The sequence below is a fragment of the Lathyrus oleraceus genome, chromosome 7 (genome assembly GCF_024323335.1).
Source record: "Lathyrus oleraceus cultivar Zhongwan6 chromosome 7, CAAS_Psat_ZW6_1.0, whole genome shotgun sequence".
Classification (NCBI taxonomy): domain Eukaryota; kingdom Viridiplantae; phylum Streptophyta; class Magnoliopsida; order Fabales; family Fabaceae; genus Lathyrus; species Lathyrus oleraceus.
The window spans coordinates 34,399,835-34,471,923 of NC_066585.1; the positions used below are offsets into that span (position 1 = coordinate 34,399,835).

At 36.2% G+C, this 72,089-nt stretch overlaps 1 protein-coding gene and 1 long non-coding RNA gene across 3 annotated transcripts; one reads left to right on the top strand and one right to left on the bottom strand.

The window, feature by feature from the left end:
* Nucleotides 1-39,386: 39,386 nt before the first annotated feature.
* Nucleotides 39,387-50,498, bottom strand: LOC127100619 (K(+) efflux antiporter 4). 2 transcript variants are annotated; one of them, XM_051037859.1, is made up of 20 exons: nt 49,945-50,489; nt 49,503-49,549; nt 48,493-48,551; nt 48,024-48,102; nt 47,806-47,867; nt 47,611-47,686; nt 47,447-47,521; nt 47,152-47,223; nt 46,970-47,053; nt 46,185-46,253; nt 43,956-44,033; nt 43,696-43,784; nt 42,587-42,683; nt 42,459-42,512; nt 42,051-42,146; nt 41,373-41,561; nt 41,199-41,276; nt 40,988-41,032; nt 40,057-40,146; nt 39,387-39,956 (listed from the first exon to the last, which is right to left on the bottom strand). In XM_051037859.1, the coding sequence occupies exons 1-20, from the start codon at nt 50,174-50,176 to the stop codon at nt 39,876-39,878; spliced, it is 1,752 nt and encodes a 583-aa protein (XP_050893816.1). In that variant the 5' UTR covers nt 50,177-50,489; the 3' UTR covers nt 39,387-39,875. The 2 variants fall into 2 exon arrangements, 1 of the variants encoding a protein (XP_050893816.1); XR_007794458.1 differs by lacking the exons at nt 39,387-39,956; nt 40,057-40,146 and having other exon boundaries at nt 40,986-41,032; nt 41,199-41,294; nt 49,945-50,498.
* On the top strand, nt 41,571-42,111 carry LOC127100620 (uncharacterized). The gene is made up of 2 exons (XR_007794459.1): nt 41,571-41,807; nt 41,893-42,111. It is a non-coding gene; the product is annotated as an uncharacterized LOC127100620 (long non-coding RNA).
* Nucleotides 50,499-72,089: the final 21,591 nt, after the last annotated feature.

The window sequence follows — 72,089 nt, forward strand, 5'->3', positions numbered from 1 at the left end:
AGTTTGTGAAAAGATGTGATAAGAATTGTTGATGTGTCGATCCATGAGTGAAATAAAATGCATTTAATCCAAATAACAATCAGTATGTGTCGATGCATATGGGAATGGATTGATCCATGTCACGCATTTTTGTTTTTAAAGGGTCTATGTATCGATACAAACGACGAATGAATCGATACATACTGAACCAATTTTGACAGATGTGAAATGAAGAAGACATGAATCGATACATACATCTTTGAATCGATACATACTGATGCCAAACCAAATTTTAATTAATTTTTATGCAGTATGGTTATGCATTATGAAGTATGTCATGATAATGATGCCCAAGTATAATTCACAAATCAGATATTAATGTTCAAACAATATATGCAAAGAAATTCACTTAAAACGAAAATAAGGAATTTTGTTCTAACATACACAATCACATAGTTCTAAAAGAGATATAGAAAGGAGTGATATTTGTAACACCCCGAATTAAATAAGAGGATTATTTAATTAAGTTAATAATATATTTAATAATTTAATTAAATAAATTGAATTACTGGGTTATTATTGTTATTATTATTTGGAATAATAATTATAGTGGAAAATATATAAGTTGGAATATGGAAAAAAGGGTTCATTGTTGGTAAAGAGTTTTCACGTGGCTGAAAGGTGAAAAGTGGAGAAAGAGCAAAGGTTGAAGAACGGAAAAGCTTGAAGCTTAGAGACTGCCGGATTATCTCAGGTAAGGGGGGTTTATCGTCGTTTAATGGGTATTATAGATTAACATGTCATGGGTAGTGAGAAACCGTTGAATTGGCCCTAATTGGGATGTTGCATGCTGAGAAATTGTGTTGGATGAGTTGTGTTAATACTGTAATTGAATCGGTAATTGTGTGAGTCGTGATTTCCCGATAGTGTAGCTTTTTACGGAAATTGAATTGGAGGTCCGGAAGTCCTCCAACGGCGGAAAATGCGGAAACTCTGCATTCTGCCTTGTGTTAGCGCAGGAACTGCTGTTTTGTCTGCGTTAACCGGTTAACCCAGGGCGTTAACCGGTTAACACTGTTATAGTTTGTGGAAATGTGCTGTTTTGCCTGCGTTAACCGGTTAACCCAGGGCGTTAACCGGTTAACACTGTTGCGTTTTGCCAGAAAATGTATTTTTGTCCTGCGTTAACCGGTTAACCCAGGGCGTTAACCGGTTAACACTGTTGGAAATTAGAAAAATTGGTATTTTGATGTTGTGAACATAATTGGTGATTGGCCTATTTTAGTTGATTGTGAGGAATAAGTTTGTTGGGTTTATGTTATGAAATGTTGATCCAAATATGTTGATTAGTTGTGTTAAAGTTGTTGAAAATACTGAGTTGGAGGCTTGATGAGCCAAAGTTGATTATAAGTTGATTTTTGTTGAAAACGTTGTTGTGTTGATATTATTATTATGTTGTTGACAGTTTAAAGTCGTGTATGCCATGTACATTCATATGCATTAAGTCGGAGCTTTGCTCACACCACGTTGGCCTGGATTGGCAAAATTTTAAGTTGAAAGTTGAAGGCTTATGCCTTGATGCCCACTAAAATGGCAATGATTTTAAGTTGGGAGTTTTACTCCGAATGGTACCACATGCATGACGAGTCGAGTCTCATTTGAGTTGCATTTTATGTTGTTCTTGAGTATGATATTGAGTTGATAACTGCCGTTGCGGTATGTGTAATCTGATTTGGGTGATTGAAACGTGTTAAATTACTTAGCATTACATGATGAATTATAATGCTTATTATATTGATTGAGAGACTCACCCTTACAGTTATTTTTCAGGTAACGAGCAATGAGTTGAGTAGAAGCTAATGCTTGAAGTCTAGTGTAGTCGCTTTAGTGGGTCATGCTCTGATAGATGTAACATCGGGACGGGATGTTTTAATTATTTTGTTGTCGGTTGTTGAACCATTTTTCATGTAATACGTTATATGTTTTTGGAATGGTTGAGTTGATTTATATCCGCTGCGAATTGTGCAAAAAATGTTATTTTGATTAAATAATGAGCATGACAGTTATTATGTTGTTAAGTGTTGTGTGACACCCTTGGTGCATAATTACTCTGATATTTGTTGTTGTTATTTTAATTAAATATTTGGGGTATTTTAGAAGGGTGTTACATTAGTGGTATCAGAGCAGGTCGGTCTGTCCGGCCAGTTGTCGTGTCGTTACTGTCTAACAATTGTGTATTGTTACTAATCTAACTTTAAGTTGTGTTGTATTGATAAGTTGAAATGGCTGGAAGGAATGACGCTGCAATGGCTGCCGCAATGCAAGCAATGGCACAAGCTGTGCAGAACTTGCCAAATGCTGGTGGAGATGCTGGATCACGTAGCTTGGCGACTTTTCAAAGAGAGAATCCGCCGGTGTTTAAAGGGAAGCATGATCCAGATGCAGCCTTGGGATGGTTGAAAGAGATTGAGAGAATCTTCCGTGTTATGGATTGCACTCCAGCTCAGAAGGTTCGGTATGGTACTCACATGCTAGCAGTCGAAGCTGATGACTGGTGGCTAGAGACTCACGAGAAGTTGACCGTGGCAGGTGAAGTCATTACTTGGGATGTATTCCGTAGGGAATTCATGAGAAAGTATTATCCGGAAGATGTCCGTGGTAAGAAGGAAATCGAGTTCCTTGAGCTGAAGCAAGGAAACATGTCTGTCACTGATTATGCTGCGAAAATTGTGGAGTTGTCCAAATTTTATCCTCATTACACTGGTGTTGGTGCTGAATTTTCAAAGTGCATCAAGTTTGAGAACGGATTGCGCTCTGAGATTAAGAAGGCTGTTGGGTATCAGAAGATACGCATTTTTACTGAACTGGTTGATAGCTGCAGGATATTTGAAGAGGACAATAATGCTCATTACAAGATTGTCAGTGACCGCAAGGGAAAGCAGCATCAAAACCGTGGCAAGCCGTATGATGCCCCAGTGGGAAAGGGGAAACAAGGAGTTGCTCCGGCTCAGAGGACTAGTAGGGGAGGTGCTCCTGCTGGTATAGTTTGCTTCAAATGTGGTCAGGCTGGTCATAAGAGTAATGTATGCACTGCTGAAGTAAAGAGGTGTTTTCGCTGTGGTAAGACTGGTCATGCAATAGCTGATTGCAAGCACAAGGAAATGATTTGTTTTAATTGTGGCGAAGAAGGGCATATTGGAAGTCAGTGTCAGAAGCCAAAGAAATCTCAGACTGGGAAGGTGTTCGCATTGACCGGAACTCAAACCTCCTGTGAGGACAGACTTATCCGAGGTACATGTCTCATAAATGGTACTCCTTTAATTACTATTATTGATACCGATGCTACCCACTGTTTTATTTCTGCTAACTGTGCTCGAAGACTGGGTTTAAAATTGTCCGCTTTGGATGGTGAATTGATTGTTGAGACCCCAGCTAAGGGATCAGTAACTACTTCTTTGGTATGTTTAAAATGTCCTTTGTCGATCTTCGATAAAGATTTCTGTGTTGATTTAGTATGTTTGCAGTTGGATGGGATGGATGTAATTCTTGGTATGAACTGGTTAGAGTATAATTATGTTCATATAAATTGTCATCATAAGTCGGTGAGGTTTTCCACTCCTGAAGAGGAAGGAGTTGACTTATTACCTTTCAGAGAATTGCGAAAATTGATGAAAGAAGGAGCTCAGATGTTTTCCTTGATGGCGACGTTGTCGGTTGAAAGTAAAGCTAAGATAGAGGAACTGTTAGTGGTGAAAGAATTCCCTGAAGTTTTTCCTGATGAAATTCCTAGTGTGCCGCCAGAGAGGGAAGTTGAATTTACTATTGATCTGGTACCTGGTACTAGGCCTGTTTCGATGGCACCATATAGAATGTCGGCATCTGAATTGTGTGAATTAAAGAAGCAATTGGAAGACTTACTTGAGAAGAAGTTTATAAGACCAAGTGTGTCACCGTGGGGAGCTCCAGTGTTGCTAGTAAAGAAGAAAGAGGGTAGTATGAGGCTTTGTATTGATTATAGACAATTGAATAAAGTAACGATCAAGAATAAGTATCCACTACCGAGAATAGATGATTTGATGGATCAATTAGTGGGTGCTTGTGTGTTCAGTAAAATTGATTTGAGATCAGGCTATCATCAGATCAAAGTGAAAGATGAAGACATCCAGAAGACAGCGTTCAGAACTCGGTATGGACATTATGAGTATTCTGTGATGCCTTTCGGTGTGACTAATGCGCCGGGAGTATTTATGGAATACATGAATCGTATTTTCCATACTTATCTGGATCATTTTGTGGTAGTATTTATTGATGATATTTTGATTTACTCTAAGTCCGAAGGAGAGCACAAGGAACATTTAAGATTAGTATTGGAGGTTTTGAAAGATAAGAAATTGTATGCGAAGTTGTCCAAGTGTGAGTTTTGGTTAAGAGAAGTCAGTTTTCTCGGCCATGTAATTTCAGGAAAAGGTATTGCTGTAGATCCTTCCAAGGTAGAAGCTGTATTGCAATGGGAAACTCCTAAGTCGGTTACCGAGATTAGAAGCTTTTTGGGATTAGCTGGATATTATAGAAGATTTATTGAAGGATTTTCTAAGTTAGCACTTCCGTTGACTAAATTAACTTGCAAAGGTAAAGCTTTCGTGTGGGATGTTCAGTGCGAAGAGAGTTTTAATGAATTAAAGAGGAGATTGACGTCGGCGCCGGTTTTGACTTTGCCAAATCCGGGGGAACCGTTTATAATTTACTGTGATGCTTCGTTGATGGGTTTGGGAGGTGTGCTCATGCAAAATAATAAAGTAATTGCTTATGCGTCGCGACAGTTGAGAATTCATGAAAAGAACTATCCTACGCATGATCTTGAACTTGCTGCTGTAGTGTTTGCGCTAAAACTTTGGAGGCATTACCTTTATGGTTCCAGATTCGAAGTTTTCAGCGATCATAAAAGTTTAAAGTATCTATTTGATCAGAAAGAGCTGAACATGAGGCAACGTAGGTGGTTCGAATTGCTTAAGGATTATGATTTCGGTTTGAATTATCATCCAGGAAAAGCAAATGTGGTGGCCGATGCTTTAAGTAGAAAGACCTTGCATGTGTCAGCAATGATGATTAAGGAGTTGGAATTAATTGAGCAATTTCGGGATATGAGTTTGGTTTGCGAAGTAACACCGCAGAGTGTGATGCTAGGAATGCTAAAGATTAATAATGATTTTATGGATAGTATCCGAGAGGCACAGAAATTGGATGTGAAATTAGTAGATATCCTTAATCGTTGTGGTCAATCAGAGAAAAGTGACTTTAAGGTTGATGCGAGAGGTGTGTTGAAATTAGGGGAAAGAATTTGTATTCCTGATTATGCGATTTTGAAGAGAAGTATTTTAGAGGAGGGTCATAGAAGCAGTTTGAGTATTCATCCAGGAGCTACTAAAATGTATCAGGATTTAAAGAAATTATTTTGGTGGCCCGGAATGAAAGAAGATGTGGCTCGTTTTGTGTATGCGTGCTTAACTTGTCAGAAGTCGAAGATTGAGCATCAGAAGCCTGCTGGGTTGATGCAACCGTTGGAAGTTCCAGAATGGAAATGGGATAGCATTTCTATGGACTTTGTAACGGGGCTGCCTGCTACCTTGCGAGGGCATGATTCGATTTGGGTGATCGTTGATAGGCTCACGAAGTCAGCTCACTTCATACCTATTAACATCACTTACCCAATTGCGAAGTTGGCAGAGATTTACATCCGAGTAGTTGTAAAGTTGCATGGTGTTCCTCTGTGTATTGTGTCGGACAGAGATCCGAGGTTTACATCGGGATTTTGGAAAAGTTTGCAAGATTCGTTGGGATCTAAGTTGAGGTTGAGTTCGGCATATCATCCTCAAACTGATGGCCAAACTGAGAGAACTATTCAGTCATTGGAAGATTTACTGAGAGCTTGTGTTCTTGAACAAGGAGGTTCGTGGGACACTTATCTTCCATTGATCGAGTTCACATACAATAATAGTTACCATTCTAGTATCGGAATGGCGCCTTTTGAAGCATTATATGGTCGTAGATGTAGAACTCCGTTGTGTTGGCACGAATCTGGTGAGGGTGTAGTACTTGGACCAGAGTTAGTTCGAGAAACTACCGAGAAAGTGAAGTTTATCCGGGAGAAGATGAAAGCTTCTCAGAGTAGGCAGAAGAGTTACCATGACAAGCGGAAGAAGGATTTAGAATTTCAAGCTGGTGACCATGTGTTTTTGAGAGTCACGCCTGTGACCGGTGTTGGGAGGGCTTTGAAGTCTAAAAAGCTCACTCCTCGCTTCATTGGTCCGTATCAAATCTTAGAACGGGTTGGAAGAGTTGCTTATCGGATGGCATTACCACCTAATCTTTCGAATTTGCATGATGTATTCCATGTGTCGCAGCTTCGGAAGTATATCTCAGATCCGTCTCATGTGGTTAGTATGGATGATGTGCAAGTGCGAGATAATTTAACAGTAGAGACAAAGCCTGTACGAGTTGAAGATCGTGAAACAAAGACTCTTCGAGGAAAAGAGATTGTGTTGGTTAAAGTCGTTTGGTTGGGAGCTACGGGCGAAAGCATGACATGGGAACTTGAGAGTCGGATGAGGGAGTCTTATCCGGAGTTATTTGCTTGAGGTATGTTTTCGAGGACGAAAACTCTTTTAGTAGGGGAGAGTTGTAACACCCCGAATTAAATAAGAGGATTATTTAATTAAGTTAATAATATATTTAATAATTTAATTAAATAAATTGAATTACTGGATTATTATTGTTATTATTATTTGGAATAATAATTATAGTGGAAAATATATAAGTTGGAATATGGAAAAAAGGGTTCATTGTTGGTAAAGAGTTTTCACGTGAAACAGAGAAAGCGGCTGAAAGGTGAAAAGTGGAGAAAGAGCAAAGGTTGAAGAACGGAAAAGCTTGAAGCTTAGAGACTGCCGGATTATCTCAGGTAAGGGGGGTTTATCGTCGTTTAATGGGTATTATAGATTAACATGTCATGGGTAGTGAGAAACCGTTGAATTGGCCCTAATTGGGATGTTGCATGCTGAGAAATTGTGTTGGATGAGTTGTGTTAATACTGTAATTGAATCGGTAATTGTGTGAGTCGTGATTTCCCGATAGTGTAGCTTTTTACGGAAATTGAATTGGAGGTCCGGAAGTCCTCCAACGGCGGAAAATGCGGAAACTCTGCATTCTGCCTTGTGTTAGCGCAGGAACTGCTGTTTTGTCTGCGTTAACCGGTTAACCCAGGGCGTTAACCGGTTAACACTGTTATAGTTTGTGGAAATGTGCTGTTTTGCCTGCGTTAACCGGTTAACCCAGGGCGTTAACCGGTTAACACTGTTGCGTTTTGCCAGAAAATGTATTTTTGTCCTGCGTTAACCGGTTAACCCAGGGCGTTAACCGGTTAACACTGTTGGAAATTAGAAAAATTGGTATTTTGATGTTGTGAACATAATTGGTGATTGTCCTATTTTAGTTGATTGTGAGGAATAAGTTTGTTGGGTTTATGTTATGAAATGTTGATCCAAATATGTTGATTAGTTGTGTTAAAGTTGTTGAAAATACTGAGTTGGAGGCTTGATGAGCCAAAGTTGATTATAAGTTGATTTTTGTTGAAAACGTTGTTGTGTTGATATTATTATTATGTTGTTGACAGTTTAAAGTCGTGTATGCCATGTACGTTCATATGCATTAAGTCGGAGCTTTGCTCACACCACGTTGGCCTGGATTGGCAAAATTTTAAGTTGAAAGTTGAAGGCTTATGCCTTGATGCCCACTAAAATGGCAATGATTTTAAGTTGGGAGTTTTACTCCGAATGGCACCACATGCATGATGAGTCGAGTCTCATTTGAGTTGCATTTTATGTTGTTCTTGAGTATGATATTGAGTTGATAACTGCCGTTGCGGTATGTGTAATCTGATTTGGGTGATTGAAACGTGTTAAATTACTTAGCATTACATGATGAATTATAATGCTTATTATATTGATTGAGAGACTCACCCTTACAGTTATTTTTCAGGTAACGAGCAATGAGTTGAGTAGAAGCTAATGCTTGGAGTCTAGTGTAGTCGCTTTAGTGGGTCATGCTCTGATAGATGTAACATCGGGACGGGATGTTTTAATTATTTTGTTGTCGGTTGTTGAACCATTTTTCATGTAATACGTTATATGTTTTTGGAATGGTTGAGTTGATTTATATCCGCTGCGAATTATGCAAAAAATGTTATTTTGATTAAATAATGAGCATGACAGTTATTATGTTGTTAAGTGTTGTGTGACACCCTTGGTGCATAATTACTCTGATATTTGTTGTTGTTATTTTAATTAAATATTTGGGGTATTTTAGAAGGGTGTTACAATATTACCTCTGTTGATGTAACCTTGTGAGGTATAAATGAAATCTAAAACAAATCTCATCAACCAAGGTGAGGCATAATATAAATAAGAACAAACATGCTTAAGACAACAATGGAGAGAGATCTAATATCCCTAATTCACGACGAATGTTGAAGAACGGTTCTGTTGCCAAAGGTTTAGTGAAAATGTCAGCAAGCTGGTTTTTAGTATCAACATGCTCAAATACAACGTCTTCTTTTTCAACATGATCGCGAAGAAAGTGATGTCTAATCTCTACGTGTTTAGTGCGTGAGTGTAAAATAGGATTTTTAGTAAGGTTTATGGCACTAGTGTTGTCACATTTTATTGGAATACGTTTGAGTTGAATGTTAAAGTCTTGTAGTTGTTGCTTTAGCCACAAAATCTGAGCGCAACAACTACCGGCTGCAACGTACTCAGCCTCTGCAGTTGACAAAGCCACAGATACCTGCTTTTTGCTATGCCAACTTACCAAGGAGTTTGAAAACAAGTGACATGTACCACTCGTGCTTTTCCTATCTGATTTGCAACCAGCAAAATCAGAATCGGAGTAACCTACTAAGCTACAATCACTTCCTTTGGAATACCAAAGCCCATATTTAGATGTTCCATGAAGATATCTAAATATACGCTTAACAGCTTTCAGGTGTGATTCCTTAGGATTTGATTGATATCGTGCACACATACAAACACTAAACATGATGTCAGGTCTAGAAGCAGAAAGATACAGAAGAGACCCAATCATACTTCTAAACTTTTTGACATCTACACTCTTACCATGCTCATCTTTATCTAGATTTCCGTTGGTAGACATAGGGGTGTCAATTGATTTTGAGTCGTTCATTCCAAAGCGCTTGAGTAGTTCTCTGCAGTACTTTGTTTGACATACTGTTGTACCCTCATCAAGTTGCTTTATCTAAAGACCTAGGAAGTAATTCAGCTCCCCCATAAGACTCATCTCAAATTCACCCTGCATAACCTTAGAAAATTCTTCGACCAAGTGTGTGTTAGTTGAACCAAAAATTATATCGTCTACATAAACTTGAACTAAAAGAATGTGCTTTCCCTTGTGTTTAATAAAGAGAGTATTATCCACTTTATCTCTTAAATATCCATGATCAATTAGAAATTTGCTAAGCCTTTCATACCAAACCCGAGGGGCTTGTTTAAGACCATACAAAGCTCGTTTTAATTTGTAAACATAATCTGGATTTTCAGCATTCTCAAAACCAGGAGGTTATGAGACATATACCTCTTCATTTATGGCACCATTTAGAAACGCACTCTTTACGTCCATTTGGTAAAGCTTAAAATTATTAGAACACGCATAGGCAAGCAAGAGACGTATAGCTTCAAGGCGAGCAACTGGAGCATAAGTTTCCTCATAGTCTATGCCCTCCTCTTGGTTATACCCTTGTGCTACTAAACGTGCCTTGTTCCTAGCTATCACTCTGTTTTCATCAAGCTTATTTCTAAAAACCCATTTAGTACCTATGATATGATGATCTCGCGGACGAGGGACAAGTTCCCAAACGTCATTTCTTTTAAATTGATTAAGCTCTTCTTGCATGGCCATTAGCCAACATTCATCAATCAAGGCCTCTTTGGCATTTTTTGGTTCTACTTGTGAAACAAAAGCGAAGTGAGAACAAAAATTACTTATCTTAGAACGAGTCATTACTCCCTTTGAAATATCTCCCAAGATGTTGTCAATAGGATGGTCTTTTGAAGATTTCCAAGCTGGTGGAAGGTCATTCACTTCAGCTGTCCTTTCTTCCTCATCTTCTTCATGACTAGTATCTTCCTCCTTCTCATGGGCAACTGTTCTGGACTGATCAGTTTCCGTAACAGCTTCCTTGAGTATGTCTTTTGTAGATACACCTGCATCATCAAAAGAAATACCTTTTCCGACACTTTTCGGATAAGACTCATCAAAAGAAACATGGACAGATTCTTCAACAGTAAGTAAACGCTTATTATATACTCTATATGCTTTACTTGATTGTGAGTATCCAAGAAAGATACCTTCATCTGCTTTTGCATCAAACTTCCCAATATTTTCCTTACCATTATTCAAAACAAAACACTTACAACCGAATACGTGAAGATGTGACAAGTTTGGATTTCTTCCTTTTAAAAGCTCATAAGGAGTTTTATTTAAAATAGGACGAATTAAGATCCTGTTTAAAACATAACAAGCTGTGCTAACTGCATCAGCCCAAAAATATTTTGGTAATCCACCCTCATTTAGCATTGTTCTTGCCAACTCCTCTAAAACACGATTTATACGCTCCACAACGCCATTTTGTTGTGGAGTTCGAGGAGCTGAAAAGTTATGCTCAATACCATACTTGTCACAGTACTTATCAAAGTGATAGTTTTGAAATTCACCACCATGATCGCTAGGAATTGTAACTATTTTGGAATTCATTTTGTTTTGGGACAGATTTGCAAAATTCTTAAAAGCAGAAAAAGTTTCATCTTTGCTATGAAGGAATATAGTCCAAGTAAATCTAGAATAGTCATCAACGATTACAAAACCATAATAATTTCCACCTAAGCTCTTTGTCCTAGAAGGTCCAAAGAGATCCATATGGAGAAGCTCAAGGGGTCGTGAAGTTGAAATTACATTTTTAGATTTAAAAGAGACCCTCGTTTGTTTTCCCATTTGGCACGCGTCACATAGGTAGTCTTTTGAAAATTTTATTTTTGGAAGACCGACCACTAGATCCTTAGATACAACCTTATTAAGCAAATCGAAATTAACATGCGCTAAACGTCTATGCCAAAGCCAAGAATCATCATTCAAGGTAACTAGACATTTAGTACTTGTTAAAGATACATCAAAAAGGTCAAGCATATAGATATTGTTTACTCTTACACCCTTAAACACAACGTTTTGTTCAGCATGTTCAATTATGCAACAAGTTTTTGTGAAAGAAACTTTATAACCCTTGTCACACAATTGACTTATGCTTAACAAATTGTGTTTAAGCCCCTCTACTAAATGGACATCAGAAATAGTAGTGGTAGAGGGATTACCTACACTACCTTTGCCAAGTATAGCTCCTTTGTTATTGTCTCCATAAGTAAGATATCCCTTCTTCTTTGCTTTGAAGTCTATAAAAAGCGATATGTCACCGGTCATGTGCCTTGAGCAACCGCTGTCAAGAAACCATCTCCTATCTACGGAAGCAAGGCACTCATCCTACAATATCAAAAGAGAGAAGTTGGTACCCAATTTTCATTGGGTCCAAGTGGGTAAGTGCTAACATGGTTGCCTTTTGGCTTCCATTGATAAATACCTTTAGGAACAAGAAATCTCCTAAACTTGCATTTCTCAATGGTATGGCCAGCACGACAACAATAATGACATAAACCATGATGATGTGTTTGTTTATTCTTGTTCATTAAATCCTTTGGAATAAAAGAGTATTTTGCATATGGTGGATTTAATGACTTCTTAAACAACCTAGAGTCAACGGCATAAGTAACCTTAGGTTGTAAAGCTTTTTCCAATTTGACCTTGAGAGTGTTTACCTCTTGTTGCCAAATATGACAAGCTTCACAATACCCAACTTTACTACATCCATCAATGTCAATATTTTTTGAATTTTCTGCAATACTAGCTTTTAACCATTCTAAATCTTTTTCAGCTTTGTATACTTTACCTTCCAGAAATGAAAAAATTTGTTTATCGGAAGATAATCTCTTATAAGCATCTACAGCTTCGTTATGCAGTTTTTCAAAAGCTATTTTCAGTTCAGAAAAAGACATAGAAGAGAAATTATTATAATAGGCTTGTTTTACCTTTTTATCATTGATTTTCTTCTTGTGGTAGGACAGATTTTTGGTGTGAGCCATAAGGCACAGATTTGCGGTTTCATCACTATCACTTGAACTTTGTGTGCTTGATGAATCACTATCACTTTCCCATGCAATATAAGCTCTTCTTTGTTTGTTGTACCCTTTTGGTGGAGCTTTTCCTTGATCCTTATACTTCATAGGACAATCTGTTTTATAATGTCCAGATTTACCACAACTAAAACAAGATCCTTTTCCTCTACTCTTCTTATTCTCTTCCTGTTTTGAATCTGTAGATTGTCTTCGAAACTTCATGAGGTTTTTGTCGGAATGCTTGACTCCATTCTTTCGAATGAATCTATTATATCTCCTTACAAAAGTCCCATTTCCTCATCATCTGAATCTTTGTCACTACTAGAATCATTGTCACTTTGCTCTTTTCGTGAGGACTTAGAGCTAGAGGCCACAAGAGCTATTGGCTTCTTCTCTCCCTCTTTGTCTCTCTTCTTCTTCTCCTTTCCTTCTTACTTTTGTTCTCAAACTTTTCAAGACTTTCTAATGCTTGCTGATATTCTTCCAGCTTTCCAAACAGAGTTGTAATCGTAAGTGTCGTTAGATCGTTGGCTTCCTTAATAGCTGTTACTTTAGGTTGCCATTCCCTGCTAAGACATCTCAGAATTTTATTAGTAGCTATTTCATTGGAAACAGGTTTTCCAAGTGCATTCAAACGATTAGTGAGATGAGTAAATCTCTTTTGCATGTCAGAGATAGATTCTCCTTGTTTCATGCGAAAGAGCTCAAACTCTTGATTGAGTGTGTTAATGCGGGACTGTTTTACTTCAGTAGTACCCTCATGGGCAACTTCTAAAGCATCCCACATTTCTTTAGCTGTCGTGCAATGGGATACCCGATAATACTCATCAACACCAAGTGCTGAAATTAGCATATTTCGAGCTCTCCAATCACTCGACCACTTTTTCTCATCTTTCTCATTCCAGTCACCTTCTGGTTTAGGAACTATGGCGCCAGCCGCATTTGTCATAGTAATTTGAAAAGGGCCGTTTTCAATGGCAGCCCATACTAGCCTATCAACAGAATTTATATGAACTCGCATGCAGTCTTTCCAGTAGCCGTAATTTTCACCGTTGAAAATCGGCGCTCTATTATACGCCCCCTTTGGTTCAGAATCCATATCATTACAGGCAGCCACAAAACACCAACACACCGGCGCTCTGATACCACTTGTTAGACGGTGTGGCTAGTGATCAAGAGGGGGGGTGAATAGATCACCTCTTTTAAATAAACGGATTTAAAAAAAAATCTTATCAGAGTTATTGAAACTTAGCAGAAAATTACAGTCCCGAATCGACTTCCGTCTAATCTGAACCGCTACTAGAAAACCGGACACGCGAATTTATTGCTGGATTTGAATAGGAACGATAGAGATTATTAACACCAGAATATTATCAAATCAAATGCACTTATCACTAAATTCTAATTCCAATGAATAAAACTCAGCTGACAGTTTTGTCAAACATTTGGTGTGTATGTGATCAATGATGAACAATGGTGGAGTTTAGATAAAGAAGTTTTCTTGCCACTATTGTATCACGAAATGTACAGCCACAATACACCAACTGAAATCACAAAACTGTTGAAAACGTAAAGATAGATAAGGAAAGAATACGATACGCAGAGATTTGGTAAGGAAGTTCCCCACTGTCGTCCTCGCGTGTGGGTACGTCTCCCTCTCAATTTCAAATGAAATTGAGAACTGTTGTTATCAATAATGCCGAATTCGTTGATACAAGGTTACAATACAAAGACAGAAATCTAAATCCCAAGATCTTCTTCTTGTATAAAACCTCCACTTGATCTGAGCTCGATCAAGAATTTCCTGCAAGAAATTGCAAACAATTCACCGGTTCCACGACCTGTTTGCGAAATTACCCAATTTCCAAACCCTACGCTACGGCTGAATCTGTTCTGCAAACGTGACTAACAAACCCGCAAGAACACTCCAGTTCTTGAAGGACAAACCATTTGGTTTTTCCTCGAAAGCCCCTTCAACCTTCAACTCAGCTAGATCCTCAATCGTTCCACTGAACACCTCAGCTAGATCCTTGATCATTCCACTGAACGTTATCTCGTTGATCCTTTAATCCAAAGAACAAGAATGATTATGTGTTGATGTTCTTGAAGAAAAGAGATTGAGAAGATGAAGAAGATGAAGTCTCTTTCAGGTTTCTAACTGCTCAAAACAATTGCTGCTACACACTCCTTTGATTTGTGTTACAACTGTTTTTCACTTCTGAATTCGTACACGCTTTAACTGAGCTATCAAAATACTTTTTATATGTGAAAGACAGAAGTTGTTAGTAGACAAAACAGAATTATGTATTGAGACAAAAGATTATGCATCGATACATACTGTAGCTTTGATTAATTTTAGAGAATTAATACAAGCATGTATCGATACAAAGCTCGTATGTATTGATACATAGAACATTTTAACTAAGCATGTATCGATACAAAGCTCGTATGTATCGATACATAGAACATTTTAACTAAGCATGTATCGATACAAAGCTCGTATGTATCGATACATACTGAAGCAAAAACATTTTGTGATTTAAAACAAATGTATGTATCGATGCAGATGAACATGTATCGATACATACTGACACAAAATAGTTTTTTATGAGTTCTTTTAAGAAATGTATCAATGTGGATCTTTATGTATAGACACGAAACAATAGTATAGGCTAAAAACACAAATGAAACATGTAAAATAATGCACAACCAACAATTAGACAATGATCACACAATTTGCTATCATTCAAAACTTATTCAAAGTAAAGAATTTGCTCACAAGATATAGGATCGAACTCTAGTATGGTCGAAGGGTAGCTTCTTGTTCGACAATTCGACAGGACCTTAGCATGTCGTCGAAGTCTGTTCACATATTGTAGTCGAAATATACTAAGATTGTTAACATGTCGAATTGGGCCTACTTATTATGCCCAATTGTTTAAGTTGTTCTCTAAGTTATCTTGTGTAATGGGTATATGTGTAAAAGCCTATTAGTTTAGTGTGTTAGTTTTTTTATAAATAGCATACTAGTCTCTCATTATTGCATAATGCAAATCCTAATTAGGGTGAGAGAGGTTACTTGCTATCATGTAACACTTTTAATCTTGTTTGAAGATAAAGTAAATAATATCAGTTTATAATCAATTTCATTATGTTCTCATTGCTTTTTCTTCTTTTCTACCCGTGTGGGTTTCTTAACGATCAAGAAACCAATTATACTTTGTAATTCCAACATTGTTTTTTATAACAAATTAGTGCGGTGAGCATGGAGAAGATTTCGTCAATAAAGTATGAGATTGAAAGTTCACTAGAGTGAATGATTTTGGTCTGTGGCGCTTGAAGATGACTGGTTCAGCAGGGTTATTTAGAAGCGTTGAAGGGAGCCGCAGCTATGGACGTTGCATTAAACGATAAAGAAAAATGACTATGGTAGAGAAAGCCCACAACGTCATCCTATTGAGCCTTGGTGATAAGGTTCTTCAATAGGTTTTGAAGGAGACGACAACGTCGGATCTTTGGGAGAAACTTAAAAGTTTGTACATGACCAAACCATTGGTCAATCGCCTCTACCTGAAGCAAGCTCTATATTCATTCAATATGGGTGAAGACAAAGTTATGGTTGAGTAGTTAGATATGTTCAATAAGCCGATTCTTGATCTTGAAAATATCGATGTAAAAATCGAGGATGAAGATCAAGCATTGTTATTGTTATGTGTTTTTCCCATAACACATGCTCACTTCAAAGAAACTCTCTTGTATGTAAGAGAGTCACTGACCTTTGAAGAAGTTCAATCAACCTTGTACTCTAAGGATTTGAATGAATGAAAGGAGCACAAGCCATCTTTGACTGGTGAAGGTCTGCCGATTAAGGCAGAATTCACAAAGAGAGATGGCAAGTTCGACAAGAAGAAGGGTAAAAGTCAACAGAAATCTTATAGTGGTGATACATTTGGTATTCGATGTTATCACTATAAGAAGGGGGTCATACAAGAAAAGTGTGCCCTGAACGCATGAAAGATCATGGAGGTAAGGATAATGGTAATGCAACCATTGTTCAAGATGATTTTGACTCATCTGATGTTCTTGTGGTTTCAAGAGGAGGCTCAAGTAAAGAGTGGATTATGGATTCAGGTTGCACTTGGCACATGACTCCAAACAAAGACTTGTTTGAGGAACTATGTAATCAAGATGGTGGTTTTGTATTGCTTGGAAACAATAAACTTGCAAGATTACAGGTGTTGGATCTGTGAGATTCAAGAAACATGATTAGTTAATAAGGTTGTTGACTAAAGTCAAGTATCTACCTGATTTGAAGAGAAATTTGATTTCTCTTGGTGAACTCGACAAGAAATGATATGTTTTCCAAATAGAGAAAAGTATTATAATAGTCATGAAAGGGTCAAAAGAAGTCTTAAGAGGAGTGAAGAAACAAGGGTTGTATACCTCTGAGGTTGAAGTTATCAGTGGTTCTACAAATGTTGCATCCACGAAACCTTTGTCAAAGATAGAAATTTGGCACAGAGATTGGGTCATGCCAGTGAAAGGGGTCTGGTCGAATTGGGGAAACAAAATCTACTTGGTGGAGACAAAGTCGAAAAGATGAAGTTTTATGAACCCTGTGTACTTGGAAAATATTGCAGATTGAAGTTCAATAAAGGCAAACAAAGAACACATGGATCCCTTGATTACATCCATGCTGATCTTTGGGGGCCTGCAAGTTGTCCATCACATTCAGGAGCAAGGTATTTTCTATCCATAGTTGATGATTATTCTAGAAATTTATGGGTATTCATCCAGAAGACTAAAGATGAAACTTTTGATAATTTCAAAAGTTGGAAGCCTCTGGTCGAAAATCAGACTGACAAGAAGGTCAAGAGGTTGAGAACCGACAATGACCTTGAATTTTGCAATGAGGCGTTCGACGGTTTTTGTGCAGCCTCTGGTATTGCAAGGAAAAAACTATTGCAGGTACTCCCCAACAAAATGGTTTGGCTGAAAGGTTTAATCGAACCATTTTAGAAAGAGTTAGATGCATGTTGACTAGTGTTGGTTTAAAGAAGGTGTTTTGGGCTAAGGTTGTTTTGACAGCAACATATCTGATAAACAGATGTCCTTCGACTGTGTTAGATATGAAGACACCTGAAGAAATTTGGTTAGGACATCCACCAGATCTCGACAAACTCAGAGTATTTGGATGCATAGCCATGCTCACAATAGGCAGGACAAGGTTGAACCTAGAGCTCTAAGACGCATGTTCATGGATACCCTTAGGGAGTCAAAGCTTATAGGTTATGGTGCTTAGAGCCAGTCACAGGAGGTGTATCACCAGTCGAGATGTAGTTTTCAATGAAGCTGAGATGACTCTCAAGAAAACTAATGATGTTAGTCGAAGTGCACAGATATCTGAAGAAGAGATGGAACAAGAAGAGATTCATGTTAAGGTGAAGCATGTCGATGTTGAATTGCGTATACCAGATCCAGTTGAAAAATAAGCACAAGATGCAAAAGATACTGAGGAAGATGAGGAAACTATCGATGACTACTTGTTGACAAGAGATAATACGAGAAGAGTCATCAAGCCACCTCAAAGGCTTGGGTATGCATATCTCATAGCTTATGCCTTAATCTCTGCAAGTGAGGTTCTATATGAAGAACATAGAGACTATAAGGAAGTTATGAGGAGTCGAAATAAGACTGAATGGCTGAAGGTCGTGGATGATGAGATGAAGTCTCTTCATGATAACCATACTTGGGAACTGATCAAGGAACATGTTGGAGCCAGGTTAGTCAACTGTAAGTGGATTTTCAAAGTTAATGAACGAATCAAAGGAGTGACGTCGAAGAGATACAAGGCAAGATTGGTCGCAAGGGGTTTCACTCATAAAGAAGGTGTCGACTTTAATGATGTGTTATCTCCTGTTGTGAAGCACGGGTCCATTCGAATGTTACTTTCCACAATGGCACAGTTCGACCTAGAACTAGAACAAATGGATGTGAAGACTACTTTCTTATATGGAGATCTAGATGAAATAATCCTGATGAGGCAGCCTGAAGGGTATATAGAGAAGGGTGAGGAAGATTATGTGTGAAAGCTTAATAGATCTTTATATGGACTGAAATAATCTCCTCGACATTGGAATAGGAGATTCGACAAGTTCATGGCACACATAGATTTCATTAGAAGTTAGTTTGACACTATGTTTACTTCAGATTTTGACCTGGAAATCCATTTGTTATTTTGTTGCTTTATGTGGATGATATTCTCATAGCAAACAACAATGTCGAGGATGTAATGAAGTTGAAGGTTGAACTTAATAAGGAGTTCGATATGAAGGATTTGAGAGCACCACCCAGGATTCTTGGGATTGACATTCGGAGAGATAGAAAGCAGTTGAAATTATGCTTATCGCAAGAGACATACCTACGGAAGATTTTCGACAAGTTTAGTATGTCGAATTCAAAGCCTGTTGTGACTCCGACAAACCTTCAATTCAAGTTGAGTACAGATCAGTTTCTCAGTATTGAGGTCGAAAGACCTTATATAAATAGTATCACATATGTTAACATAATAGGTTCTTTGATGTATCTTATGGTATATACTAGACCCGACATAGCATATGCAGTAAGTCTTGTAAGCATGTACATGGTGAATCCTAGAAAGGCTCACTGGAAAGCATTAGAGTGGATTCTAAGGTACATAAATGGGTCTCTAAACAAAGTCTTGATTTATGGTGGAGCATATGGTGAAAATAGTAAAGCAGAAATCGAAGGGTATGTCGACTCTGATTATGCGGGTTGTATGGATTCCAGAAAATCTATTTCTGGATATGTGTTCACTATGTTTGGCACATAAATCAGTTTGAAAGCAACACTTCATAAGGTTGTTGCCTTATCAACCACTGAAGCAGAATATATCGCTTTCACTGAAGCTGCAAAGTAAGCATTGTGGCTCGAAGCTTTTGCTAAGGAACTAAAACTTCAAGGTTGAGTTATCACTGTTAAATGTGATAGTCAAAGTGCCATACATTTGTCGAAGAATTCAACCTATCATGAGCAAACCAAGCACATCAATGTGAGGCTGCATTTTGTCAGAGGGGTAATCGAGTGTGGAGAAGTCCAAGTGTTGAAAGTTTTGACAGATCACAATATTGTTGATATGATCACCAAGACATTACCAAGTTGCAAGTTTTTCCACTGTATGCAGTTGATAAAGTTGTATGAAGAAAGCTAGTTTATTCCCGTGATGTTATAGAGTTTGTTCCAAGGTGTAGATTTGTGAGATATTGGATTGAACTCTAGTATGGTCAAATGATAACTTCTTGGTTCGATAATTCGACAGGACCTTAGCATGTCATCGAAGTCTGTTCACATATTGTAGTCGAAATATGCTAGGATTGTTAGCATGCCGATTTGGTCCTATTTGTCATGCCCAATTATTTAAGTTGTTCTCTAAGTTAGCGTGTGTAATGGGCATGCGTGTAAAATCCCATTAGTTTAGTGTGTTAGTTTTCTTATATATAGCATACTAGTCTCTCATCATTGCATAACGCAAATCCTAATTAGGGTGAGAGAGGTTATTTGCAATTTTGTAACACTTATAATCTTGTTTGAAGAGAAAGTAAAGAATAACAGTTTATAACCAATTTCTTTGTGTTCTTATTGCTTTTTCTTCTTTTCTACCCTTGTGGGTTTCTTACCGATCAAAAAACCAATTATATTTTGTAATTCTGACATCGTTTTTTACAACAAGTTAAGTAAAAGTAATAGGGGTTATTGGCTTATTTTTGTTTCAAAAAAGTAAATAAGAGCGAATTTAATATAGTAGAAAATAATATGAATAAGCATGCTAGGAATGAGAGTTTGAACCTGAATTCGTTAATAATCCTAAGTTGACCTTGTAACAACTTATTTTATCTCTACACATTACCGGTTCTTAAGGGTGTTTATTCCTTAGTCCTTAGTGAATAAACCTTTAAACATTCAAATTAATTCATATGTTCATAGTAAATTATAGATGAAATTAAGCATTTGATTATCAATAATATATTAGTTTTTATATGATATTCGTAGTCCTATGTGATATCTAATATAAAATACTTCAGGTGAGAATACTTACCACTAAACTACAACGGCGGAAAAAACTTGATCGATAAATTAGCAAGTGTACTAATTTGCCAAGGTAGTAATATTGAAAAATCTCAAAGTACCGATCTCAATGACTACGTGATACTATAGGGTTTTAGTTTTAATTCAGTTTAAAAAAAGTAATATGGGGTTTTGAGTTGTTGTTTTTTTGCGAAAGAGTAAATAAGAGAAAATTTAATATAGTAGAAAATAATATAAATAAACATGCTAGGAATGAGGGTTTGAACCTAAATTCGTTAACAATCCTAAATTGACTTTGTAACAATTTATTTTATCTCAACAAACTACCGATTCTTAAGGGGTGTTTATTCCTAAGTCCTTAGTGAATAAACATTTAAACATTCAAATTAGTTCATATGTCCATAGTAAATTATAGATGAAATTAAGCATTTAATTATCAAAATCATATCAGTTTTTATACGGTATCCAGAGTCCTAGGTGATATCTAATATAAAATAATTCACTCAAGAATTATTTTTGAAAGTCCTTCCTAATAGATAATCATAAACTAATTCTCAGTTTAACCGAAATTAAAAGCATTAAACTCAGAAAGAAATCAATCATGTAGAAAATAAACAAGAAATCATTACAAAGATCAATTCAAGAAAATCAACTAATTCAAGAATAGTGATCCATCCATAAAATTGAAGGGCTTAACTAATAATAATAATAATAATAATAATAATAATAATAATAAAAGTGATAGATGTAACACCCTTCTAAAATGCCCCAATAATTAATTAACTCAACAAAATATAAATCAGAGTAGATATGCAATTTAAGGGTGTCACACTTGACACTTCACACCATTCACCAAAATAACTTGTCATGCTCATTTATTTATCAAAATAAAACATTGCACAATACGCAGCGGATATGCAAACCATGTAACACATTACATGTAAAATTATTCAACAACCAATTGAAAACAAGGTAAAACATCTCGTCCCGATGTTACATCTACCAGAGCATGACCCACTAAGGAACTACACTAGACTCCAAGCACTAGCTTCTACTCAATCACTGCTCGTTACCTGAAACATAGTTATAAGGGTGAGTTCCTCAAATCGATATAATAAGCATTATAAAATATCATGTAATGCTAAGTAAATTAACACATTTCATCACCCAAATCAGATCACACATTCAGCAACGGCAACATCAACTCAAAATCATAATCATACTCAACCCAACACAAAACACACGTATAATATTGGAATACATCCATTCATATTATACGCCATACATATATTATGCAATGAGACTCCATGCATGCGGTACCGACTATTCGTGAACACATAGTTCAACCTCACCGATCAAACCCAGATACGGCTACCAAGCTCACTAGTCCCACTCATTTGAGACCTAGTGACTCACTCACTAATTCCTCACCATGGGAATTAGCTACCACCCCAAGGGCTATGCTATGCACGCTAAATCACCTAGCATGCAAACATCAACAACAATCCACAATAACTCACTCACTAATTCCTCACCATGGGAATTAGCTACCACCATAAAGGCCATACTATGCACGCTAAATCACCTAGCATGCAAACATCAAAACAATCCACAATGGACATATGCTCACACTCTAAGCCATAAACAGTCCATTCACAATTGCATACATAACAGATACATTCACAGCATTATGCATACCATCATACATCATCAGCATATTGATCACAGAATCATATTCATATCATGCCAAATAATAAATCACAGTATTAGCACACTCTACTAATACCTATACTGCTCAAAACAACGGGAAATGATCCCTACTATATCATACACCAATATAGGCCAAACGTCAAATATGTACACAATATTTGAATATCAATTTTCCACTTTCCAAACAGTGTTAACCCGTTAACGCCCTGGGTTAACCCGTTAACGCAAGACAGAATACAATTTTTTAGTTTTTCAACAGTGTTAACCGGTTAACGCCCTGGGTTAACCTGTTAACGCAAGACAGAATGCAATTCTAACAGTATTTCAACAGTGTTAACCGGTTAACGCCCTGGGTTAACCTGTTAACGCAAGACAGAATGCATTTCTAACAGTATTTCAACAGCGTTAACCTGTTAACGCCCTGGGTTAACCTGTTAACGCAAGACAGAATACGCTTTTTGGCAAATTATAACAGTGTTAACCCGTTAACGCCCTGGGTTAACCCGTTAACGCAAAACAGAAATTAATTTTTTTAATTATCATAACAGTGTTAACCGGTTAACACCCTGGGTTAACCGGTTAACGCAAGACAGAAAGCTGTTCCTGCGCTAACCACGAACAGAATGCAGAATTACCCGCATTTTTCGGCGTTGGAGGACTTCCGGACCTCCGATTTCGATTCCGTAAAAAGCTACACTTCCAGGAAATTACAACTCATCCAAATACAGATCCATTTACGGTTTTAACGTAATTTATTCATCACAATTTACAACATTCATCATCCTGATTAGGGTCAATTCAATGGCTTATTACTACCCATTATATGTTAACCCATAATACCCATTAAACAACGATAAACCCCCCTTACCTGAGTTAATCCGGCAAATCCTTTAACTTCAAGCTTTTCCCTTCTTCAACCCTTGTTCTCTTGCTCTTCCTCTTTGCCCTTTTCTCACTTTCTGTCGCTTCTCTGGTTTTCACGTGAAAAACCCTTTTTACCAAATGGAACTCTTTATATATATTCCAACTTTATTATTCCAATAATAATAATCCAATAATATTCCAATTATTTAATTAAATTAATAAATATACTATTAACTTAAATTAAATAATTATCATATTTTATCGGGGTGTTACAACTCTCCCCCACTAAAAGAGTTTTCGTCCTCGAAAACGTACCTCAAGCGAATAACTCTGGATAAGACTCCTTCATCTGACTCTCAAGTTCCCAAGTCACATTGCCACCTGCTGGTCCTCCCCAAGCTACCTTTACCAAAGCAATCTCTTTACCCCGCAACTACTTCAACTCTCGATCCTCTATCCTCATAGGTGATGTTTCAACAGTCAGGTTATCTCTCACCTGTACATCATCTACTTGGACCACATGCGACGGATCAGGAATGTACCTCCTCAACTGAGACACATGAAAAACCTCATGCAAATTCGCAAGTGACGGCGGTAAAGCGATACGATAGGCTACCTCCCCTATCCTCTCCAAAATCTGATAAGGACCAATAAATCGAGGTGTCAACTTCTTCGACTTCAAAGCTCGACCAACCCCAGTTATCGGAGTAACACGAAGAAACACATGATCTCCCTCTTGAAACTCAAGTGACTTCCTTCTCTTGTCGTGATAACTCTTCTGACGACTCTGAGCAATCCTCATCTTCTCCTGAATCATCTTAATCTTTTCCGTAGTTTGTTGAACAATCTCCGGTCCAACCACGGCACTCTCACCGGACTCATACCAACATAAAGGTGTCCGACATCTCCTACCATACAAAGCTTCAAACGGTGCCATACCAATGCTCGAATGAAAACTATTGTTGTAGGTAAACTCAATCAAAGGTAAATAACAATCCCAAGCACCTCCCTTTTCCAAAACACAAGCCCTCAAAAGATCCTCCAGTGACTGAATCGTCCTCTCAGTCTGACCATCAGTCTGCGGATGATATGCAGAACTCAATCTCAGCTTAGTTCCCAAAGCCCTCTGCAAACCTTCCCAGAATTTCGATGTAAATCTAGGATCTCTGTCCGAAACAATACTCGACGGAATACCATGCAAACTTACAATTTCTCTTTATACAACTCAGCTAATCTCTCTAACGGATAATCCATTCTGATCGGAATGAAATGAGCCGATTTTGTCAATCTGTCAACAATCACCCAAATAGCTTCAAAATTCTTAATTGTCCTCGGTAAACCAGAAACAAAATTCATACTGATACTACCCCATTTCCACTCTGGAATAGTCAACGGTTGCATTAGCCCAGACGGCTTCTGATGCTCAATCTTTGACTTCTGACAAGTCAAACAAGAATAAACAAAACTCGCAATTTCTCTTTTCATTCCCGGCCACCAAAATAACTTTTTCAAATCATGATACATCTTCGTAGCCCCAGGATGAATACTCAGGCCACTACGATGTCCTTCCTCAAGAATACTCTTCTTAAGTTCGGTAACATCCGGAATACACACCCGATTACCAAATTTCAAAACACCATTCTCATCAACTCTGAATTCACCACCTTGACCTTGATTCACTAGAGTCAACTTATCAACCAAAAGCACATCGGATTTCTGACCCTCTCTAATCTCATCCAGAATACCACTCGTTAACTTCAACATTCCCAATTTAACACTATTGTGAGTACTCTCACACACCAAACTCAAGTCTCTAAACTGCTCAATTAAATCCAATTCCTTAACCATTAACATAGACATATGCAATGATTTCCGACTCAATGCATCAGCCACTACGTTTGCTTTACCCGGATGGTAATTCAAACCAAAGTCATAATCCTTCAGAAACTCTAACCATCTCCTCTGTCTCATATTCAGCTCTTTCTGATCAAACAAATACTTTAAACTTTTATGGTCACTGAAAACCTCAAATCTTGACCCGTACAAGTAATGCCTCCATAACTTTAGAACAAATACCACAGCTTCCAACTCTAAATCGTGTGTCGGATAGTTCCTCTCATGAACCTTCAGTTGTCTCGAAGCATAAGCTACAACCTGCTTATTCTGCATCAAAACACCACCCAAACCCAACAATGAAGCATCACAGTAAACCTCAATTGGTTCCGATGGACTTGGTAATATCAGAATAGGAGCAGTAGTTAACCTTCTCTTTAACTCTTCGAAACCTTCTTCACATTTTGAGTCCCAAACAAACACTTGCCCCTTTCTAGTCAACGTCGTTAACGGTAACGCCAACTTAGAAAATCCCTCAATGAATTTCCTATAATAACCTGCAAGTCCAAGAAAACTCCTTATCTCAGAAACCGACTTCGGAGCTTCCCACTTAGATACCGCTTCTATCTTAGAAGGATCAACAGCAATACCACCTCTTGAAATCACATGACCAAGAAAACTAACCTCTTCTAACCAAAATTCTCACTTGGACAGTTTAGCAAATAACTTCTTTTCTCGTAGAACTCCTAAAACCACTCTCAAATGTTCAGCATGCTCTTCTTCAGATTTCGAATACACCAAAATATCGTCAATAAACACCACAACAAACTTGTCTAGGTACGGATGGAAAATCCTATTCATATACTCCATAAATACCCCAGGCGCATTAGTCACACCAAAAGGCATTACAGAATACTCATAATGTCCATACCTTGTTCTGAAAGCAGTCTTCTGAATATCCTCAGTTTTCACACGTATCTGATGATACCCTGATCTCAAATCTATTTTGCTGAACACACTCGCACCAACCAACTGATCCATCAAATCATCAATCCCCGGCAAAGGATACCGATTCTTGATCGTCACTTTATTCAGTTGCCTGTAGTCCACACACAACCTCATAGTACCTCCTTTCTTCTTAACCAATAACACTGGTGCGCCCCACGGTGACACACTCGGACGAATAAATTTCTTATCCAACAGATCTTCCAGCTGACTCTTCAATTCAGCTAACTCAACAGCAGACATACGGTACGGAGCCATCGACACCGGCCTAGTACCAGGTACCAAATCAATCGAGAACTCAACTTCACGCTCTGGCGGTAATTCATTCACTTCTTCAGGAAACACATCAGAAAAATCACACACCACGGCTAGATCGCAAATCACCAGTTTATCTTTAGCCTCCAAAGTCGCTAACAGCATAAACAACTCTACCCCATCTGCTACTGCCTCATAAAAGGGAGTGTAATACTTCGACAGCTCTGTGAACTTAGCAGCATACTCAGTAACAGACCGGTTGCCCTGCTTCAATTCTAAGAACTCTATCTCTTTCTTTCCTCTGACATCCTCTGGAAAGTACTTCCTCAGGAATCTCTCTCTGAACACCGCCCAAGTGATCTCAGCACTCCCAGCAGCTTCCAACTCAGTGCGGGCAGCAACCCACCAATCATCTGCTTCCTCTGACAGCATATGCGTACCGAAACTGACCTTCTGGTTATCGGCACACTCAGTCACTCGGAAGATCCTCTCGATCTCCTTCAACCACTTCTGAGCACCATCTGGATCGTATGCTCCCTTGAACATTGGAGGATTGTTCTTCTGGAACTCACTCAGTTAACGAGCAGCTCCCAATCCCACAACATTCGGATTCCCTCCAAGTACTCCAGCTAGCATACCCAGAGCCTCAGCAATCGCAGCATCGTCTCTACCTCTTCCAGCCATCTCTATTCTGAGTTAATCCAACAAGCTAAAACAACAAGTACTGATAGGGTTACACAACACCTATCACATACAGGGAAACAGAATAATTACGACTCGACTCGACCGACTATGCTCTGATACCACTAATGTAACACCCTTCTAAAATGCCCCAATAATTAATTAATTCAACAAATATAAATCAGAGTAGATATGCAATTTAAGGGTGTCACACTTGACACTTCACACCATTCACCAAAATAACTTGTCATGCTCATTTATTTATCAAAATAAAACATTGCACAATACGCAGCGGATATGCAAACCATGTAACACATTACATGTAAAATTATTCAACAACCAATTGAAAACAAGGTAAAACATCCCGTCCCGATGTTACATCTACCAGAGCATGACCCACTAAGGAACTACACTAGACTCCAAGCACTAGCTTCTACTCAATCACTGCTCGTTACCTGAAACATAGTTGTAAGGGTGAGTTCCTCAAATCGATATAATAAGCATTATAAAATATCATGTAATGCTAAGTAAATTAACACATTTCATCACCCAAATCAGATCACACATTCAGCAACGGCAACATCAACTCAAAATCATAATCATACTCAACCCAACACAAAACACACGTATAATATTGGAATACATCCATTCATATTATACGCCATACATATATTATGCAATGAGACTCCATGCATGCGGTACCGACTATTCGTGAACACATAGTTCAACCTCACCGATCAAACCCAGATACGGCTACCAAGCTCACTAGTCCCACTCATTTGAGACCTAGTGACTCACTCACTAATTCCTCACCATGGGAATTAGCTACCACCCAAGGGCTATGCTATGCACGCTAAATCACCTAGCATGCAAACATCAACAACAATCCACAATAACTCACTCACTAATTCCTCACCATGGGAATTAGCTACCACCATAAAGGCCATACTATGCACGCTAAATCACCTAGCATGCAAACATCAAAACAATCCACAATGGACATATGCTCACACTCTAAGCCATAAACAGTCCATTCACAATTGCATACATAACAGATACATTCACAGCATTATGCATACCATCATACATCATCAGCATATTGATCACAGAATCATATTCATATCATGCCAAATAATAAATCACAGTATTAGCACACTCTACTAATACCTATACTGCTCAAAACAACGGGAAATGATCCCTACTATATCATACACCAATATAGGCCAAACGTCAAATATGTACACAATATTTGAATATCAATTTTCCACTTTCCAAACAGTGTTAACCCGTTAACGCCCTGGGTTAACCCGTTAACGCAAGACAGAATACAATTTTTAGTTTTTCAACAGTGTTAACCGGTTAACGCCCTGGGTTAACCTGTTAACGCAAGACAGAATGCAATTCTAACAGTATTTCAACAGTGTTAACCGGTTAACGCCCTGGGTTAACCTGTTAACGCAAGACAGAATGCATTTCTAACAGTATTTCAACAGCGTTAACCTGTTAACGCCCTGGGTTAACCTGTTAACGCAAGACAGAATACGCTTTTTGGCAAATTATAACAGTGTTAACCCGTTAACGCCCTGGGTTAACCCGTTAACGCAAAACAGAAATTAATTTTTTTAATTATCATAACAGTGTTAACCGGTTAACGCCCTGGGTTAACCGGTTAACGCAAGACAGAAAGCTGTTCCTGCGCTAACCACGAACAGAATGCAGAATTACCCGCATTTTTCGCCGTTGGAGGACTTCCGGACCTCCGATTTCGATTCCGTAAAAAGCTACACTTCCAGGAAATTACAACTCATCCAAATACAGATCCATTTACGGTTTTAACGTAATTTATTCATCACAATTTACAACATTCATCATCCTGATTAGGGTCAATTCAATGGCTTATTACTACCCATTACATGTTAACCCATAATACCCATTAAACGACGATAAACCCCCCTTACCTGAGTTAATCCGGCAAATCCTTTAACTTCAAGCTTTTCCCTTCTTCAACCCTTGTTCTCTTGCTCTTCCTCTTTGCCCTTTTCTCACTTTCTGTCGCTTCTCTGGTTTTCACGTGAAAAACCCTTTTTACCAAATGGAACTCTTTATATATATTCCAACTTTATTATTCCAATAATAATAATCCAATAATATTCCAATTATTTAATTAAATTAATAAATATACTATTAACTTAAATTAAATAATTATCATGTTTTATCGGGGTGTTACAATAGATATTACACAATAGTCACAAATTAATTCAATGGAGGAATTTGTTGAATTTGGTATTTCCCGTTGCTCTTATCATGTTTGTCTTGCTCCAAGATGATATTTTCCCTTCCCCGTGTAAGATAGATAAAAAAATAGGTTTCCACAATTTAAACACATATTTTGGGCTCTTTTTTTGGGTGATTTTGGACCGTCCATACACGTATGGATATGCATCCCATGCTTCCATACGCATATGGGTACGCATATGGGCAGAAGATCATATTTTCATAACTCTGATACATGTATGGTTAGAGGGGAAATGCTAAATTATCCTTTGGTATCTTCATAAGAGTTGTATCCTTTGATATTAGCTTTCATTTGCCACCAGTCCCACGTCAATCCAAGTTACGACGCTTTAGATATGATTAAAATACCATACGTACATCATGATGCAAAACGTGTTAAAGATTAGACTTTGTGAACCTTCTAAAAATTCGTCGCGTTCCTTTTTTGGCCATTTCTTTGACTTTCTCCAACCTATAAAACATGTTAATAATACTTTCCCCTAATGATCAAATGATGCCATAAATACTCTTGATGATGACAACTACTACATACATGAAAACAACATCTAAACCACTCAAAATTGCATGTAAGTGCAAATAACCCATAAGACTTTTCTATTAAAATAATTATATAGATAGAAAAATGGTGACTCACCAGACCGACTTTATAAACCTTTGTAGGGGACTTAATTTTTGGAGACTCCTCTCGGTCTCGCTTTCCGCCCTTGACATACTCGAACAGTCGTCCATTCTTAACGAGTGTTTCAATCGCATCCTTAAGCTGGACGCAATCGTCCATGTTATGGTCATGTCTCTGTGAAAGTGGAAGTACTTTGATTTATCTGTCCGGGCAGACTTCCGGACAGAGAAAGGAGGTTGGATTCCTTCTTTCAGGAACTCAGTGTTGGCGCACTTCCAGTAAATATTATCCTAGGAAGTATTCAAATGTGTGTACTTGTCGCGACGACCATACGTTCCTATGTTAGTGTCTTCTTTCCATCGATGGGATTCCTTCCTAGATGGGTGGTTTAAACTTGTGTTGGTGGCCGAGACCGAGTTGCCAAAGTGAGAGTTCATCTTCTCCTCCAAATTTATATATGGTTTATCTAGGTTCAACATCTCATGAGTCCTTCATACCTTCTTCTTTCCCAACTTAATGCATAAATGATGGTCGCAAAGGAGGCCATTTTTTAAGATCCAACACTGGAGGGCTTCCTCGGTTCCCTATACTTCCACTGTAACCTGAGTGAATCGGTTGATGTACGACCATAGGCCCTCATTCGCTCCTTGCATGATGTTGCTCAAGGAAACTATAGTAAATAGTTGCCTCTTCCGAGAAGTAAAGTGAGCAGTGAGTCGATCATAAAAGTTTATCCATGATTCAATGTTATTGCCGAGGAGACCATTGAACCACAGTCTAGTTGGTCCGACCAGTGTTACTGCTAGTAAATTTCATTTGGAAGCTTCGTCAACACTATAGTATTTGAGTCGGTCATTGACAAGCTAGATGTGCTCGTTTGAGTCTCCTTTTCTGTTGTAGTCTCCCAGCATGGGAGGTTTTTGCATTGAGTTGGAGATCTTGGTTTCTTGAATCCAGACACATAATGGATGTTTAGGTTGCACACTGTTAGGTTGGTGTTCTCCGTGATCTGAGGATGGAGTATGACTGCCACGATCTCCACCCGGGCTCTAGGGAAAAGAATTATGTTTTTCGTCATTTAAATGATTTTTTTACTATTGGAATTTAATTCCCCTTGCAGTGGTCAGTTCCATACCGATGGAACAGTTTCTTCTAGATACAGCCTCTTGAACCGTGTTTGCTCAGGGCTGAGTGTCGTGGATGCTTTCTTCTAAACAAAGAAACATTTCCTCCATTGCCTTGGAGTTTATTGCTGAACGATGTTGTAGATGTCGTTGAGTAATTCATTTGTGCCATGAGCACCTAGGTTTGCTTCAAGAATGTTGAAACTATGCAATATATCAGGTCGCTCTACCATAAGAGGAGTTGGAATCCAAGTTGCGGTGCTTGGACGGTCCTTGTTCCTGGACGAGGAAAGATTAGATCTAATTGTAGAGGAACCTCAATCCCAAGATTCGTTTTGCCGTGAGGAGGATGAGTCGTGTTTTGTTGACTGACAATTGTGTGTATTGTGATAAGAGCAACTATAGTGGCTTCAGATGCGGTGGTGGAACAAGTAGCTTTAGATCCATCCATTTCCAAAGATCGAAGAGATAGGAGATACAAAAATCTAGAGATCTGAATAATCGATGAGTTGTAATCGACGTAGAGTTTGAATTGATCGAACACAACTGCATTTTCTGCTCGATCTTCTAGATATCCATTCATAGGTTGAAGAAAACTTCACGCCAAACAACTGAGCACAAAGGTATAAATTCATAGAAAATACGGGAATCAAGACTCGATTTCCACAAACGGCACCACAGTTCCGTTCTGAAACCAGAAATAGAGAGAGAAGCGGAACCTATGACAGAGTATAACTTCCTGATATGGCGGAAAGGGGGTATACCTGCAAGGTTGGCGCTCTGATACTCAAGTCAACATGTGAAAGATTAGAGAGTATTCAAATTCAATTTGAAACTTGTTACATGATTCGGTGTCATTTCATATGTGTGTATATATATATATATATATATATATATATATATATATATATATATATATATATTATATATATATATATATATATATATATATATATATATATATATATATATATATATATATATATATATATATATATATATATATATATATATATATATATATATATAGAGAGAGAGAGAGAGAGAGAGAGAGAGAGAGAGAGGCGGAACCTATGACAGAGTATAGCTTCCTGATGTGGCGGAAAGGGGGTATACCTGCAAGGCTAGCGCTCTGATACTCAAGTCAACAAGTAAAATATTAGAGAGTATTCAAATTCAATTTGAAACTTGTTACATGATGCCATTTCATATATATATATATATATATATATATATATATATATATATATATATATATATATATATATATATATATATATATATATATATATATATATATATATATATAAGAGAAGTAGCGGTTTCGCTATCTTTCAGGCTTGAAATGTGGTGGACTGTTGGATGTGTCTGGGGCATAAATCTCATGTAGAAAAGTATAGAATAGTCCTATGATGAGGAGAAGATTCTAGAAACATAATCGTATAACTCATCAATAGACTTCATCTCGGAACGGTCTATCTCCAAGTGGTGAGTCGAAGAAAACTATGATTGCCCAAATATATATATATATATATATATATATATATATATATATATATATATATATATATATATATATATATATATATATATATATAACTCATTATAAACATTAAATTTCACAAATCCAATCGTTGAATTCAAAGGTCATATCGAGTAAATCATGTGTCCAAATTTAAAATAAAAAAATTGAAAATGATTTGATACGTCGTCTAATAGATTCATTTGGACGCATAATATATTTTTTGAAACTTAAGTAAATATTGATTATTCGATTATATTGTCATAATTGTCACACACACAAAAATTGTACACTTAATCTACTTTATAAGAATTTTAAATTCAACGGTCTTGATGAAATTTTATATTTATAATAAATTATAAAGTGAAGTAACTCAAATAAGACCATTCAGAGTGACGCCCTATTGTTTGATTTATTTTATTGCAGAGATGCATATCCGGAAATTTCGCATAGTTACATTTTCGTAAATCAGACACATCAGTACCAAATCCAAAACTAAAGAATTTTTCCAAATTAAAATTAAGATTCATAAAATAAAATTAGGATTACATAGATGAGTTCAACATAAAATGTCACATTACACTTCAATATCCAAGTGAACGCTTCAACATCTTCAGAATATTTTCGACCGATCTTGAAATCGTCGCTTCCAACTCTAGCGGATCGTTTGTTTCAAAACGGAAAAACGTATTCCACGTAGACCTTACATATGCTCGCGTCTTGAGCTCAATTTTTTTATTCAATCGTCCCTCTGTTGCCAACAGTGAACGGTACACGAGCTTCACAATCTTTTGATTGTCTCCGTAAGGTAGGCGATAATAGATTTCGTCTTTGATATCTTTGAGGGAGGTGAGGTCGTTGAGCTTGAACGTGCACCCAGGTGTAGAGCTGGAGAACGAGACATTTGTGACATACCAGTCAATGTTTAGTTGCGACATTTAAGACATTTTCAGTTTATGTGAAATATAACATAAGAGAACCTTAATTTATAGAAGACATTGATCAATATGGACCACTCAATGACTGACATGCTGATTCTGGAGATATATCTCTGAAACCGCACCTTATTATCTTGTTCCGAAGATGTATCTCTGGAACATTTTCTAAACGAGTTCCAACATAGAACCTCTAAAATAGAATTTACTTTTTACAAAAGAACAAATATTGTTATGGGGATGATAAAAAATGCATTAAGACACAATATGAACAAATGTTAAATATATAACACTTCATTTATATTGAGACATAATTACATACACGTCCACACACTTTGAACAGACACACATTTTCTAGATCTAGTGTCGTCTCTTTTAAAATTCCAGAGAATAGTTCTATATTTCCCTCTTCTTTCGCACGTAATTGTCACACAAAAAAAGTTTGATTAATATGAGCAACGCAGAGGAAAATGAATGATTTTTACCTAAAATTCTATCTTCTTTTTCTCCCTATAATGTGATGAACCAAAAGAGTGAAAAAAAAGAATTGAGAATATATGGTTTTTTGGTAAAGGGCTTGGTTGAAAACCAACCAGTGGCGGAACTGAAGGGGGACGTGGGAAGGCCACGACCACCCCTCAACTTTTTATTTTTTTTCTAATTCATATATATTAAATTACTAAAACATCCTTATTTTAAATTAAAATTAATTTTTATTTTTTATTTTTCATTCAAAGTTAGGTTAAAATACAGATAAGGTAAAAAGCTCTTACCTTTCCTTTCTTTCTCATATGGGTTTGCTACCGGCACCGGAATCGGAACAGATTAAAGTGATCGGCATCTAACAGGTAAAAAACTTTATTTATTCTTCTTTTATAAAAAGTAACAAATTAAAGTGATTGCTTGATTTGTGTTTTTGAGATTTTTAGGGTTCTTCTTTCTTGATGTGTTAAAATAATCTATATGAGGTTTATTAGGCCAATTCATAACACTGTAATTTACAAATATAGTTATACACTGTAATAAGGTTTATTTAATCATTGTTGCTGCTAATTTCTAATAGTGAAGTTACCGGTATTTGAAAACGGATTAAAGTTGATTAATTAAGTTTATTAATTTTTTCTCTTTTAATTTTTATGTTCTCTAAATTGATTTTTGGATATGATGTGATATTATAGGAAGAGTAAAGATGAATAATAGGAAAATTGATTCTTTTTTCAAAAGGAAAACATGTGAAATTGAAAGAGAAGAGAGAGATGAAGAAATTATAATCCCGACATACGAATCTGAAACAGTTCTTGAGAATCCAACAATTGAAGAGCATCATGGTTTTAAAAATTCTTTGGAACGCGATCCTGGAAAGCGTCCTCCGATTTGGCAATATCCACCAAATCAAGTGGATGCAATACGAAGAGCTTTTTTGATGTGGCACATGTTAAAGACACCACATCTTTAACTCTTAAGGAAGCAATATGTGATATACTTTCTCGACATAACCTTGATGTTTCTAACATTCGTGGCCAAGGGTATGATGGTGCTAGCAATATGAGAGGAGAATGGAATGGTTTACAAGCCCTCTATATGAAGGATTGTCCTTATGCATACTATGTTCATTGTTTTGCTCATCGATTGCAACTTGCATTAGTTACATCATCAAGAGAAGTCAAACTTGTTCATAAATTTTTTGAGAAGCTGATCTTTGTTGTGAATGTTGTCTGTTCTTCTACAAAGCGTCATGATGAGTTACAAGCTGCCCAATTAGAAGAAATTGCTTATTTGTTAGAGATTGATGAGATTGTAACTGGTAAAGGTGCAAATCAAGTTGGTACATTGAAACGAGCTGGAGATACTCGTTGGGGATCACATTACGATTCAATTTCTAGCTTGATAAACATGTATGCAGCAACTTGTTTAGTTTTAAAAAAATTGCAAAAGATAGAGGGAGTTATGCTACACGTGGGGATGCATATAGTTGTTACAATTACTTGAAGGCATTTGATTTTATATTTATTTTTCACTTGATGAAAGAAATCATGGGAATAACAGATATGCTTTGTCAAGCCTTACAAAAAAAAATCAAGATGTAGTTAATGCTATGAACTTGGTTCGTTCAACAAAACATCTTATTTAAGGTTTGAGAGAAAATGGTTGGGATATATTGTTTACTAAAGTGGTATCTTTTTGTGAAAAGCATGGCATTGAGATTCCTGATCTTAATGATGTTCATTCAACAACAAGATTTGGACGCTCCCGTCTTGAAGAGAATCAAGTCACAATTCAACATTACTTTAAAGTTGAAATCTTTTTCACTACCATTGACAAACAGTTACAAGAGTTGAATAGCAGATTCAGTGAGCAGACAATGGATTTGTTAACTCTTTCTTGTTCTTTATCTCCTAAGGATGGATATAAAGCTTTTAGCATTGATACTATTTGTTCTTTAGTTGAAAAATATTATCCTATGGATTTTAGTGATCAAGAGAAGAATAATTTACAATTTCAACTTCAATATTTTCTATTTGTTGCTCGTCAAGCATCAAACTTGAATAATTTATCAACTATTCAAGAACTATGTTCATGTTTGGTTGCATCTGGACAGGCTGAAACTTACTTCTTGATTGATAGACTACTTCGTCTTATCATGACTCTTCCCGTTTCTACGGCCACAACTGAGAGGTCTTTTTCAGCAATGAAAATTATTAAGACTAAGTTGAGAAACAAGATGGATGATGAGTTTCTTGGAGATAGCATGACAGTATATATTGAAAGGGAGATTAGTGCAAGCATTAGTTCGGAGTCAATTATTGACGATTTCAAGTCACTCGGAACGCGTAAAGCATTACTTTAAGGTAGTTTTAAGTCATGTAATTTAAATTTTTAGTAATTAACTTAGTATTTATTTTAACTTTAATGTTTTATTTAAAATACTATTTACATTTTATTTATAATCTTTATTTTACGTTAGCGGCTGGCAACAATGGATGTGTGGTCATGCATTTGCTTCTTTTATCATATATTTTCGGAGATACATCTCCGAAAATATCTGACACGCAAAAGTGACAAAAAATTTCAAAATCTCTCATAATTTCCGAGATGCATCTCCGAAATTTTTACTGAACTGATTAATAAATAAGGTATTTCTTAAAATGTTACGTAGATGCATCTCCAGAATAAAAATAATCCAACTTGTAGGGCGCATCTTTGAATGGTCTTTGTTGAGTATGTAAGAGGTGCGTCCGGAGATACATCTCCGAAAATAATTGACATTTTTACAAATTTGCATGGTGCAATAGAAACATATAAGGTGCGTTAAGAAATGTTCTCATCTGTAAAGCTAGCTGAGTCATTGTGTGGGTTGGTGCCTTCGCAAAGTTTGGGAGACAAAAATTTAATATTTTATAAGTTAAAAAAGATATTCACCTAAAGAGAAAATGTAACTAATTGATTAAATTTCTCACACTATAGAATATTGCAATCATTTTGATCTTAAATATGTACTAATACATTGCTATTTAGTCATTAAATGGATTGAAATTTCAAACATATTAATAAGCATTTTTTTAATTAATTATTTTAGTATTTGAGTTTGTTTTTAGGTAGTTAATTAAAATTATTAAATGTACTTTTATTTATCAATTTAGTCCATAAAACTATTACTCCCTTCGTTCCTTTATAAGTGTCACTTTCTTATGAAAAATTTGTTTCTTTTTAATTATCACTTACAAAGTTCAAGGTAGTATTAATTGCAATTTTGTCAAAATTATCCCTAGATAATAATTGCAGAGAGAGAAAAAGTAAAGTGAATGTAATAAATAATTAAGGGTATTATAGGTAAAAGAAGAATTATTATTTGAAAAATAACAATAATGATTAACTTTCTTGGTATATGGAAAAAGTCAAAAAATGACACTTAAAAAGAACGGAGGGAGTAGTAATTAAAAAAGAAACACTTGAGTAGATGTTTGCGATTTTCTTACGTTAATATAAATACTGTTTTATTGACATTAAAAGTGAAAAATAATATTAATTATTTTTAAAATATAAAAATTCAAAAAGAATAATTATAACCTATATTTATTATTTAAAGAATGAATTGTTATATATACTTAATCCCATATATATATATATCCCATATATATATATATATATATATATATATATATATATATATATATATATATATATATATATATATATATATTCTCGACAAAATGAATATAAGTTTTTTTTTGGCGTGACATTTAAGAGATAGGCTTTTCAATAACAACCACTCCTGCTGGCTGAAAACTAAAATAAACATCTAAACAAATCTTAAATAGGCCAAACTTTTGATTCTGCTTATTTTGAAAGAAAATATTCTCTTTGATACTGAATTCTGACTTTCACAACCCCTTCGAGCTTTTGACTAATTATCTTCTCTTACTGTCTCTGGTTAATTAATTTGTAAAGAACATTCACATTCAACTCAAAGAATATAGAATGCATATAACGGTGTCCAACACTCCTATAAAAATCATAGAGTATGTGTCAAATAATTTAGAGAAATATTTTTAACTAATCTAAAAACCTAAAAATGGAAAGTAAAGTACTGTAGCATTAATATTAATTCTTCATGATCTAAAACTGAACCGTGCCTTTCCCATGTTTGATAAGATAATGGAATAGGATGAAAATATGCCAATCAAACCTGGTTTGGACATTTTGTCACGAAAGTTCCTATCACTTGTTTTGTTTTCTTTCAAAAATATCATTCAGTGAATGATGAAAAAATGGTACACTTTGCATAATTTTCTAGGATGTAAACATCTCTCTCAATGTATGTCTTTCGATAAATCATCATATTGTAGATAGAAATATCAACCACCATTTGTACCCAAAAATATAATACCAAACACTCTTTAATTAATTGTATTTAATTGTGACTCATTTTTGTCCAAAAGCATGCTGGACGGACAAAGTAATTTTTTTAAAACTCAACTGAATTTTTCTATAATCAAGAATTAAAAATTAGTAAACTCTTAACTACTTCCTGGCCCTTATTAAAAAATTGACCTTTTAAATTTATTGTATATTTCTATAGTACTCTCCAGTTTTTATTATTTTTTATTATACTTTTATCATAAAAAAAATATTTTTAAAATTTACCAAATAACATGTCAAATATATTGGTTATTTATTATATTAAACATATTGATTATTCAATAAATTTTAAGAATATCTTTTTTATAGTAATGAAGAAAGAGTATGTGAATTTTTTTATAACCTTCGTGTCTTAACTTTGATTTTAGAATCTTATCTGCATATATTATATTATGTTTAAAAGAAAATTGTGTACAGAATTGTGAGCAAAAAGATTGGAAAAAAGAAACTCAAACTACCTGAATGTAATATACTCCAGTTTATAATTTTTTAGGATAATAGATATTTTTTAGGATAATAGATATTCAAAAGTGATTTGATAGAAGTAGTCATTACTCAATAACTAATAATATCAATATATAATTGACGTTTTACCTTACAGTATCTAGTTTGTTTTGATTATTTGGTCAAGTATTTGGATTTAGAAATCATGTACATTATCCCCTGGCTCTTGTTTCATTTAAAATTCAAAATAAAAGAAGGGGACCATTGAAATGGGGGTATTCATGATTTCCCTTTTGGCTGATGTCAATTTCTGAATGAACAAAAATACACCACAAGTAACCTGACGAACAATAATTGAATTTGGCAAAGACCAACGTCACCAAACTCACCACTATTTATTATTGTCTGAATGCAACAGATGCCACAAGAACATTAAACCAAAACACCTTCCAGCTATGTTTTGTCATATCCTTAAATTTTTATCGGCCTGATCACCATGCTCTCCTATGACCCCGTGTCTTTATCTGCACGTGCATGGTTAACAGATGCAAACTGTAGCAGGCTAAAATTAAAAGCAAGGGAGAATGGGCGATAGCAGAGCCAAAACCAAAATATCTAGTCCTAAATACATGGTATTCTGTTTTTAAAAATTCAGAAACAACATGTTAATTTGAATGTTACCAGGTTCACATTTTCCAAACTACAACGATTCAAAGCAACATAATGTTAGTACCATAAATGCTAATTCAATCGAAATACCCACAAATAATAGTAATACTATTAAACTCCGAACATGCATATCACATCTTTGGGAAACAATATCAATTTTCCTTCTGCTATCATTAATCATTAATAATTTCAATAGTTTGTGAGCATGATACATTTGACATTGATGACTACCTAAAGAGACAACTTACACATTAGAAAACCAATCAACACAAAAAATTTGATAACATAAAAGGGGAATCATCTAAAATGAATTACACTACTAACCGCAACTAGACATTACTTTATACACAAAAATAGGCCATTCAAGTTGATAACAATGTGGCCCAAGTAACAAGGTTAGTTGATGGATCCGGTTTGAAATCTTGCCTCCGGTGTCCTGTGATTGCCATTGCATTCACTGTTTCCAGTGTGTGCTCTGAATGCGTGCGGCGGCGTATACAGTTCTTTGCAATAGAAAATGTATTCAATTAGTCAAAATTATTTGCACTATTTAGCACCTGTCCACCAGAATAACAGAAGCCATCAGGTTAATCCCGCAAATTCATTGTGTCATAATATATTTGGGCATCATGAATCATGGGAGCCTTGAACCATCAAAGTAATACGCTTAGCACTGTCTGCACGAAAGCTCTCCCCTTTAAAGACAACCTGAAAGTACAATCACATTCAATATCCTTAGGACAATTGAAATGACAAAAAGCTATAATGATCTGGTAAATATTTTGCCAGTAATTAAAATGTAAGTTACCTCAGCAGGAGTATCAGGAGGGAACCACCGGAGCAATGCACCAAGACGTAGAACAGCAGGAATCAGCTTGAAAAGCAAGGGAGTAGTCACCTGCACAAATTTCTATCAGCGTAAGCTTCAAAGTCATTACAGATCAACTAGCTAAATACATTTCAGAAATTAATATTCAAAACACATCAAGATTACTCACAAAACAGTCTATAACAGTCAATCTATACACAAGAATTTCACAACAGCAAGACCCAAGGTTTACTAGTGATGCACTGCTAAAACTTCACTCAAATTTACTAGTGATAAACTGCATCTACACACTTGTACAAAAAAGATAAATTAAAGACGGCCAACAAACAAAATCATCATACAATATAGCAACAAATAAAAAACTTGAAACGGATCACTTATGCTGGAAAGCTGAATACCCTGCAACCGCAAGCATGCCAATGTTGTTGCCCCATTCAACATGCTTTGCAGATTTATCATGCTTTTCCTTTTCTTTATCCCATTTTTCAACAAAGACTGTTTCTCGTTACCAAAGCCTCTCAAAACAAAAGATGAAATATATGGGAGTAAAAGGTCCATGATCGGCAAGGCTTGAAGCAATAGTTTTCCCTTGAGTAGAAGCAGCTTGCAAGCAATCCAAAATGAACATAGACAACCCTACAACTCTAACCCATGTTCAAAGAGTATAAAGATTGTATATTCAAATAACTAAACTAATGGCCTTTGAGAGGATCTCACTTGAAAGACAAATTGAAAACGCCTTTAATTTTATACAGGGATAATATGGCTCAAGTGATTCAAATCACACAAAACCAACAAAGTAACAGGTGATTAATGATTTGAATTCATGACAAATGAACTGCATAGTACTTAAAAGAGAACGGTGTTTATGAATACTATGTAAACTATAATTTAGGCATTGTCTGCATACCAGACTGAGAGCTGTCGTGCCAAGGAGCAACAAATACAACTTTCCCTGCAGTAAGGATTAGACTTCAGTTTAACTGTATGTAAGTAAACAATGTAAGACCAGTCTTCTTGAGTTGAAACTATTTCCAGAAATATAGGAAGATAAACTTCACTGTCTTCCAAAGCATAAACAGGAAGTATCTCAAAGGAGCGTATAAAAATAAAATGTGTACCTCAACTAAATGAACATTTGAAGCACGACTGAGAAGAACAAATGCAAATTCTCCAATTTGTGCCAAGGACATCCCAACCTACGCATGTGGAATAACCTAAGGCTCCTCTGTCAATGAAATGTATAATGTAATTAAAAAGCATACACAATAGTATTGAGTGTTGTCAAATCTTACAAGAATGGAAGTCTTGTTATTGTATCCAAACCCCTTGACAACAGATGCGGCTACAATTGTTTTTACAATGATCACCAATATAACAGCTGCCAGTAAAATGTCAACATGATTCCAAAGGAAATGGACATGTATAAGCATCCCAATACTGGCCAAGAACAGAGCAGCAAACAAGTTGCGAATTGGCTCAACCTAAAATCATAAATTTGAGTAAAGCTCAAATAAGTATGACAAAACATGGATTCACCTCAAATGTATGTCTTTCAAGAAATCCCCGAGAAATTCATCTCAATCAGCCACCCCACTTTACAGGATCCATAATGAAAATACAATGTAGTACCAAAAAGAATATTCAAACATCCCCCTCGCCTTAAAATATGTTTGACATGACAGAAGAAAATAATTGAATACTCAAAGAAAATAAATAAAATGATAAAGGTTGGATAAGATGATGCTCCACAATAAGGGAAAAAATAATTAATTTTGGGTTGGAGAGTTGATGCAAACTATACTAATGATAAAGGTTGGATAAGATGATGCTCCACAATAAGGGAAAAAATAATTAATTTTGGGTTGGAGAGTTGATGCAAACTATACTATTGGAAAACTTCCAAATCCTTTAAACATAGTATCAAGTAAAATTAGCAACTAATATTATATATCCTAAGGAAAATATGTTACTTGTTCAAGCGTATGTTGACCAAGATCCGTTGTTGATATCATTACTCCCGCGGCAAATGAACCTAGTTCAAGACTTAAACCCAGCTTATCACTACACTGAAATGAAATAACAAATTATCAAAACAATTTGTCAGAGGCACACAAGTTGTCTGGATTTGGAATCCATCACAAGTATAATGTGTCAGGACTGCATGCATTTAAGCATCCACTAAGATATAAGGAAGTAAAGTTAAGTCCATAGACATAACATAAGTCATTACATATTGAGAGGAAAGAACCAGAGACTTTAGCATGACTAAGGGCACTTAAACAGTGTAAATATGGATCAGACTACAATATATTATTAAGAAGATAACATTCTTGCCAAGTAACCAAAAATTGAAAACAAAGAATGGATAGAAAACAGACCCAAGCAACCATTAGACAGAATGCCACTGATGCTAATTGATAAAGTTCATTGGTCTGCACAAGAAAAAGACAGTTACGAAGTAACACAGAAACAAACATCCAACAACAGATCAAAGGTCTATGTTCACCTGAGATGACAGGCTTATCATAAGCTTAAGGAACCAGGGTACGCAAGTACGAGATAATATTGACAAAACAACCAAAAATGCAATTAAGGTCAACAACCTGAAACAATTTCGAATTAAGTATATCAGAAAGAATAAATTACTGAAACAAGCATACTATCAAGCAGGATTAGAGTTGATGTCCTCGGCATATCAAATCGAGCAGACTTCCTTGTGAAGTTCAACCAGGCAATGGGAAATAGTGTCACTCTGCCAGACATACTAAACTAAAGCATAAAATAATATCTAGGGAATGATAATGGCATTGGCAATTTTATTTTTGTCTTCATCAGGAAGCCTGTTATACATTTCCACCCACTCCATCAAAGAGAACCAAAATATTAGAAACAGACTCTAAGAAATGAATAGACCCGCCCATGTGGATTTCTTATTTCCAAATAAAACAACCAGAAAACTGAGAAAACTATTTTCCATTTTTTACTACCAAATATATTTCATTTATTTAAGTGAACTGAATTAGTCATTGCAACCCCTTAAAAACTTATTCAGTTGTAATTTGCAAAGATACAATATAAAGTCTGATTAACAAAAGTAACACACAAATAAATATATAGAATAACACATACTAGACCGTGTGGATGGAGTCTAAACTCATATTTATAATAGAACATACAAGTACTTTTTGAAAGAAAAATAAGAGCTGAAGTGACTTCGTTGAAACTGCATACATGGGGTAACATAATTCTCTTTGAAGAAAAAAAAAACATGGGGTCACATGATTCGAAGGACAATCTGTTGAAGAAGATTTGTAGACCTCAAAAAAATCGGAAGACCTCACTAATATTTCTAAGCTTAGTTGCATTTACATATTTTAAAAATCTCTTCACAAGCCAAAAATCAAAACTATGAATAGAATAGGTTTTTTAAAGTCTAGAAATTATAAGGTCAACTGGACAGTAGTCATACTAGAAAGACGGGATCAGAAAAATACAAAGAAATGGCAAAAGGGATCCTTAGGGGTTTATTGGCACCTATTATATATCTTCATAAACCATGCTGAGATAGAAATATAGCATAAATAAATGATAGACTGTACCCCATAATTTACTTACGATTTACTCATGGATATTACTCCCTGAAGAACACCTGAGGTTCCACCCAAGACAGGAAGCAGTGCAAAGAGCAAACCAACAGCACAATCCTGAAAAGAACCAATAAAATTGAACACTGGATTTCAAAGTATACCTGAGAAAATCTTAACAAAGACAGAAGGGTCATTGATAGCACAGATCTCTCTTCTTTTTACATGACTGTAGCAGCATGGTTTTAGCCATGCATGCACATCTATAAATATAAAAGTAATAGTACATACCTGCAGAATCAGAGTTCCAATTATAACCTGACCATGAAGGGCATTGACGCTGTTCCTTTCCATTAAGAATTTCAAGACCTATGGGCCAAAGAAGAATAAAAGAAAATTCAAATACTTGATGAAGAAATAAAATATTCAAAGACAACAACAACACTGTCTAGGTGTGACAGAGAAGGATGATAACTAGGGCTGTACAAAAAAATGGAAGAACCTATCCACAAATTGAACCATTTTCAAACCAAACCAGAGAATAAAGACGCAAACCAAACTGCTGTTTTTTATAACCCGCTTGCTAACCAAACTGTGGACTTGAATCCCAAACTGAGCTGTGGGTATTAAAAACCATTTGTCAGCCAAGCCTAACAATAAAACTAAAGTGAAAACCAAATGCAATGTCATCAATGACTTATTAGTCGAGGAAATTTTTCACAATGTCCTGCTGCTGTTAATGTTATGCCGGAGTATTTAACTTTTGGGGAGGATTTCAAGCTACTGGAAATTTCATGAATAAAAGAATTTCATGACAACATCTCCTCCTGAAAGATTCATATAGAATAGAAACATCATTTCATCAACCTGGGATTTGGATTTGTTCACATTGGATTTTGAAACAAGAAATTTGCATGTTGCTGCAGAAATAGCATCACACAACTGAAAGTTCGTGCATCCATCTCTGCAGTTAGTTCCCTCTTTTTCCGAGTGCCTAATGCCAAATGATATTAAACAGGCTCTTGGGGCACTAAAACCTTTACTTTAATCATAATGTTACCAGAGCACCAATCTCAATCATGTTTTATTTTCATATCTTGATATGAGACTGTTTTTTGGCCTAGTGAGCAACCCGTACTTAAGTAAACACTTGCAGAAAAGGGGAAATGTGGTAACCCGTGTTCTAACTCAGGATTCTACATAAAACGTCCTCAAAGCCAAAGCACTGGGATGTAACAACGAGGATTGATATGATACTATTGGTTGTTGAAATTTTCATTTTTCCCTGGATCGTTTTATTTTCTTGATTGATCAGTTTTCCAGGCCTTGAATATTGAACTTTCTCTTATATTGATGAAGACAGAATCAGTTCAGTTCGGCAGTCTGTAACATTCAGCTCAGATTGGAATACAACAATAACGGCAACAACCAAACCTTATCCCACTAAATGGGATCGACTTCAAGGATCAAACTACATGACAATGTTCTACTAAAAATCATATTTGTATTTATTTTGCTAATCTCAAGATCTTTCTTAATAGTTTCTCTTTTAGTTTTTATAGCTCTTCTACCCCTGATTGTTTGACTATCCTACATCTTACCTAGTTTAGTCTTACCACCATCTTAATGCTCAAACCACCTAAGTCTATTTTCTACCATTTTTTCTATTATAGGTATTATCCCAACACTCTCTCTAATATTGTCATTTCTAATCTTACCTCGTGTAGTCTTACCACATATTCAACGCTGCATCCTCATCTATGCTATACATAGTTTATATTAATGTTGGTTCTTTACCGCCCAACATTCCGTCCCGTACAACATCGCCGGTCTTACACTTGTCCAATAAAATTTTCCCTTCAGTTTGAGTGGTACTTTCGTGTCATAGAAAACACCTGAGACCCTCCTCCATTTCAACCACTCCGCTTGAATTACATAGTTTGAGTGGCATAACTATAAGGAGTTCAATTCTTTAATTTTTGAACTAGTTCAGTTCGGAAGCATAAGAACCCAGTGAAATGAACCTTAAAACAATTTGCTATGGTTCAAAAAAATCACAAACAGTTTGATTTGGTTCAAAGAAACTATATTATAGGTTCAGTTTGGTTTAGTTTTTCTAACCGAACCGAACCATGAACAGCTCTTGTTGAAATGATAACATGTGGAACTTAAGTGATTAAAGAACGAGCTTACTATTTTGGAATTTTGGAAAACAGGGAAACTTTTCTGAACTACACCAAGCCAACAACTAGCACAACAAGAAGTCTAAACGAAAACAAAAGACAAAAATGGAACCAAGTCTACAAAACATATGAATATGTAATCCATTCACAAACCACATGTCAGTATTGCTTCAAACTATGAGCAAAGCACAATAGATAAACCATAAACATTATCCAATACCGTAACATGTGTGTGTAAAAATTAGAAACTATTCCTCTGCAAACAAATACTCTAAAAAGAAACAGATACACCTCACATTCACAAAGTTTTTATCAGAAATTATGATCAGGAAATTACCACTGCTGTTGAAGACATGGATAAAAATGCACCAACAAATATTCCTTCAGATGGTTTACCACCACATAACTGCAAGAAGGGTTTTGGTGCATTCATTAGACTTTCACTGCCGCTAAATTAGGGCCAAACAACAATCATGTAGGCAAAGCAAAAATACCACAACAACTAAGCCTTATCCAAATTGGCCAGAATAAAACAACAGCCAACAAAACAATCTAAATATATATTGTTGACAAAACAAAATTTACAGGCATATTTGGGATATTAAAAATTTAACATTTAACATCAATCTGTTGTGTTGCTAAAGCTAAAACTTCGATGCAATTAAAAGCGAAATGGAGAAAGACGTTTTTGAGGAAAAACTGTTAACTTATACAGTAAGATTACTGTATCAACCTAGGAAATTTTAAATGCCTTCCCATCAAATCTCAAGTCTAGCTTGATCTCATATAAAAAATTATAAAAGCTGCGTACTTTGTTTTAGCATAATGACAAGGGAGATTTCTCTCCAATTCTCTCAATGTTCCCTCAGTATCTGAGATTTCAATTTAGCTTAAAGCTCGGGGTGTCTCCTATTTTGAGAAAGCTATATTAGTTGATCCTGCTCCATACATATATCAGTAATTTCTTCAGAACTGAAAATAATCTAAACAAATTGGTTATCATGGATTCATAGTATATTAGATAACCAAATAGGTTGAACAATACAGGTTGCAAACTGGCGATGATTACGTATCATGACTTGAGTTATCTTTTCAAAATATGTATGAAAGTATCAGACATACCGAAGCTATTATTCCACACATGCACATAAATAAGAGAATTTGCAGCAGACCTCCAAGAATAGCCACCGCCCGAACAACTCGAAGCTGCAAACATGAAAAGTCAGATTTACACCATATATGGATGGATGAGCTGAAAATATATAAGATTAAGCCAAAATTAATAAATGAGTATCCAAGTCAACCTTTGTTGTGGAAAACTCTAAGCCCAATGCAAAGAGCAAAAAGATGACACCAAATTGAGCAACTGTCTCAACCTGCAAAAACGGAAGCAGTATTTGAAATTACTTGGAGATCAATCAAATAATTTAAGTTACTTTAATTATCACCCTAGTTCGATACATCATATTCAAGGATATATATCATATTCCGTTTGCACAATGTGATTTTATATTTAGAAATAATGTGACCAGCTCAAAGAAAGAGAAAACAACCAGTAGAGTGCATAACAAGAGAACTTAAGGGAAAACCCAAACATACTTGGACCATTTCACTGACAAAACTCAAACCTCCTGGTCCAATGATGGATCCTGCTAATAGATATCCAGTCATAACCTGCAAGTTTTTGATTGTATGGACGACACAACTTTAATAGGTTTATTGTAGAAATATATATCCCAAAAAAAATCAGTTTGTGATCAAACCGGTTGTCCAGCACAAGCAAAGGCTATGCCACCACAGGTTGCAGAGACAATGACAACCACAAGATCTGATATCAATCTGCAAATACGAAATGCCCAAAGAGGATAAGCAACCTGACTAGTTCATAGTTGCGGTCACTCATACACGTATACCACTTGAAAAAGAAATTTAAAAAAAGACAGGAACTGTAAGTAAACCTCAAGTCCAATTGTAGAACAGGATACTTTGACTTGGGATTGGATATGATGAAGACATTGTCCTGAGGATGAAAAATCAACAAAATATAAAAAGTGTACTTTTAAGAGTACCAAGTGTATTTTTCTTGCATATCATGATGATATGGCAGTAAGAAAAATATTATTGCATTATGTAAGTTTGAAAGATCTAAACTTCAAAGTGCTTGACAGAGGCATACCTTTCGATCAATTAAAGTTGGTGTTTCCTCAACACGGTTCTCACTGTCCAAATTGAAAACATCATGGAACTGAAATGACCTGATAAAAAACTTACCAAATGTCAAAAATACTAAAAATGGGTATTAGCATTAAATTATTAAAAATTACTCCCTCCATTTCTTTTTAAGGGTCACTTTTTAGAAAAAAAATTGTTGCTTTTTAAGTGTCATTTCAAAGTTTAAAGTAGGTATTGGTTGTAGTTTTGTCAAAATTACCTCTAGTTATTTATATTACAAAGAGAAAAAATCAAATAAATTAATAAAAAGTTAAGGGTATTATATGCAAAAGGATAATCATTGTTTAAAAAGCAACAGCATCTATTAACTTTCTTGATATGTATAAAAAGTCAAAAAAATGACACTTAAAAAGGAACGGATCCCTTGAAGAAAAACCAACAATCTAACTATTCTACAAGAAAGAGGTGCATACTTTTCTTCTTTGCTCTCATTTTTCTTGGTCCTAACTCTAGCAACAGTTTCTAAAACAGCCTGATACAATAAACATGTCATGAAAAGGAAGGACATTAGATCACAAGTCTATTCAAAAGCTATGAATAAGTCACATAAATAACAACCCTTATAACTATTTACCAACAAATGGAAGGAAAATAACCAAGCCATACGTTCCCACAAAGTTTGTCAAGATCGAGATCTTGCGTAAGATCGGGAGGGGACAGTAAAATCATAAATCATAAAATCGTAACTAAGATCGGAAGATCCTACCCAATTATTTTTTGTATGATCGAGAGGGGGTAACAAGATCGTAAAACATAAGATTGTAACAAAAATCGGAAGATATTAGTAAAACGAAAAATTATACTATATATTTGAAGTTTTTTACATGATATTTTGGTAGGCAAGTGTATTCGTGGGAAAATGGCCTCTGCCGAACTGTAATTGTTGCGCTTCGGCATCTTGTCAACCTTCCCGGCTTATAATGGAGGTGGCCGGAAAACGGCGGGTGTGGCCGAAAAACAACTGATCGTGGCCGGAACTGGCCAAGATCGCACAAAATCAATGATTTTACAATTTTTTTCACATTTTGGCTACAACACATGATTCTACTTAAGATCGAGATCATTGGGGGTGAGTGAGATCGCAAAATCGTAAGATTTTAAGATCTAGATCGAGATCTTGACAACCATGGTTCCCACCATAAAATTCATTATCTCAGATAAAAAATTTAAAACACATTTTTGACACATAAGTGAAATCAGAATTATGATATCATCAATCACGAACTCAGCCCTATGACTAGTTTAATGCTCCTCCAAATTAATCATCATCAACTAAGTTAAATTCCTACCAGATTGAACTCTAGCCTATAGCCAAATACCTATATTACCAAATTAGGACGCGCCAGAACTGCTTCATATTTAGCAAAATCTATAACTTCCTGAGGAAATTAAATACTAACATAGCAAGGAATCAACTACAAACCTGCTGTTCAGCAACACTGTTGTTGAAACTACCAGCATCATTGGTACCTACAAAAGAATCAGGATAACTCACCAAGTCGTTTGAATAAAAACTCCAAACGTTAAGTGATTCATAAAAACTCAACAATGCCATAACAAAGTATCCACATAATTGATAGCATTTATTAGTTTCCCATCATAAATGAAGCAAAATCCAGTGATTACGCTTTTAAACTATCCACAACAGCGTCAAACTCAAATAAACAAATGAGAAAATTGAATAGGTATGGCAAAAATGAAAAGGAAACACCAATTAATCGGCATTTTCGAATACTCATATCCAATAGCCATGCGCCTATACCTCAAAACACGATCCAAGAGTTTCGAAAACCAAATTAAACAAGAGAATTTCGAAAATGCATAAGCATTAGAAAGAAAAAAAGAAAGAATCTAGATCTGCAAACCTTCATTCTGTTCATTTTCGGGGAACTCCCTTTCAAGAGCCCGATCAATCATGTTAGCGAGACTATCCTCTTTCGATCCCGCAAGCGAGGCATTGCCAACGGCGGTTAGGTTATTTTCCGTTAGAAGAATATCCGGCTCCGGCACCGAGTTATTCGCAAGGAGAGAGAAAGAGAATGAAGGATAACAGAGAAGTAGATCGAAGAGAATGATCGTAATTGATAGTAACCTCATCTCCCTGGTTTAGAGAGAGAGTAATGGCGGAGAGTTACAGCGACACCGCCGGAGTTATCAGCACCGTCGTGTTTGGCGCGCGAAATCTCTCGGACTCTTGTATAACTCACAGATGAATAGAGAGATATTGCGGAGAGAGAAAGGGAATAGAATGGAGTGGAAGTGGGAAATTACGAAATAGTCCTTGATGTTCGGTGAATGAAAATTGAAAAAGGTAGTGTGAAATGTACGTTCAGCAAAGCGCGTGTGTCGATGCAAAATCAAAGTGCTTCTTTACTTGTATCGCAACTTATGTTAAAGCGTCACTAAATTACTTAATACACCTATTGAAGATATTACCAGTAATACAGAGACACGTTCAATAATAACCAACTACTATTATTTCCATGCTTTTATATGAGTAATTGAGTATATATTACTTATATTTTCTAAAAAAAGAAAAAGTAAACATTACTTACACATGTTAAGTTTGTCTTTTTATCGAAATAACTTCTTTTACAAAAAAAATCAAAATATTGAAATGAAAACTTTCAATATTCTATTAATTGTTAGGGTGAATTTGTTTATATATTTAAAAAAATATTTCTCCCAATATAATATTTTCATGTTTGATTTAAATTTTATAAAATAATTTTATGGTATTTTTTATTTTAAGAAATGTTATTTGTATTTTATTCTTTTATTTATATTTCAAAGCTTAAAAGATGGAATATTACATTTTCATGAAAAAATTTAACTAATTCACTCACATTTACTATTGTTTTTATTGTTTTTATTATTTTTATAATTTTAAATTGAACAAATTTTATAATTATTGTTGTGTTTACCGGTGTTTTAAGTAAATAAGTCACGAATTTTAACTCACATGAAAGATTAAACTCGAAAAAAATCATAAATATATTTTGTGTGGAAAACTTGAGAAAATGTATTTGTACTTAAAAGTTCTATGTTTGAATTTAGAGCAATTGGATAAGAATAAAAGGAAGTAAAATGCATAATTGTTTGAAAGGATAAAGTAAATGAAGAAAGACAATTGTAAAAGCAATTGAGTAAAAATGTTTAAATTAAAAGTGGAACACGAGTTCATACATTTCTCACAAATTATTTATCTCTATGACCCAGATGTGTGAATTATACATATAACTTAATGAAAATGCGAACCATTTTTCAGAAAACGAAATCTACTAAGTACGTTAGTAACTATCAACAACGGTTATTTCTTTAGAATTCGACACGTATATTGTTATGTGGGTTTTTATCTTCTTATTTGTTTACACATGTCTTTAGCACTTTGAACTGCCTCAAACCACTACTACTGCTTCAAATTGCTCTGGTTGTCGATCTGTCTCTAAATCACCTAATCTTTGGCCTCAAGAATGTACTAAGTCCAAAAACACTTTATAGGCGAGTCGAACTCATTGCTTATATCGAAACGATTAATATGTCAAAATTATAGCTTGATTATCTTACACTTAGCATTTCATACCTTTGTATCACACCTTTCATGTCAAAACACTAAATTATAATTCTCACGCTAATAGATGTCCTCAAAAAGGTCATTTTTCGATCATATCTATAATATGGCAAAAAATGGCGTTTTTAGTTGAATTCGTAACATGATTCAAGCCATTTTGCATACGTCATTGAGATTATGACCTCTGCAATTCATTATCATCATGCTTATTTTCACTCAATTGTCGTGTCTGCAACGTGCAGGCACCTACCATCATGGATCTAACTTCCAAGGTCATCTTGAGCCACAAAAATTAATCATATTAAATGACAAGATAAAATCATTTAATTATTAATGATTTTAATAAAAATAGAAACTAAAATGTTAGTGGGTTTTATCTTCAGAGAGAACAACTGAAAAGTCTCACTTCAAGAGCTACATATAACCTCTCTTTTGCTTTATTTCTTCTTCTTCCTAACATTACTCTCTCTCTCTCTCACGCGCGCGCCTTAAGAGCTCTTATTTTCTGCAACTTTCATTTTCATCTTCTACTTAAGTTATAGAAAAATGGCTTCTACTTGTGGCATTGGAAAACAAATTTGAATCCCTTATGTTGTTGATATTCAGGGACACGTCTTCTCCGACAGTCGCTCCTACATTCTGGAACCACCCATGGAGAAAGAAGAAAGTGTCATATGGGTTTCACATGTACTAATTCCTTTTTCTCTTGCAGGTATTACACATGCATTTCTGGGTCCTCTGCCTAAATCTTATGTGGAGCCCGATAGATTAAAGGTTTTTCCTTGGTTTACCTTACTGCAAATTGTTAGACGGTGTGGCTAGTGATCGAGAGGGGGGGTGAATAGATCACCTCTTTAAAATTAACGGATTTAACATTTTATCAGAGTTTTCAAAAATGGCAGAAAAATCAGTCCCGAATCGACTTCCGTCTATTCTGAACCGCTACTAGAAAGCCGGACACGCAAGTGCAGTTGCTGGATTTTAATGAGAATGACAGAAATAATACACACAGAATTCTAACAAATTGAATGCGCTTATCCTTAAATTCTATTTCCAATGAACACAATCAAGTTAACCGTTTTGTCAAACAGTTGGTGTGTATGTGATTGATGATAAACAGCAATGGTGTATGACTAAAGGTTTTATTATCACTGCTGTCCAGAAAAATGATCAATCACCACACACTAACAGAAATTGCAAAACAGTTTTGAAACGTAAAGAAGATTAAGGTAAGAATACGATACGCAGAGATTTGGTAAGGAAGTTCCCCACGTCGTCCTCGCGTGTGGGTACGTCTCCCTCTCAATTTCAAATGAAATTGAGAACTTTGATTATCAATTATTGCCGAATCCGTTGATACAAGGTTTTGATACAAAGACAGAATTCTACAATCTAAGAACCTCTTCTTGTATAAACCTTCACTTGATCTGAGCTCGATCAAGATTTTCCTGCACAAAGTTGCAAACAATTCACCGGTTCCACGACCTGCTTGCGAAATCCCCCGATCTCCAAACGCAACGCTGCGGCTGAATATGTTCTGCAAATGTGACTCCCAAACCCTCAAGAACACACCAGTTCTTGAAGGACAAACCAGTAGGTTTTTCCTAGAAACCCCCTTCAATCTTCGACTCAGCTAGATTCTCGATCGTTCCACTGCAACCCACAGCTAGATCCTTGATCGTACCACTGAACGTTATCTCGATGCTTCTTTAATCCAAAGAACAAGAATTGTTATGTGTAAATGTTCTTGAAGAAAAGTGATTGAGAAGATGAAGAAGATGAAGTCTCTTTCAGGTTTCTATGTGCTCACAAACAATTGCTCCAACACTGCTTTTGATCTGTGTTCAATTGTTTTCCCTCAATGAATTCGTTTTCTTGATCTGCTGTTGAGACCTGTTCTTATATGTGCTGCAAAAACAGTTGCTGTTATGACTTAAAACAACTTTGTGTATTGATGCATAGGAGTGTGTATCGATACATACTGTAAGTTGTGTGAATATTTGGTGAAATTAATTACTCATGTATCGATGCATAAATCGTGTGTATCGATGCATGTAATTTTTACACTGATATGTATCGATGCTTAATGCTTATGTATTGATGCACAGGCTGTCTCAGGTGGTCATGTATCGATGCCTATTGCGCATGTATTGATGCACAGGCTGTCTCAAGTGGTCATGTATCAATGCAGAATTCGTGTGTATCGATGCATAGAGTTTTTGCCCTTCCATGTATTGATGCATGGCTCGTATGCATCGATGCATACTGAACAGAAATTGTTTTGTGATTAATCACATGCTACATGTATCGATGCAGAGGCTCATGTATTGATACATACTGATATAAAATGCATTTGAATTGTTATTTGAAGGGAATTTTCAATGTAGATTTGTATGTATGTTTATGCAACAATAAAGTGGGATGATGGACAAAATAAGAACACAAATATATCATGTAATGCAATGCACAATCAATTTGGATGATGATCACACAATTTGCTATCATTAAAAATTAATTCAAGTTAAAGAATTCTTTCACAAACTCCCCCTTTTTGATGATGGCAAATTCTTGGCAAGATGTGTGATACTCCCCCTGAGTTTGTGCATATCTGCGTTTTCTCCCCCTTTGTCAACATCAAAAAGAGGAAGAAACATAGTCATCAAGCAGAAAGTGTAGCAGGGCATGGCAAAATTTGATAATAGGCTATCAATCACAAAGAAAGAAGCTGCAAGTTAAAGAATCATTCACAAAGAATCATTCAAAAAGTAAGGGCAATAACAAATAGAGGTAAACAGAATTTGAAAAGCATTTTAAGTGTGCGAACGAGTTTAAGAGTTGCATAAGCTAAACCATATATTGTGCAACAAAATAAAACATGAGCAATATGAAATGAAATGCAGTGAGATGGAAGGGTGGTTGGTTAATTTGGATTGTTGCCACCACAGGACTCCTCATCATGTCTGTCAGGATCTCGGTAGCTTGGCGGAGGCGGAGGAGGAGGCATTGTGTCTGGATTTTGGCCCATGAAGGAGTATCGCCTAAATCGATTCTGAACTTCAATGCTTCTAAAGCTGTCCATAATCCCAGGATTTTCACGGCAATCATCCATAAAGCCGGACATTTCGTTGTAGAAAACCTGATGCCATTTAACCAAGTCTTGGTGCCAAGCGTGTTGATTGTGATACATCCGTGTGTGCTCATCATGCCAGTCCCGATGCTCGTTGTGCCATTCAGTTTGTTGAACATGCCAGTACCGTGCTTCTTCATGGCGTTCTTTGTTGACGATTTCCATCTGTTGAAGCATGTGAGTGATGTCCGCATTTGGTGTTGAGGCTGAAGTACCACCGGCGAATGGAGGGGCTGCAGGTTCAGGTACGTAGTTGGTGGGAGACCACCTTCGTGGCACCCACTCACCCCAACCAGTATTGGCCTCAGGTTGAGGCACTTCTGTTTCAGGCGCATCCTGCATTTCTTCATCAGGCTGTTCTTCAGCAACATGGATGCGTTCCGAAGGCACATCAAAGTTGTAAATTCTGGTTTTGGATTTTCTTTCGAAGAAATAGAAGCATTTGCGGTCTTTGTCCCACCTATATCCCATATGCGATAGAGTGGCAGAATCAAACTCTTGAGCTGCCGACGGAGATAGGAGGGGCACAATGGGTATTGCAACTTTCCAATACTTAAGAATTTTCATTATCTGAGATGCATAACCTAGAGCCACATTCTTGGAGGTGTCTCGCACAAAAAATAGACGTTTAACAAAGTAGTTCGCCCAATTTAGGAGAACCTTATTTTGCAGAATGTAGAGAAGATGTATGCTGGGCCTGTCCAACCGAGAGTGTCCGCTGTTTGTTGGACGCAGAATATGTGTGATAAGCCAGTGAAGAATACGCGGAGTTTGCTTGATCATACCTAACGTGACGTGTTCGTCCTCACTCAACGGTCTATCAATCTTTAGGATAGAAGTTGTAAAGTCCTTCAGGTCAAATTCAGGATCAAAGTGCAGGTCATGCCAGCACTTGAAAACCATCGACGGAGGCGGCATTTGAAATACCGTTTCCCAATCAGAAGCTTCAAAGGTATATGTTCTGACTCCGATAGAACACCGGAACATATAGCCTCTACCAGTTTGTAAACCAGCATAAAAGGCCCGGATGAAATCCTCATGATAGTCATCTTTTGTAGATAGAAAGGACCCAAGTCTTTGTGCATGTAGCAGTTCAACTACTTCATTTAGGTGCAGATGAACAGCATCTGTTTTATCAAAGATATGAGGTTTCATTACCAACCTGGCCTTGAAGGATTCCTCAAATTCAGCAGTGATGGCAGGATGAAGAATGTCTAAGGCGTTTGAAGGAACATCTGGTGGTTGCTGAGAAGTACCGGCTGCTTCCTTTCCCTTTCCTTTTCCTTTAGCTCTGGCTGGAATAGTGCGTGGAGGCATGGTGATGTGAGATTTAGGGTTTTACCAAGTTTGTGAGAGAGAGTGAGGATGAGGAGGATTAGGGTTAGCCACTGGTTTTGGGTTTTTGAGGGCAGATGAGATGAAGTAATGAGATAGGAAGTGATATGATTGGCTGATGTGTCGATGCATGAGAGAGAAAGAAATGCATTTAATTCAGATAGCATCAGTATGTATCGATGCAGATAGTCATGCGTCGATGCCTAGTATTCAAAATTGTCATGTGTATCGATACATACGATGGATGCGTCGATGCCAAGTGTTTACAATTGCCCTGTGTGTCGATACATGCGATGGATGCATCGATACATCCTGAAGCAGTTTTTAAAAAAATTGAATTTTTGAATATATGGATCGATGCAGGCTTCGTTTGTGTCGATGCATACTGATGCTGAACCAGTTTTTAATGAATTTTAATGCAGTATGTATATGCATTATGCACTGTCATGATGATTATGCTCAACAGAGATTCAGAAGTCAAATTTTAGTGTGCACACAATATGGACAGGAGTATAAGTAGTCAAATTTTGTATCAACTATAGTAAGAACATTTGATGCAACATACACAATCACTTAGCAATAGGAAAATTGTAGAAAGGATTGATATTACCTCTGTTGGAGAACTCTTGTGATGTATAATTGACATCTAAAACAGCTCTTATCAACCATGGTGAGGCATAATATAATTAAGAGATAACATGCTTATGACATTAATTGAGAAAGATCTAAGATTCCCAATTCGCGACGAATGTTGAAGAAAGGTTCCGTTGCCAATGGTTTAGTGAAAATATCAGCGAGCTGATTTTTGGAATCAACGTGCTCAAAGACAACGTCTTCTTTTTCAACATGATCACGAAGGAAATGATGTCTAATCTCTATGTGTTTAGTGCGTGAGTGTAAAACAGGGTTTTTAGTAAGGTTTATGGCACTAGTGTTGTCACATTTGATAGGAATACGAGTTGAATGTTGAAGTCTTGTAGTTGCTGCTTCAGCCATAAAATCTGAGCGCAACAACTACCGGCTGCAACGTATTCTGCCTCTGCAGTTGACAAAGCCACAAAAACCTGCTTTTTGCTATGCCAACTGACCAAGGAGTTTGAAAACAGATGACATGTGCCACTTGTGCTTTTCCTATCTGATTTGCAGCCAGCAAAATCAGAATCGGAGTACCCTACTAAGCTACAATCACTTCCTTTGGAATACCAAAGCCCATATTTAGGTGTTCCATGAAGGTATCTAAATATGCGCTTTACCGCTTTAAGGTGCGATTCCTTAGGATTTGATTGATAGCGTGCACACATACAAACACTAAACATGATGTCAGGCCTAGAAGCAGAAAGATACAAGAGAGATCCGATCATACCTCTGAACCTTTTGACATCTACACACTTACCATGCTCATCCTTGTCTAGATTTCCGTTGGTAGGCATTGGGGTGTCAATCGATTTTGAGTCATTCATTCCAAAGCGCTTGAGTAGTTCTCTGCAGTATTTTGTTTGACATACTGCTGTACCCTCATCAAGTTGCTTTATTTGCAGTCCTAGGAAGTAGTTCAGCTCCCCCATTAGACTCATCTCAAATTCACCCTGCATAACCTTAGAAAATTCTTCGACCAAGTGTATGTTAGTTGAACCAAATATGATATCGTCGACATAAACTTGAACCAAAAGAATGTGCTTCCCTTTGTGTTTAATAAAGAGAGTATTGTCCACTTTACCTCTTGAATATCCATGATCAATTAGGAATTTGCTAAGTCTTTCATACCAAACCCGAGGGGCTTGTTTAAGACCATACAAAACTCTTTTTAACTTGTAAACATGATCTGGATTTTCAGCATTTTCAAAACCGGGAGGTTGTGAAACATATACTTCTTCATTTATGACACCATTAAGAAAGGCACTCTTTACGTCCATTTGGTAAAGCTTAAAATCCTTAGAACACGCATAGGCAAGCAGAAGACGTATAGCTTCGAGGCGAGCAACTGGAGCATAAGTTTCCTCATAGTCTATGCCCTCCTCTTGGTTATATCCTTGTGCTACTAAGCGTGCCTTGTTCCTAGTAATCACTCCGTTTTCATCAAGTTTGTTTCTAAAAACCCACTTAGTGCCTATGATATGATGATCTCGCGGACGAGGGACAAGTTCCCAAACGTCATTTCTTTTAAATTGATTAAGCTCTTCTTGCATGGCCATTAGCCAAAATTCATCAATCAAGGCCTCTTTGGCATTTTTAGGTTCTACTTGTGAAACAAACGCGAAGTGAGAACAAAAGTTACTTATCTTAGACCGGGTCATTACTCCCTTTGAAATGTCTCCCAAAATGTTGTCAATGGGATGGTCTTTTGAGGATCTCCAAGCTGTTGGAAGATCATTCACTTCAGCTGTCTTTTCTTCCTCAATTTCTTCATGACTTGTATCTTCCTCCTTCTCATGGGCAGCTGTTTTGGACTGATCAATTTCCTCAACAGCTTCCTTGAGTATGTCTTCTGTAGATACACCTACGTCATCAAAAGAAATACCTTTTCCGACATTTTTCGGATAAGACTCATCAAAAGAAACATGAACCGACTCTTCAACAGTAAGTAAACGCTTATTATACACTCTATATGCTTTACTTGACATTGAGTAACCAAGAAAAATACCTTCATTCGCTTTTGCATCAAACTTCCCAATGTTTTCCTTACCGTTATTCAGAACAAAACATTTACAACCGAATACGTGAAGATGTGACAAGTTTGGTTTTCTTCCTTTCAAAAGTTCATAAGGAGTTTTGTTTAAAATAGGGCGAATTGAGATTCTGTTTAGAACATAACAGGCTGTGCTAACAGCATCGGCCCAAAAGTATTTTGGTAATCCACCCTCATTGAGCATTGTTCTTGCCAACTCCTCTAAAACACGATTTTTACGCTCCACAACACCATTTTGTTGTGGAGTGCGAGGAGCTGAAAAGTTATGCTCAATGCCATACTTGCCACAAAACTTCTCAAAGTGGTAATTTTGAAACTCACCACCATGATCACTACGAATTGTAACTATTTTGGAATTCATTTTGTTTTGGGACAGATTTGCAAAATTCTTAAAAGCAGAAAAAGTTTCATCTTTGCTATGAAGGAATATAGTCCAAGTGAATCTAGAGTAGTCATCAACTATTACAAAGCCATAGTAATTTCCACCTAGGCTCTTTGTCCTAGAAGGTCCAAAGAGGTCCATATGGAGAAGCTCAAGGGGTCGTGAAGTTGAAATTACGTTTTTAGATTTAAAAGACACCCTTGTTTGCTTTCCCATTTGGCACGCGTCACATAGGTGGTCTTTTGAAAATTTTATTTTTGGTAGACCGACTACTAGATCCTTAGATACAACCTTGTTTAACAAATCGAAGTTAACATGAGCTAAACGTCTATGCCAAAGCCAAGAATCATCATTCAAGGTGACTAGACATTTAGTATTTGTTAACGGTACATCAAACAAGTCAAGCATATAGATGATGTTTACTCTTACACCCTTAAACACAATGTTTTGTTCAGCATGTTCAATTATGCAGCAAGTTTTTGTAAACGAAACTTTATAGCCCATGTCGCATAGTTGACTTATGCTTAACAAATTGTGTTTAAGTCCCTCAACTAAATGGACATTTGAAATAGTAGTGGTGGAGGGATTATCTACACTACCTTTGCCGAGTATAGCTCCTTTGTTGTTGTCTTCATAAGTAACATATCCCTTTTTCTTCGCCTTGAAGTCTATAAAAAGCGATATGTCACCGGTCATGTGCCTTGAGCAGCCGCTGTCAAGAAACCATCTTCTATCTACGGAGGCAAGGCACTCATCCTACAACATCAAAAGAGAGAAGTTGGTCCCCAATTTTCATTGGGTCCAAGAGGGTAAGTGTTAACATGGTTGCCCTTTGGCTTCCATTGATAAATACCTTTAGGGACTAGAAATCTCCTAAATTTGCATTTCTCAATGGTATGGCCAGCATGACAACAATAATGACATAAACCATGATGATGTGTTTGTTGTTTCTTGTTCATTGAATCCTTTAGAATAAACGAGTATTTTGCATATGGAGGATTCAATGACTTCTTAAACAACTTGGGGTCAACGGCATAAGTAATTTTAGGTTGTAGCGCTTTCTCTAATTTGACCTTAAGAGTGTTTACCTCTTTTTGCCAAACATAACAAGCGTCACAATACCTAACTCTACTACATCCGTCAATGTCAATAGTTTTTGAATTTTCTGCAATACTAGTTTTCAATGCTTCTAAATCAATTTCAGCTTTGTTTACTTTACCTTCCAAAAAAGAGAAAATATGTTTGTCGGAAGATAGTCTTTTAAAAGCATCTACAGCTTCGTTATGCAGTTTTTCAAAAGCTATTTTTAGTTCCGAAAAAGACATAGAGGAGAAATTATTGTAATACGCTTGGTTTACCTTTTTGTCATTGTTTTTCTTGTGGTAGGACAAATTTTTTGTGTGAGCCATAAGGCACAGATTTGCAGCTTCATCATCATCGCTTGAGCTTTGTGTGCTTGATGAATCACTATCACTTTCCCATGCAATATATGCTCTTCTTTGTTTGCTGTACCCTTTTGGCGAATCTTTTCTTTGATCCTTATATTTCATAGGGCAGTCCGTTTTATAGTGTCCGGATTTACCACAATTAAAACAGGATCCTCTTCCTCTACTCTTCTTGTTTTCTTCTTGTTTCGAATTTGTAGATTGTTTTCGAAACCTCATAAGATTTTTGTCGGAATGCTTGACTCCATTCTTTCGAATGAATCTATTGTATCTCCTTACAAACAGTCCCATTTCTTCATCATCCGAGTCTTTGTCACTACTTGAATCATTGTCGCTTTGCTCTTTTCGTGAGGACTTAGAGCTAGAGGCCACAAGAGCTATTGGCTTCTTCTCTCCCTCTTTGTCTCTTTTCTTCTCCTTTTCCTTCTTACTTTTATTCTCATATTTTTCAAGACTTTCCAAAGCTTGTTGATGTTCTTCCAGCTTTCCAAACAGTGTTGTAATCGTAAGTCTTGTAAGATCGTTGGCTTCCTTGATTGCTGTAACTTTAGGTTGCCACTCCCTGCTAAGACACCTGAGAATTTTATTAGTAGCAATTTCATTGGAAATAGGTTTTCCAAGAGCATTCAATCGGTTAGTTAGATGGGTGAATCTCTTTTGCATGTCGGAGATGGATTCTCCTTGTTTCATGCGAAAGAGCTCAAACTCTTGATTGAGTGTGTTAATGCGGGACTGTTTTACTTCAGTAGTACCCTCATGAGCAACTTCTAAAGCGTCCCACATTTCTTTAGCTGTCGTGCAATGGGATACTCGATAATACTCATCAACACCAAGTGCTGAAATTAACATGTTTCGAGCTCTCCAATCACACGACCACTTTTTCTCATCTTTCTCATTCCAATCATCTTCTGGTTTAGGTACTATGGCGCCAGCCGCATTAGTCATTGTAATTTGAAACGGACCGTTTTCAATGGCAGCCCATACTAACCTATCCACAGAATTTATATGAACTCGCATGCAGTCTTTCCAGTAGCCATAATTTTCACCGTTGAAAATAGGCGCTCTATTATACGCCCCCTTTGGTTCAGAATCCATACTGTTACAGGCAGCCACAGAGCACCAGCGAACCGGCGCTCTGATACCACTTGTTAGACGGTGTGGCTAGTGATCGAGAGGGGGGGTGAATAGATCACCTCTTTAAAATTAACGGATTTAACGTTTTATCAGAGTTTTCAAAAATGGCGGAAAAATCAGTCCCGAATCGACTTCCGTCTATTCTGAACCGCTACTAGAAAGCCGGACACGCAAGTGCAGTTGCTGGATTTTAATGAGAATGACAGAAATAATACACACAGAATTCTAACAAATTGAATGCGCTTATCCTTAAATTCTATTTCCAATGAACACAATCAAGTTAACCGTTTTGTCAAACAGTTGGTGTGTATGTGATTGATGATAAACAGCAATGGTGTATGACTAAAGGTTTTATTATCACTGCTGTCCAGAAAAATGATCAATCACCACACACTAACAGAAATTGCAAAACAGTTTTGAAACGTAAAGAAGATTAAGGTAAGAATACGATACGCAGAGATTTGGTAAGGAAGTTCCCCACGTCGTCCTCGCGTGTGGGTACGTCTCCCTCTCAATTTCAAATGAAATTGAGAACTTTGATTATCAATTATTGCCGAATCCGTTGATACAAGGTTTTGATACAAAGACAGAATTCTACAATCTAAGAACCTCTTCTTGTATAAACCTTCACTTGATCTGAGCTCGATCAAGATTTTCCTGCACAAAGTTGCAAACAATTCACCGGTTCCACGACCTGCTTGCGAAATCCCCCGATCTCCAAACGCAACGCTGCGGCTGAATATGTTCTGCAAATGTGACTCCCAAACCCTCAAGAACACACCAGTTCTTGAAGGACAAACCAGTAGGTTTTTCCTAGAAACCCCCTTCAATCTTCGACTCAGCTAGATTCTCGATCGTTCCACTGCAACCCACAGCTAGATCCTTGATCGTACCACTGAACGTTATCTCGATGCTTCTTTAATCCAAAGAACAAGAATTGTTATGTGTAAATGTTCTTGAAGAAAAGTGATTGAGAAGATGAAGAAGATGAAGTCTCTTTCAGGTTTCTATGTGCTCACAAACAATTGCTCCAACACTGCTTTTGATCTGTGTTCAATTGTTTTCCCTCAATGAATTCGTTTTCTTGATCTGTTGTTGAGACCTGTTCTTATATGTGCTGCAAAAACAGTTGCTGTTATGACTTAAAACAACTTTGTGTATTGATGCATAGGAGTGTGTATCGATACATACTGTAAGTTGTGTGAATATTTGGTGAAATTAATTACTCATGTATCGATGCATAAATCGTGTGTATCGATGCATGTGATTTTTACACTGATATGTATCGATGCTTAATGCTTATGTATTGATGCACAGGCTGTCTCAGGTGGTCATGTATCGATGCCTATTGCGCATGTATTGATGCACAGGCTGTCTCAAGTGGTCATGTATCAATGCAGAATTCGTGTGTATCGATGCATAGAGTTTTTGCCCTTCCATGTATTGATGCATGGCTCGTATGCATCGATGCATACTGAACAGAAATTGTTTTGTGATTAATCACATGCTACATGTATCGATGCAGAGGCTCATGTATTGATACATACTGATATAAAATGCATTTGAATTGTTATTTGAAGGGAATTTTCAATGTAGATTTGTATGTATGTTTATGCAACAATAAAGTGGGATGATGGACAAAATAAGAACACAAATATATCATGTAATGCAATGCACAATCAATTTGGATGATGATCACACAATTTGCTATCATTAAAAATTAATTCAAGTTAAAGAATTCTTTCACACAAATCTCGTGTATTTCAAGATAAAGATTTTGAATTAGGGTTCATGGAACAACCCAACCATGTTTATTGTTCCTCTTCTTCTACTCATATTGAACCCTATATCAACTGGAAAAATAAACTATAGAAGGAGAAAGGACAAGTCTAAAATAAATAAGGTATTTTAAACTTAACTAGTTGTCAATGAATAGGGCAAGATACAACGCCATCATGCATATCGTCGCTCTTTGTTTTTGGAAAGCTTCGACCAACACTTTTCAACTCCCTATGGGATGGTGACTCCTACCTTTTTTGACATGGTTGTAATCACTGGTGTTCGACCAACTAGAGAGACCTTCGACCCTAACACCAATACCAAGATTATACTCAGTTTCACCTTCAGGTAGCCAAGAGGTTTATCTCGCTCGTTACTCATCTCCATGAATAGAGGAACGTTTGTCTCAGCAAATTAATCTTGGGTTATCAATACCAATCTTTAGAAGTCTCCTCTCTTTAACTTAAAGAGCGATACATCCTTAAAGAAAACTTTATGATATATGGCCCCATTTAGCTTCTACAGCTTTGACTCAATTTTACTTTTGAACCTTCCTTAAAGGTTGGTGTTTCACCTAACTTGGTAAGACGAATCGAAGGCATTATACTTGCTCAGTTGACCCCTGAAGATGATGGCTTATCGACTGAAGACGCTTTTAAAATGTATCTCTTTATGTTTATGCATCATGTTGATTTTAACTCTACTATGGTGCCTTTCGTCGGTCGAAACCATAGACATATTGGTTCTAGAGACAATTTCTCACTTCTTCATTGGATAATCAGTCTGAAACCCTCAACATCTAGGTAGAATTATTCAAACCCATAGTTGATCAGTCACCATTTATGTTAGTTTTGAAGTCATTTGAATTTGTTTATATATTTAAAAAAATATTTCTCCCAATATAATATTTTCATGTTTGATTTAAATTTTATAAAATAATTTTATGGTATTTTTTATTTTAAGAAATGTTATTTGTATTTTATTTTTTTATTTATATTTCAAAGCTTAAAAGATGGAATATTACATTTTCATGAAAAAATTTAACTAATTCACTCACATTTACTATTGTTTTTATTATTTTTATAATTTTAAATTGAACAAATTTTATAATTATTGTTGTGTTTACCGATGTTTTAAGTAAATAAGTCACAAATTTTAAGTCACATGAAAGATTAAACTCGAAAAAAATCATAAATATATTTTGTGTGGAAAACTTGAGAAAATGCATTTGTACTTAAAAGTTCTATGTTTGAATTTAGAGCAATTGGATAAGAATTTAAGGAAGTGAAATGCATAATTGTTTGAAAGGATAAAGTAAATGAAGAAAGACAATTGTAAAAGCAATTGAGTAAAAATGTTTAAATTAAAAGTGGAACACGAGTTCATACATTTCTCACAAATTCTTTATCTTTATGACTCAGATATGTGAATTATACATATAACTTAATGAAAATGCGAACCCTTTTTCAGAAAATGAAATTTATTTATATACTAAGTACATTAGTAAATATCAACAACGGCTGTTTATTTAGAATTCGACATGTATATTGTTATTTCTTTAGAATTCGGCATGTATATTGTTATGTGGATTTTTGTCTTCTAATTTGTTTGCATGTGTCTTTAGCACTTTGAACTGCCTCAAACCACTACTACTGCTTCAAATTGCTCTCGTTGTCGATCTGTCTCTAAATCACCTAATCCTTAGCCTCAAGAATGTACTAAGTCCTAAAACACTTGATAGGCGAGTCGAACTCATCGCTTATATCAAAATGATTAATATGTCAAAACTATAGCTTGGTTATCTTATACTTAACATTTTCATACGTTTGTATCACACCTTTCATGTCAAAATGCTAAATTAAAATTCTCACGCTAACAGATGCCCTCAAAAAGGTCATTTTTCGATCAAATCTATAATATGGCAAAAAATGGCGTTTTTAGTTGAATTCGTAACACTATTCAAGTCATTTTGCATACGTCATTGACATTATGACCTCTGCAGTTCATTATCATCATGCTTATTTTCACTCAATTGTCGTGTTTGCAACGTGCAGGCACCTACCATCATGGATCCGACTTCCAAGGCCATTGTGAGCCACAACAATAAACCATATTAAATGATAAGATAAAATTATTTAATTATTAATGGTTTTAATAAAAATAGAAATTAAAATGTTAGTGGGTTTTATCTTCAGAGAGAGCAACTGAAAAGTCCCACTTCAAGAGTTATATATAACCTCTCTTTTGCTTTATTTCTTCTTCTTCCTAACATTTCTCTCTCTCTCTCTCTCTCTCTCTCTCTCTCTCTCTCTCTCTCTCTCTCTCTGTCTCACACACACACACACACACACACACACACACACACCTTAAGAGCTATTATTTTCTGCAACTTTCATTTTCATCTTCTACTTAAGTTATAGAAAAATGACTTCTACTTGTGGCATTGGAAAATAAATTTGAATCTCTTATGTTGTTGATATTCAAGGACACGTCTTCTCGGACAGTCGCTCCTACATTCTGGAACCACCCATGGAGAAAGAAAAAAGTGTCATATGGGTTTCACATGTACTGATTCCTTTTTCTCTTGCAGATATTACACATTCATTTCTGGGTCCTCTACCTAAATCATATATAAAGCCGGATAAATTAAAGGTTTTTCCTTGGTTTACCTTACTGCAAACCTCGCGCATTTCAAGATAAAGATTTTGAATTAGGGTTCATAGAACAACCTCACTATGTTTCTTGTTCCTCTCCTTCTACCCATATTGAACCCTATATCAACTGGCTAAATAGACTATAGAAGGAGAAAGGACAAGTCTAAAATAAATAAGGTATTTTAAACTTTATCTAGTTTTCGATGACTGGGGCAAGATACAATGCCACCATGCTTATCGTCGCTCTTTGTTTTTGGAAAGCTTTGACCAACACTTTTCAACTCCCTGTGGGATGGTGACTTCTACCTTTTTCAACATGGTTGTCATCACTGGTGTTCGACCAACTAGAGAGACCTTCGACCCCAACACCAATACCAAGATTAAACTCAGTTTCACCTTCAGGTAGCCAAGAGGTTTATCTCGCTCGTTACTCAACTCCATGAATAGAGGAACGTTTGTCTCAGCAAATTAATCTTGGGTTATCTATACCAATCTTTAAAAGTCTCCTCTCTTTAACTTAAAGAGCGAGACATCCTTAAAGAAAACTTTATGATATATGGCCCCATTTAGCTTCTACAGCTTTGGCTCAATTTTACTTTTGAACCTTCCTTAAAGGTTGGTGTTTCACCTAACTTGGTAAGACGAATCGAAGGCATTATACTTGCTCAGTTGACCCCTGAAGATGATGGCTTATCGACTAAAGACGCTTTTAAAATGTATCTCTTCATGTTTATTTATCATGTCGATTTTAACTCTACTATGGTGCCTTTCGTCGGTCGAAACCATAGACATATTGGTTCTAGAGACAATTTCTCACTTCTTCATTGGATAATCAGTCTGAAACCCTCAACATCTAGGTAGAATTATTCAAACCCATAGTTGATCAGTCACCATTTATGTTAGTTTTGATGTCATTTGAATTTCAAAAGTAGGTGAATTACTGGGAGTTTGGGCAATATGTTAAGTTATTTATGTAGATTTTTACAAAAGTTTGATTTGCTAGTGTTTCGATAACTTTGAGCTATTTTCTACGCTTGAGGTAATGTTTGATATGTTTATATGGAAAAAAGATCAAGAGGAGCTGGATAAGGGAAGAAACCGAACGATAAATGTATGAGCAGGAGAAAAAATGGAGAAAAGGCATGCTTCTTGCCCATACGCACATGAGGCCTCTCATATGCATATGACTCCAATTGGGCCATACACCATATCTTGGGCCATACGCGTATGAGTAAGCGTGGAATAAAGGCATACACGTATGGCAGGAGGCCATACGCGTATGAGAGGCCCAGATCTGAAAAGGCCCAATTTTTTCTATTTTAGCCAAAAAAAGGCGTGAATTTCCAAGGGTTGAACAATTTTGGAGTATAGGGAACGCGTTTTGAACGCTGAAGCACTAGAGAATTAATTGTGGATCAAGATTTTCATGAACTTTTATGATTGAAGATCTTTTTTCTTCCATTAATTTGTAATGTTTACACCTTTTTTGATGTTTTTCTTTTTGACTATGAGTGGTTAAACCCCCTAATACTATGGGGTGTCCCTGATTTAAATTTATGATAAAACTTTAGATTTGTTACCTTGTAATAACTTTGATTTTATGATATATGACTTATTTACAATTTGTGCTTAATGTTTTATCTTTCGGAAAAAATGATTTTAATATGTGATTAATATTTAGGTTTGACCTCTATTGTTAATGCTTAATTGTGAATAATTCATAGTAGATATCACCTAGGCCTAGGGATACCCTGTGGAAAATCGGAATACTCTTGATTAAAATAATGCTTAATTTCATCTGTGATTCACTATGAACATATGGTTTAATTTGAATGGTTAAAGATTTTCTCACCAAGGACTTAGGATAAACACCCTTAAGAATTGGTAGTCAATGTCATTAAGTTAAGTTGTTGCAAGGTTAATTTCTTGTTGTTGATGAATCCAATCATACACCTTCCCTAGTATATTTACCCATAACATCTTTTAATATGTTCAACTGCAATCTTTACTTTCTTTTGTACTTTATTTTCTACTTTTAAAACCAACAATCCAAAACCCCCAAAGTCTTTTGTTTAACTAAATTGAAACACGAACTTTGTATCGTCAAGCAGTCTTTGAGATCGATACTTGGAAAATTTTCCCTTATTACTACATTGAAAGATTAGTACACTTGCTAATTTTACCGATCAATTTTTTGGCGCCGTTGTCGGTGACTGCCAAAGATAATAGAGTTTACAATTTTATTTTTAGTTAAAATTGTGTTGCTCTACGACTAAAATTTTATTTCTGTTTTTATTATTACTTTATTTTATTTTATTTTTATTGTTAATGAGTTATTGCTAATATTTATATAATATTTGTATGCTAGGAAAGCCCTTGGCAGATTTTCCTTTTGACACATAACCAGAGAGGTCGTTGCAAGCTCGGCTTAAGCAAGCAAGGTTGGCTGATAAAGAGGTAGAAGTCTTGGCTGAATCGGATACAAATTCAGATAGAGAAGTAGGAGAAAATGTTATAGCCGAAGTTGCTGAAGAAAGACTTCTTGGGGATTATGGTAGAGCAAATTCCCCAAGAGGTCATTTGTCTATAGTGAACCAACCAGTGAATGTGGCAAATTTTCAGTTACACACAACAATTATCCGACAACTTGAGAAGAGACCTTTCACAGGAAAAATAAATGAAGATGCAAATAAACATTTTCAAAGATTTCTTACTATGAGTACTACTTTGAAGATAGATGGGCATTCTAAAGAAGCCAAAAAGTTGAGAATGTTTATGTTCAATCTAGTCGAAGATGCAGAAGAATGATTTTATTCGCTTCCTGTTGGAAGTATCACTAGTTGGAAAGATATTGAAACAACTTTTCTTAATGAGTATTTTCCTGCTACTATTTTTCTGAGAAAAAGATATGATATTATGACTTTTAAACAGAATGAGGGAGAATCATTAAGTGATGCATACAAGAGATTCAATAGATTATTGGTTACTTGTCCTACTCATAACTCATATCAGACTAAATATATGCAAATGTTTGTTAATGGCCTCGGATTGAAGACTAAACAACTTATTGACACAGCTGTCGGTGGCTCATCTAATTTTACAACAGCCACTAATATCAAGAAGACTATAGACGTCATTATTGTGAGTGAACACTTAGAGTTGTACGATAGGAGTGTGAGCAAACTAGAAGGAAATATTGATTTGAAACTGGCTACTTAAAGTATAAAGATAGAAGGCCAGGTTGTTGCAGAAGTTGAAAAAAGACTCAAGGCAATGAATATAGGTACTCAATAGGTAGCTAAAGTTTAACCTGTTCAAGCGGTGAGTTGTGAAATTTGTGGTGGACCTCATTATGTCATGAATTGTGTTGCAACTATGTAGCAAATTGAAGAGGTTAATTTTCTGAAGCAGAACAACCCCTACTCTAACACTTACAATTTGGGTTGGAAGAATCATCCAAACTTATCCTGGAAAGACCAGTAGGGGAATGTTAAAAAGTAGGGTCTTATTCAGTATCAGAATCAATAGCAGTACCAACCTCGGCAAAACTATCCGAGTTAGTTCCAACAATAATATCAGCAACAAGCTCCTAAGAAGACAGATTGGGAATTAGCCATTGAAAAGATGACAACTTAAAACTCCTAATTTCAAGAAGAGATAAGAAATTATCAAAGGAACATTACAACATCTATTAAAAATATGGAAATTCAAATGGGTCATATAGCACAACAAATAACAGGTACTCGGGCACAAAGGTCTCTCCCTAGTGCAACTGTGACTACAAGAGAATATAATAATGTGAGTGTTGTGACACTTAGGAGTGGTAAGTCAGCTAAAAGCCCTGAAGAAAAGTCAGAGGAAGAAGACCATCTTCTGGAAGTATACCTAGAAATTAAAGAAAACCAGAAAGTTCTAGAAGCAGAAGTCACACAACAGGTGGTAGAGAAAGAAAAGCCAAAAGAGCCAGAGCCAACCACCAAACTCACTTATCCTAACAGAAATAAGAAGAATGATCAACATGAAAAGAATTTTGAGAAGTTCTTAGAAATGTTTAAGAAGCTTGAAATCAATATCCCATTCTTTGAGGTACTTGAGCAGATGCTATATATGCCAAATTCATGAAAGACATCATCTCTGAGAAATGCACCATTGACATTGAACCTATACTTTTGACTGAAACAAGTGAGCCACACCCTATTAAGGATGCCTTTGCTAATGATCGCATCTTGGCCAGAACGGGTATTCATGGTTTGTAGACTTTGTAAACTATTTGGTAGGTGAAGTTATATCTGATGATTTTGATTCTAACAAAAGGAAAAAGTTTGTACATGATTGCATGTTGTATCTGTGGGACAATCCATTCCTTTATGAAAATGGGATAAATGGGTTGGTCCAAAGATGTGTCCTCGAAGGAGAGCAGAGGGAAATCCTCAAGGCTTATCGTAATTCAGAATATGGAGGACACTTTAGTGTAGATGGGACAACAACAAAAGTCCTCCAATTTGGGTTATATTGACCTTCTTTATTGAAATATGCTCAATTCATTATACAAGAATGTGATAGATGCCAACAGACATGTAACATTTCAAAGAGGAATCATATGCCACATAATTCTATGTTGGAGATGGAAATGTTTGATGTATGGGGAATAGATTTTATGGGATCGTTTCCAACCTCTTTTGGTAAGAATTATATTCTAGTGGCAGTTGACTATGTATCTAAGTGGGTAGAAGTTGTGGCATTACCCATAAACGATGCTAAAGTTGTAGTGAAATTCCTGAAAACGAATATCTTCACAAGATTTGGGGTTCCAAGAGCACTGATAAGTGATGAAGGTACACATTTTCTGAATCGCCTCATGGAAAACGTGCTTAAAAGATATAATATGAAACATAAAATTACTACATCTACCATCCTCAAACAAGTGGGCATGTGGAAGTTTCGAATAGACAAATCAAGCAAATTCTAGAGAAGATTGTGAATACTTCCAGGAAAAATTGGGCAACAAAGTTGGATGATACATTATGGGCGTACATAACAGTGTTTAAAACACCCATAGGTATGTCCCTTTATCAACTAGTTTACAAAAAAGTTTGCCATTTACCTCTAAAGTTGGAACGCAAGGCGTTGTGGGCCACCAAATTCCTCAATTATGATATATCTAAAGCGGGAGATTCCTGAATTCTTTAGCTCCATGAGTTGGAAGAGTTTAGGAATCGCGCTTACGAGAATACCAAAATGTATAAAGACCAAACTAAAAATGGCATGATTGGAGGATTCAAAAAAGGGAATTTTGGGAAGGCTAGTTGGTTTTCTTATTTAATTCTAGGTTGAAGTTGTTCCCTGGAAAATTGAAGTCTATATGGTCTGGACCATTCACGGTACACAAAGTATTCCTGTATGGGGAAGTTGAGTTGAAGAGTAATACTAGTGGGGACACCTTCAAGGTTAATGGTCAAAGGCTGAAACCTTACTACCAATGACATGAAATTGGCTTGGTGGAAGAGGCCTAGCTCAGCGAACCATAGACTAGACATACGTCAAGCAATGGACGTAAAAAAGAACTACTTGGGAGGCAACCCAAGGGAGGTAACAGTAGTTAAATTTCAGTTGTGTGTTTTATATTTCAGCGTGTTTACTTTTCCGTCAAAAGTCGCGTGTTGTAGAGTCAAACAGACAAAATTGCACAACAGAAGCATGAAAGAAAAGAGACGGGAAATAATTTCAAACTTTTTTTCATCCTTCTACCCATACGCATATGGCATAGCTCATACGAGTATGGGGTGCCCTATTTCCCCTTGTTTGCAAGCACTATGTCCATACGTGTATGGGTTGGACCATATATGTATGGTGTACGCCAATTTTTCACAAAAACAAGGGCCTTTATCCATACACGT

What these genes read in the sequence shown, in the direction of transcription:
- LOC127100619 (XM_051037859.1), bottom strand. Translation starts at nt 50,176, where the DNA reads ATGAGGTTACTATCAATTACGATCATTCTCTTCGATCTACTTCTCTGT. An exon ending in CGAAAATGAACAGAATGAAG is followed by an intron (nt 49,550 to 49,944) that starts GTTTGCAGATCT and finishes ATTCTTTTGTAG; the next exon opens with GTACCAATGATGCTGGTAGT. An exon ending in CAAATGTTCATTTAGTTGAG is followed by an intron (nt 41,033 to 41,198) that starts GTACACATTTTA and finishes TCCTTACTGCAG; the next exon opens with GGAAAGTTGTATTTGTTGCT.